Source organism: Hevea brasiliensis, chromosome 1 (genome assembly GCF_030052815.1).
Source record: "Hevea brasiliensis isolate MT/VB/25A 57/8 chromosome 1, ASM3005281v1, whole genome shotgun sequence".
In the NCBI taxonomy this organism is placed as follows: Eukaryota; Viridiplantae; Streptophyta; class Magnoliopsida; order Malpighiales; family Euphorbiaceae; genus Hevea; species Hevea brasiliensis.
Genome location: NC_079493.1, coordinates 85,343,124 through 85,415,212, shown reverse-complemented (window position 1 = coordinate 85,415,212; position 72,089 = coordinate 85,343,124). Strand labels below are relative to the sequence as shown.

General features: G+C 35.6%; 1 non-coding gene across 1 annotated transcript; it reads right to left on the bottom strand.

Moving 5' to 3' along the window:
* Positions 1–37,299: 37,299 nt before the first annotated feature.
* On the bottom strand, positions 37,300–37,406 carry LOC131169829 (small nucleolar RNA R71). Its single transcript, XR_009140758.1, has one exon. It is a non-coding gene; the product is annotated as a small nucleolar RNA R71 (small nucleolar RNA).
* Positions 37,407–72,089: the final 34,683 nt, after the last annotated feature.

Here is a 72,089-nt window from a genome sequence, read left to right as displayed (position 1 = left end):
TAGTCCTAAGGACCGCAGTGTCACATTTTACGGTTCAAAATTTTTTGTTTAAATTGACTTCGCAGTCCTTCCCGAGAGGGTCACCCATCGCTGTGACTCTCGGCTCGTTTAACTTCATATGTTTTGTTTTTCTAATTTATACTTAACTAATTGGAAATTACTAATTATTTGTGTTTATGGCTTATCTAGTTGTCTTAGATGTGGTTCTAATCCCCTTAGTTGTCCGGACCGACTCTGGTCACCGGAATAGTGAAATATACTAGGCTATGGAAATAAGGGTGTTGCAAAACTGGCACTGGGTACCAAGTAACTCGGACTATCACACCATCGGTCACATTGTGTCTCCCGGTGTGCAACAGAATAGCTAATAAGCTGTAATAATTATCAGGGATAAAACCCAAGTATAACAACTCAATCAACATAGCCAAAGGCTATTATAACACAGAATGGCACATGAGGCCATAAAACACAAAATGGCATGAAGCCATATGTAGTACTACTAACAGAACCGTTTTGGCATGCCAACCTATCCAAACCAATCTTCCTAGGTGTACTAGGGCATGTTACACTTTTAAATTGTACAATTCTTGAATTTTAAGTTGAGGTGTTACTATTCATTTCATTAGTCAACTAAAATGTTGACTTTTGGATAGATAATAGGTATATTGGTTCTAATACTCCCAACATACCACTTTTTGCATTCCAAAGTTGTTGGTATTGGTTGCAACACCTTTTCTAAGCTTAGTGTTAGTTATTCAAAATTTTTAGATTTCAAGCCTTGTATTTACTATTCCATTGGTCCTTTTTACAGTGGGAATTTGGCAAAGTTGTCAACATGAAAGTTGTTCCTTATTGTGTCTAGTTACATTTCTTTTTTTGAATCACTCCATTTGGAGTTTTGTAGCTCATGTTATGGCCTAAACACCATAACTGGCCGGATTACAAACTTTTGAGATTTTTTGGACTGACCAAATCTACAATGTTTTGTGCAGTGATTGCAGGTCACTTTTTGAACATGTTATGTTCAAAATTTGGGTTAGGTTTCTCCATGAAAGTTGTAGGTCTATATCTCAGCTTTCTGCTGGTAAAATTTCAGGTCAATTGGACCTTTCTACACTGAGTTAAGATCAAATGAATAAACACTGTTCATTTGGTCATTTTGCCCATGCATAATGCAGGTCACCGGGATTAGGGCAATCTTTTGGTCAACTTGTTCGGTTTTTTAGGCAGGGTTTCTTCACCAAAGTTGTGTCATTATGTGTCTAGTTTCATGTCCATTTGGCATTGCACCAATTGAACATACACAACTCCAGCTATAGCTGTCCAAACCTGCTAGACTCATGTTTAGTCCTACAGGTCAGCCAAGGCAGCAACACTAACTTCAATTCCTACTAAATAGACCACCTCATTTTTTATTCACACATAACCAGATGGTCACTAATTGACCATTAAAACTTACTTTCACCATTACATGATCAAAGTCTCAATTTCATACCCAAACCCTAACCCATTCCATCTCAAATCATGCATTCACTTACCTTTCACTATCCTAAACAATAGGTTAGTATTAAGGGCAGCTAGGGTACCATTTTAATTCAAGAAAATCTTCAAAACCCTACCAAGCCCAAGGCTACTGAAATTTTAAGGAAAACATACACATGATATTTACTAAATTTTCTTGTAAATTTACATTCAATTTCACTCCTTCAACATGAATTGAAAGAGAAAAAGCAAGTTTGGTCACTAACCTTTAATGGAGTAAATTTTCAAGCTTGTATAAGCTCCTCTTTTCTACTTCTTTTTGTTATCTTTAGCTTCCCCAAGGTGTAAAACTAGTTTTTAATGAAATCACTAAGGGGTTTTATGGTGGAGTTGAAGGGGAGATGGAGCTTTTGGGTGAGCAAAAATGGTGGAAGGGATATGGGAGTTGGTTCGGCTAGGAAGAAGAGATGAGGGCAAATAGCTTTTTGCAATTTTGACTTCTTCATTCTCTTTTTAATGTATTTTAAATGTATTTAGTAATTTTTGATTGGCCAAAGCATTTTAATTATTTCATGCTTACATAAGCATTAAGTAATAAATTCATTTATTTTCGTTTTCTTTCCTTTCTCTTGCTATTCATTTTTAATAAATTTTTCATCAATATTTGTTCATATTTTATGTCATATAATTCACTTACATAAATGGACAAGTTGGTCAAAAATTATCTCTAAAGATGAAATGACCAAAATGGCCTCCGTTTGGCTTAATGAGCTAAAATTGTGTATACCGATTGATTAAATTTTTCTTGTATTTTATTAACATTTTATTGTCATTAGAACCCCAATAATCCTTCCTTGAGGTCCCAAAAATTATTTCATGAAGTTTTCCCCAAGTCTAGGGTTGCTAACGGCCTTCACCGCCACTTCCCCTTCGAGTTACTCATCATTGGGGTTTCTGCTCGTTTAACCCTAGTGCATTTCATTCCTAAAAATTTTCCTCAATTTTTATGAGAATTATTTGGTTTCTTTATAACTCCTCACTCTAGTCTATTTATAATTTCAAATATTCTAGCTGCCCTGATCGACATTGGTCATCGGAATAGTAGACTGTACAGACTAGCTAAAGTGAGGATGTTACAGGCTCCCTTCAATTGATCAAACAGATCATCAATTCTGGTTAATGGGTACTTGTTCTTCACAATTACTTTGTTTAATTGTTGGTAATCAATACATAGCCTCAAAGTACCATCCTTCTTTTTCACAAATAGCACTGGAGCTCCCAACAGTGACACACTGGGGTGTATGAACCCCTTATCCAGTAACTCCTGTAACTGGATTTTCAACTCCTTCAATTCAATGGGTGCCATCCTATATGGAGCAATGGAGATTGGTGTTGTACCCAGCATTATCTCAATATCAAATTCAACTTCCCTTTCTAGTTGCAAACCAGGCAATTCTTTAGGAAATACATCAGAGAAGTCATTTACTATAGGTATATCAGACAGGTCTAGCTTAGTCTGCCTAGTATGAACCACGTGTGCCAAATAGGCTTCACAGCCTTTTCTCATCAATTTTCTTACAATAATGGCTGAGATGACATTAGATAAGAAATCTTTCCTTTCACCCACAACTATTATCTCTTCATTCTCAGATGTTTTTAGAGAAATCCTCTTCAATTTATAGTCTACTATTGCCTGATGACGTGACAACCAATCCATACCTAAAATCAAATCAAACTCGTAGAAAGGCAATTCAATCAGGCTTGCCAAGAACTCATACCCCTGAATCCTCAATGGGCAACCTTTGCACACTCAATTCACCACCACATTGTGGCCTAGTGGGTTAGTGACTAAAATTTCTTAGTCACTTTCCTCTACTTGTATTCCCTTTTCTACAGGTAATTTGATGCAAATGTATGAATGCGTGGATCCTGAATCCATTAATGCATGCACAGATATGTCATAAAGAGAAAACATACCCCGAATGACATCTAAGGCATCCTGCTCTTCCTGAGCTCTCATGGCATATGCCCTTGCTAGTGCCCTGGCCTCTAGCCTCTCAACTGACTCTATTGCCGGCCTCTGTGATGTGCCAGCTGCCTTAGATTTACCCGGCCTTCTACTCCTTTGAGCTGCAGGGCCAAACCTATCTGCTTATGCTGGAGTAGCTGTAGCAGTCCTCCTAGTGCATTCTCTAATCTGATGTTCTGTAGACCCACACCAAAAGCAACCCCCAGTCACTCGCCAACATTAACCTTTGTGCCACCTTTGGTAGTGTGGACAAGCTGAAGAGATTACTAGTGTTGGTCCCCTGAACACCATTCGTGGAGAGCTGCCCGCTGAGGGTGTGGACTAGCCTCTCCTCGGTGTGAACTGAGATCTGGGCCTTTTGGACTGGCCCTGACCTTGTGGCTGACTGGAACTCTGAGTAGGAGGACCCTTAAACTTCTTACTAGGAGTAGAAGGTGCACTGGTCTAACCCGTACCTCTCTTCTGCTGTCTATCCCTTTTGCTCTGCTCATTAATTCTGACTTTTTCAACCTTTAATGCAACTTTAACCAATTTTGTGAAGTCTGTAATCCCCAAAGCTGTTATCATAATCTTGATGTTGTCATTCAGCCCTTCTTTAAACCTCTTGCACCTCTCAGTCTCATTGGGGACTATTTTTCTTTCATAGCGGCTCAATCAGACAAATTCCTTTCATACTCTGCCACTGACAGCTGCTTCTGCCTCAAACTAATGAATTCTCTTCTTCTTTCTTCCAAATATACACTGGCCATATACTTCTTTCTAAATTCTGCAAGGAAGAAGTCTCAGGTTATCTGATATGGTCGCACCTCACTGGATACTGTGTCCCACCACTGATATGCATCATCTTGGAGCAGGGACACAACACCCTCCAGGTTCTACTCTGGGGTGCAGTGGAGTTATTTCAGTATCCTTCCAGTTCTATCCAACCAATTCTCGGCTGCTATAGGGTCATCTTCTTTCTTTCCCAGAAAGTCCACAGCTCCAAATTTTATGAGCTTCTTTAGATAAGACTTTTGCTGTAGAGGTGGTATCGATGGCATGACTCTGGCCATTTGTCTGAAAAATTCAGCCATTTGATAAAACATGGCTTGTGGAGGCTGTGCAGGTGCCTCTGGCACTAATGGAGCAGGTTGCCCCCTGCCTCCAGCTTCAATCACAGGTGGAGCATGACTCTCCACCTCTTCCTCAACTGCACTCTCTGAGGTTGGATCCATATCCTAACCAAAACAAATAGATCTGCATTAGTGTCACCTCAACACTTACAAATGTAATGCAATGGTATGCACTCAATCTAGACCCAGAAATGCCTAAACTATGCTCTGATACCACTAAATGTGACACCCCTTACCCATCTACAGTGTAGTCGAGCAATACATGCCACACAGTGTGCCGGAGCACCATGTCTTATCTTAAATCAATTTACAGTTCTTAATTTGTTAATTAAAAAGCTTTTGAGTGAAACTCATAACATTTATATTATTTATTAAAAATTGATTAATTTAGAATTTTTGAAAATTTTAGAGAAAATCCAGTAGAGTGCAAGTTAAAAATTGAGAAAACAGTTCTTCGAAACCTGTTAAAAACACTCCCAAATATTTTCATCATGTCCCCAAACTCCAAATATATTCCACATAATCACATCAATTCACAATTTCTCAAACTCAAAGTTTTCACTCGTTCCATGCATAAAATAAATATTCATATTTGCAAAGAAAGATTCAACTCCATTAACTCACAATATTTACAATAATTTCATAAGTTTCTAATTTACATCACCTGTCAATCAAATGTTGGACTACAAAATACATTATGCAAAATACAAAACAAAATCCTAGTGTCCTACCAAGGATGCACTGTAATGGAGGTGACTCTGAACTCACTGCAGATCTAAATGATCACCCAGTCTGAGGTCTGCTGGGATCTTCAACTGTGTCTCCAGTAGCTACGCTTGGCAAATAGTGACACGCTAACCAATACAGCTTAGTGGTGCCAAAATAAAATAAAAATAAACTAAAATAAATAAATATGCAAGTATTTTGTTAATATTTTATGCAACTTAAAATTTGGTAATTATCAATAAAATTATCAATTAAGTACTTGTTATATTCATTATTTGATAATAATTTATTAAAACATAATTTAGTTGCCCAAGTAACCTATGTGAATTGACCGGATTGGATAAATAGGTAAACTAGTATTGGGTACCAAATACCTCAGGCCATCACACCATCAGTCATAAAGTGTCTTAAAGTGTACAACAGAATAGGTAATAAGCCATAATAAGCATCGGGCACAAGGCCAAGTGTTTCAAGTATTTCAAAATGGTCATAGGCCATAATATCACAGAATGGCATGAAATGCCATAAATCACAAAATGGCATAATGTCATATGCAGTACTGCTATCAGAACCCTATTGGCATGCCAACCTATCCAAACCAATTATACTAGGCATACTAGGGCATATTATAAAGTTAATTGAGTAATTCATTGTATTTGATATTTAGGAGTTACTATTCATTTTGTTAGTCAACCAAAATATTGAATTTTTTATAATCAATGGGTATGTTAGCTCTAATGACACCAATATACCACATTTTGAATATTATATGTGTTGGCATTAGTTGCCAAATTCAATTCTAAGCCAAATGGACATTATCTTAAATTTTCAGTTTTGGTTCACCTAAGTTCACTATTCTATCAGGCCTTTCTACAATAAAAATTTAGCTATACTCTCTTCATCAAAGTTATTCCTTATTATGTCTTCTTTAATTCTCTTTTTGAATCCCTCCATTTGGAGTTTTGTAGCTCAAGTTATGCTATTTTCTTTAAGGCTGGCCGGATTGATATTTACCCAGAATTTCTGGGCAGAAAATGGTTCTGGCAGTTTTAGTGTCTTTACTTTGGCTAGTATTTCGGATGATTTATGATCAAAATTTGGGTTTATCTTCTTCATGAAAGTTGTTCTAAATTGAATAATCTTTCCATTGGTATAAAAATCAGGTCAATTGGACATTTCTACACTGAGTTATGACCATTTGAACAAACACTATTTATTTGGTCATTTTCCAGGGCCAACATATTGGTTACCCAGATTGAGGCAGATTTTAGGTCAACATAGGTTGATTTCTGGGCAGGGTTTCTTTATAAAAAATGTGTCATTATGTGTCTAATATCACCTCCAATTGGTCTTGCACCAATTGAAGTCCCACAGTTCCAATTAGAGCTGCCCAAACACACTAGAGTCAAGGTCCAGAATTTTTGGCATATTAGGGGTAGCACCTATTTCACATTCCAATGCCCCAGTTCATTCCAATTTATGGTCAATTTTTCTCAAATGGTCACTAATTGATCATTAGAACCCCAATTAAACCTCAAAGCATAAAACCCCTAATTTAATCACAAAACCCTAACTTCAAATCCCTAATTCATGCTTCCACCATACAATTCATGTGATTTTTTCCATTTCAACTCCATTATACACATCTTTGGCCTTAGTAGACATGTTAATTTCCATCAAACTCATCATACCCTAAAGTCCATCATGGCTGCTGAAAATTGTATGGTACTCTAACATGTTTATTTTTGTTCAAATTTCACAAATCCTAACTCAATTCATCATCCTAACAAGAAATTTAAAAAAAGAGAGGAAGAATTGGACACTAACCTCAATTGGAGTTTTTTCCAAGCTTGAAAAACTCTTTCTTTTCTCTTCTTTTTGCTACCTTAAGCTTGTTCTAATTTCAAGGATAAATTTCAATGAAAGTTGCTAGGGGTTTTATGGTGGAAATCAAGCAAATCAAAGCTTGAATGAAGGAAATCTATGGAGGATGGAAGAGTGAGAAGAATCGGCCACTCTTGATGCAAGGAAGAAGATGATAAATTTAAAACTTTTAATTAATTCCTTTGGCCATTTATACTTAAGCTTATCTAATGGTGATTGATGGAAATGTTTTTAATGACATCATCCTATGTCATAAATCTAATTAGATTTCTTTTTCTTTTTCTTTTTCTTTTTCTTTTCCTTTCTTCTTTCTTTACTTATTTTTAGTTAAATTTTTATCAATAGTTATTCACATTTTATGTCATAATCCTCACTTACTTGAATGGACAAGTCGGTCAAAAATTATCTCTGAAAGTGAAATGACAAAAATGCCCTTCATTTAGCTTAACAAGCTAAAATTGTCTGTATCGATTGAATAAATTTTCTTAGCATTTTCTTGGCATTCTATTGCCATTGAAGCCTCAATAACTCTTCACTGGAGTCTCAAAAATTATTTCACAGGGTTTTCTCATGGGTATAGGGTCAACAACTGTCTTCACAGTCCCTTCCCGTTAGGTCACCTATCGCCGGAGCACCGGCTCATTTAACTTTATTGTATTTCATTTTTAATATTTTTCCTTAATTTTTATTACCATTATTTGGTTTATTCATGACTCCTCACTCTAGTCTAAATATAGTTCTAGACATTCTGACTGTCCGGACAAACATTAGTCACCAGAACAGTAGAATAAATGGATCATCTAAAGTGAGGACGTTACAAGAAAAGCTCCAAATTTTACAAGAATTAGCACTTTATACTACAAAATAGGAAAATAAATCAATCACAAATATGCATGGGTTAATGTACAATGAAACAATAAAAATAAAAGGTGATACTACTAAAACTGATTGGGCCAACAATTGTATATTATTTTCTAAAAATAGTAAATCTTATTAGAAAATTATGAAATTCAACTATGTTATACCTAACATATCATGTTAAAAGAAATTCAGTAATATATATTTAAATCTATATTTCAAATGAAATTAACATGCCATTTACAAAAACATAGCCCGTTAACCAAATTAAATTTATATACATAAAAAATTAAGGCTATTGCAATCTAATGGCATGGCATTAATTGCTAACATCCTAACAAATAATTTAGAAGGAATAAACAGTAAAAAAAAAAGGCAGAAAGAAGAAAGACAATTATTTATCAGATAAATTTTGATAATTGTCCTTAAACTTGTCTAGTTGTAACATATAGTCCCTTAACTTGAAAATGTAACATAAAACCCCATCAACTTTCAAATTTTGCACAGTAAAATCCCTCTAACATTCAATTATCAGTTTTTCAGTTAGACGCTGACCTGAGCAGTTCTAGCATAGAGCTTAGTTAGTATTTCTCTTTTTTATCTCAAGCCATGTATAAATTGAATCATTTTTTCTCTCTGCAGACAAAATAAATTTTCACGTGTAGAGAGAATAATTTTACACTCTGTATAAAAGAAGAGAGAGAAATATTGACTAAGCACCATGTGAGAGCTATTCACGTCAGTTTCTAACTGAAAAATTAGTAATTAAAATTCAGAGGAATTTTACTGTGCAAAATTTAAAAGTTTAGGGGGTTTTATATTACATTTTAAAGTTAAAGGACTGTAGTATTATAACATATAAGTTCAGGGACAATTGTTAAAATTTATCCATTATTTATCCAAGGTTATATAATTGACTCACAACATCATATTTTAATGCATAAAGAAGCATTGGTCTTCAATTCCTGGATTAGAAGCCTCTTAGAGCACTCAAGAATACCTTCAAATTATTAGAATATGTCCAGGAACTATGGAGATGTGATTTGAGTCAATTGGGCACCTAGAATAAACCTAAATCTAAAATTAGCTATAGTAATGTTTGTGAAAAAATGGGCAATTGTGGCTTTAGCGGCATAAAAGAGAGTCTTCTAATTAATTTAGAATCTCCTTAAAATGTTCCATAAAATTATGGATTAATTTTCTCTTTTTTTTAAGTGATCTACGTGGGGTATTTATGGCAAAGAAAGAAAAAATTTAAATCTACCTAGATTCAACCAAAAAAATCTATTTAAAAAAATAATTAAAATAAATAGGGAATAATTATCCTTCTTACCAACCAGTTATGAGGGATAATTATCCCTCCAATAATTTCAAAATTTTGTCTAAAATAAATAAATAGATAAATGGAGGATAATTATCCCTTAAATATATTTTATTCTTTTTTCTTATTTTTCATATTAAAAATAAAAAATTCAAAAAAAAGTTTTAAAAAGTCTATTAAAAGCCCACTTTTACATTATAATTAAAATTTAATAAATTTAATGAGCTTGAATATTTAATTAAACTCATTTAATTATTTTTTAGGCCCATATGAAGCCCTAAAAATATTAAATTAAGCCTAATTAAATAATGTGGGTTTTTAGGCTATTCCATAAAAAAAAAAAAAAAGAAATTTTTTTATGCTTCCAATTAACAAACCAAAATAAAAAAAAAAAATTCCTGTCATGCTAAAGTCTCTTGAGCACTTTAAGATTCCTCATTATCCTATGGTATTTCATCATAGGGCTCTTTATTGCTTTTGCAAATCATGCATTTCATAGGTCAAAAAATAGATGTCATCACCTTAGTGCTTTTAAAGTTTTTCCTCAATTCATCTAATAGAATAACTCTTATAAAAAGATTTTTTGTTTTTTGTGAGGTTCTATTTACTTTCCTTTTAGTATTTAATTTTGGAAAAGTAAAATTAATAAAAATGATTGGTTAGAAAGAATAGTAAATAAGATCATTTTAAATTCAACCTTGTTTCAGTTAGATTAAGGTCTTTTTGGAAACCTAGGACAACCTCTAGGTGAACCCAATTTCAATTATCATTTTTATGTAATGTTCATGTTGAGAAGATGTGTGAACAAATGTGTAGGCCAGAATGACAATTTTTGTGCAAGTTGTGTATTTTGAAAATTAGAAAACGTCCAATTTTTAAAGAAAACTCTATCGAATTTTTGGCAAATCTGTAAGTAACAACATGTATATTTGATTTGGTTCTTTTTAAAATTATATTCAATAAAATATTATTACATGTTTTTAATTTGATTAAATTAATTTGAGTTAAGATTATAGTTGATTAATGTCGATGATTGGACTTTGATTTGGTAAAATAGGATATTTGTTAATAAGTCAATTTCTTTAGGTATTAATTGACACATTCTTTTTAATTGGAGTACTGATTAAAAAGAATTGAAGTCTTGGCTTGTATTAATTCAATTTCTTTCCTATAATTGTTAAATGATGTTTAATTTATGTGTGGTCGCTAAATAATTGAAATAATAAAAATGTACATTATTTTTTTTATAGTTACATCAAGCAGAATTAGTGAATAATAAATATACGATTGACATGTTGATTAATTGAATTAATAAGTGCTAAGATTGTGGTTGATTAATGCCGATAATGGAACTTTGATTTGGTTCAGTAGGGTACCTTTAATTAATTATACTCTTTGGGCATTAATTGACCTATTCCTTTTAATTGGGATATTGATTAGAAAGAATAGATTTCTTGGCTTGTTTTAATTCAATTTCTTTCCTATAATTGTTAAATGATGTTTAAATTATGTATGGCTACTAAATAATTGAACTAATAAAAATGTGCACTTTTTTTTTCATAGTTATGTCTAGTAAAATTAGTGAATAATAAATATGTGATTGACATGTTGATTAATTGAACTAATATGTGCAAAGATTGTGGTTCATTAAGGCTAATGATGGAACTTTTGATTTGATTAAGTAGGGGTACCCATTAATTAGTCAAACTCTTTAGGCATTAATTGATGCTTTCCTTTTATTCAGGTACTGATTAAAATGGATAAAGTCTTGATCCAAGTTAATTCAATATATTTTTTATAATAATTGAATCATGTTTAGCAAAAATCAAATTTTATATTTTATTTTTATTTTTCTAAAAATGGCTTTCACCTATGACAATATAGTTCAACCTTCAAAATTCATCTCTTTAATTTTAAGCAAATTTTAATTTTAACTAGCAAAGGACTCAATGTCCACTTTTATTTTTCTGCACACCCATTTTAAATGCAAGCAAATTTAATTTTCAGTAAGGGATTACAAATCCAATTTTATTTATTTTTTTCAAAATTACCTGTTAGGTTCTTTTTAAAAAAAATTACTTTAGAATCATGGTTCATTCTCACTAAAATTCACCAATTGTCAATTTTGAAAACCTCTTTTTTATTCTTTAACCTTATTATTATACTTTTTATATAAAAATCAATATAAAAAAAATTGACAACTTTTTAAAAATTGTTTTAAAAAATTAAAATAAAAAATAATAAAAATAGAGTCAAAATTTACTTTTATGGTCATTTTCTCTTACTTTTGTATTTATCTTATCCTAATAGTGATACATTTATATATTCCTAAATTGATACATTTTTTGAACAAACTCAAGAAACCAATATCATAATTTTAACTCCATTGCATGATTGTTGACATTAATTTATTACTAGCAGATTTTCAAATCTACCTACCCTTTTAGGGATGATTGAGGGGAGCCTAACTCCTCCATAATAAAAGTGGCAAACATTTTTTTTTTTTTTTATAAAACTTCCAAAACAAATGGTTTTCTTTAATTTCTCTCAAATTTAAAGTGGAGAATCCTCACTTTTCACTTCTTTGAGAATTGCCTAGTGACCGCAAAACCTTTGCAACAAGCCATAATAAGAAAATACACTCAATTGGGCTTAATGCAATTAAAAAAAGCCTTTTAAATAATTTTAATTAATAAATTAAAAGTAAAAAAGAAATTAAGGATCCTTATCCCTTATAGGCATAATTTTTTGAAGGGATAATTATCACGTGATAATGTTTTATTTTATTTAAAATTTTAATAATAATCCTATTTGGTTTAACCTTACCATCATTCTCCCTATAAATATATAGCTATACTTAAGGTTTTGGGGAGTGGCTAATAATTTGAAAATTGAACAAACCCTGGGCTATTTTCTATTGTGATAGGCATGGAAGAGAACTTCTCCCTATAAGTTTTCTTCTTCCCCTAATTGAACACACATATTCACCAACACTTACGCAATTTCTCACATTAGTTTTATATAGTTTTATGCTAATTTAATTAATTAATCACCAAAGTAATTTACTTCCTACTATTCCAAAGCCCTTCAAGAAGCCAAGGAGGCCTCACAATTCAAAAGAAGTCAACCAAAATAAGGTGTTTTCTAATTAGGCATCTTACTAATTTGATGCATTTTTGTCACTTTTTCTAAATTCTTTGTTTTTATCATATAATTGTTAGACTTACGACAAAAATAATTTTAACAGATTTATTGGGTCTTTTTCCACATGGAATAACCTTTTTACTTAAAGTTTTTCTATAGGTTTCAATATTAAATTTTGAAGTTATGACCTAATTATGAATGATGTTGTGTTACTCGGATTTGTGAAATTTAATTAGAGGTCAAATCTTGCTTGTTTCAAGTCATTTTTTTTTTCTAATGGATGTTTAAGATGCCTAATTTATGCCCATATTCTTATATTTGTAAAATCCATGGTAGATTGGCATGAATAATTTTTGCAAAATTGTTGTACAATTCTATACAGTTTTTTGTGCAAGGTGTTTCTTATAATTTTGCATGACTGATCTTACATGAAATAATTAGGTTCACTTTATTGTATTTTAATGTCATATGTTCGCTATGTTATGGTAAGTTTCCAAAATTTCCATGTTAATTAGTTATTTTTATGATGTTTATGAAATTGTTGTATAGATTTAAGTTTTTTGCACTTTTGTCAACTTTGACATTTTTTTTTATGATTCATATATGCATGAATTTTGGATTTTTTTTTTCTATAATTTAGTTCAATGCTTGGGAATCTCTAATAATTTTGGCATTAATTTTATGGTCAATTTTTTACCTGTTCTAAATTTTTTCCTTTTAGTGCTTAATTCTACCAATCCGGCATTCTTGATATATTTTAGTTGTAATTGAATTCTTTTGTATTATAATTCCATACTAGCTTATTTATATGTTTTTCCCTTGAGTTGGAAGATCAAAGTAGACATGGGATAAGATAGAAATATTAGAATTTGGATGAGACGATGTTTAATAGTCAAAAATGAGGAGAGAAGATTATATTTGTAATCCTAATTCACCTCAAACTTTATCTTTTATTTTATTATTTATCTTTATTTAATTTTGTTTTACTTTTATATTATCTTGTTGTAAATTGTAGCCTATATGGTAATTTTCTAATTAATAATTTAATTAATTTTAGTAATTTAATTAAATAAATGAAATAAAGTCCATTTAGCCCACCAAAGCCATCGTATGCATATGAATGATGCAAATTGCACCCAAATGAAGGACCCAAGGTGAATGAAGCCCACAGTGTAATGAACCAAATTTGGATTGTTACTGGCACTAAAGTATTAGAAGACATAAGGCCACCAGAACTTGTAGCAAGCTTGATCTAGACCTTTCCTTTAACTCCTTTATAATATATCTCTATAAATATATGGGTGAGTCCCATTGACGTTCTATTTATATAACATTATTTCATTTATCATTTCCCCTAATTTACTAAAAGATTCCACTTTTGATGTGCGACATCATGAGTAAAAAATTTTCATCAAATCTAGAGCGAGGAGGTATGTCATAAGCAAAGCAAAGGTATAGGCTGCCTTGTTGGACTCCAATTGAGCTTGTTTGGAGTTAGAAAGATAAGGCCTAAAAAGGGTCGAACTTAGGGTGAGTGTTGGGCTTAATGATTGGGCCTATATTGTCTTAAATTCGTTGGTATACTTTTAGTCGATATTTATTCACTTTTGAAAGCTCATATATGGGAGATTTTAGTGCATTTTGATGACTTTTATTTTCCTATATATGTTAGGAGTAAATTTAGCATATTTACCTTCAACATTCTCCTAAATAAAGGTGGATTTTGACTAGTAACCATAACGGCAAAATTTTGAAGATATTTTGTGGTTGTGCTAAAGGGATTTGGATTTAGTTTATCTTATCCTTGAACATGTGTTATTGCTAAAATTCTACCTCTTCCTTAATTAGTGCCTTAAATTAAAGAAGTTAAGTTTATCCTTTAAGATAGTCCTAATACAGGTTGGAAAAAGAGTTCTTATCTCTATCTACTTCATTTTAGGCATATGGTATTGTATTGGTTGGAATATTGACTTTTTTAGTTTTCCAAATTGTCTTTGGTTTCCTAATTGTTCTATGTTTTCTTATTACAAGTTTATGTTGGCTTCATTTTTCTAGAAGGACTATGTTTTGTTTGAATGCATATAAATAGGCCTCTTATATGTAATTTTCAAATTTGGGGGTGTTTTTATTTCATTAATAAAATGTTTTTTATTTCTCTTCTTATCGCTTTTAAGTGTGGAAAAGTTCTTTAAACTTATTAATCATCTTGATTGTGGTGTGTTGCTTGACTTATCACATTCCCCAGCTAGTATTATGTGGCATATTTCATTGGTGTTATTTTCTTCTTTGTGGCAATTTCATATTATCAAAGTAGCTTGCATCACCTTAGCTATCTCTCTTTTTTAGCTTTGTGTCATTGTTTTTGTGTTTATGTTTTTTTCTTTCTAGAGATTTCATCTAATCAAAGGAGCTCGTAAAACTGTAACCCCTTCTTTCCTGTCTTCATACCAAATAGGCAATTCCTTTTAGTCTCTTTCTGGGGCTTCATAGGCATCTCCCTCTCTGGGTATAAATTCCGACTTGTTTAGGTGAAGCATATTATAGAAGTCTTCTTGCCTTTTCATCCTTGTTATCTAGGAGCATAGAGAAAATAGATCCTTAACCTGAATTTAGGTTTTATTAGTCCTTGAATTCACTTTTTTATTTTTATGGAACTCATTCTGATCTGAATCTCCTGTTTGTTCCCTTGTTTACTTCCTTTACTTTATCTAAGGTAGTGCTTGGTTTCTCTATTTCCTATTTCTATGCTTTTCCCTTTTTATTGATAACTTGTCATAGTTGCATCTCATGCAATTTCTATTGAACTCTTATATGCTCTACATTATCAAAGATTGAGCCATGGACCATCTAACCCATACTCATATTGGCACTTGACTACCCTTTGTCAAAATTAGGGCCTTGATCATAGGCACGTAAGCATGGAGTATAAATCAATTTTAATCTATTAAGCATCAACATGAAACAAAAGCAAATGGTCACAACTATTATAACCCCAATTCATCTTCTAATCCATTTTGTTAATACGAAACAAAAGGAAGGAAAACTTAAACTAAGTTTAGGGATTTACCATTGAGGAATAGAATCACAATACCTCCCTTTGAGTATTAAACCTCCAAATGTCTGTCCTCTATTCAGTCCACTCAAACTCTTATAATCAAGATCACCTAACTCTTGAGACAATCCTCCTTACTTGTGCTTCTCCCTTGGTCGGCCACCTTTGCACACATATGGGTAGGTTACTCAACTCTTAGGTGGGTTAAATGGGTATTTGTTTAAGCTTGATAGTGAAAAAATTTCTTTATAGACAATACTCAAGGTGACAACTTCTAATGTCCTTGAGCTTCATTAAAAGAAAAGAAAAAGGATAGTATTCTTGCCTTGAGAGAAAATTTTCTTAAAGAGAAAATTATGTTGAAGAAGGCTAAACAAAAAATATGTAGAGAGCTTCTCTACCAACTCAACTAAGTGGAAGATTTAGTCTTCCGCTTGGTGTTAGCTTTTCTAAAAAGCTTATCCATGTGGCAAGTAGTAGGACACTTGTCTCTTTCTTAAAGGGTTAAGTGTTTATGTGTCCATCTTACATTGTGACATGTGGTGGCTTTACCTTCCACTAAGCAACATTAGCCATATTCTCTCTCTATTAAGCCATTATAATTATGAAGCTATAATGACCCAACTATGGGTCATTACTAGCACTAGTGAATGAGTCAGCTTAAGGCTGCTAAAACCCATAGCAAGCCTAAAAACCTATTGAGCGTATTTTGATTCCATAAAAACCAAAATCCAAGCAACTCATAAACAATCACACTTTAGCATTTACATCAAAGCATAAAACATTTTCTTTAAAATTGGTTCCAAATTTGAACATTTTCATATCATTCATCAAATGCTAAAGTACAAACTTTACATGCATTTGTAGATAGTTAATGAGTGTGCTTATGGATTAAGATAAACATACATGCATTTTTTACACTTATACCTTACATATTACAATCCTCTAAGACCAAGCACAGTATCTAACTATTTGCAATTTACATATCCATTCTATAAAGTCAGAAATACAAAGAACTTGCTAGACTCACGCCTCTAACTAACTCTTTTTGTACATAACTCTACTCCTGCAACTCTTTCACCCGGGGATTAAGAGAAAGGGTAAGCTAAGGAAAACTTAGTGAGCAAACCAACCAAAACATTAATCATATTATTTAGTTCATACAAATGCAATGCATTAGACATATGAGTTTACACATTATAAACAATTCATGTAAGATGGACTTGTCACTAGTGATTTCCCGTAAGCAATTTGCCCAGCTCATATAAATGCTCCTCATGACTTCCTCTTAAATTCATAATATAACCAATGTTCTCGGCTCATAAATAAGCTCTTTGGGTTTTCTTGTATCATAAATAGTAAGCCTGGGACTTATTAGGTCTCACTTAGTCTTACTATATGCCATCATGCATGATCATAACATATAACATATCTGTACCATTAGGAAACCAATGGGTCATCCAACATCCATCATAAACAATAAAAATTATGCAATACTGCCATCTATTTGAGTTCTAGATACATAAAACCTAATCATGTCATGAAATGATGCATGTGAATGATCATGGTTTTCATTAATAATTATTATAAGAGTTGAATTCTTTTAGTTTATTATTACTCACCTCTTGAAGCCTATCAAACACCAGACATGAATGGTCACTATCCTCTTAACCTTGGCTTGTTAGGTATCTCAAGTCTGATTTTATAAAAGTCAGACCCTAGTGAGTTATCCATATATCTAAAACTCTCCACATACATCATATAGCATATTCTAGGTTGATTAAAGGTCTAAAACCAAGTTTTGGAGCCTCAAAACAAAAAGGGAAATGAGGTAGGCAAAACCAACTTTGGCTACTGAAGTCTCGAACCTTAAATGTGCTTTTTGGGTAATAGTTACTCCAGCTGCCAAAGTAAGGAACTTTAGCTATTGAAGTCCTTGTAGACCCTTATTTTGTGATGAATATGTGCATTGAGGCTGTGGAAAATACGATGAAGAAAAATTATATGACCATAAGATGTAATTGGAGGCGTGGAGCTGAATTATTAATTCCGTGGCATGATCTTGAAAAAAAAAATAATGTTTTTTTTTGGGAAGTGAATTTAATTAAATTTAAATAAAATTTTGTTTTGTTTAAATTTAATATGGGTAATTTTTAAATGTACCTAATTAAGTTTAATTGGGCCCCATGGGCCTAAGAAAGCCTAGTTAGGAATTTTAAATAGGACCCATTTAATTTATTTCTTAAAAATTAAAATAAAAAAAATATCTTTTTCTCTATCCCTCTCCCATACAAACTCTCTCTCTCTCTTTGGCCCCACTATCTTCCTCACTCTCTATTGGTGCCACCCCCTTTTCCTCTCATCCTATTGGTTGGAACACCTCACCTATATCACAGTCTCACCCAAATTCCTCAATCTCAGTTATTTAAGTTATCTGAACTTTATTACACTAGGACTTCAAACCCTACCACATCTCTTCCTCACTCCCTATTGGTGCCTTCCCCTTCCCCTCTCTTCACATTGGTTGAAACACCTCATCCACATCTCATTCTCACCCAAATTCTGCAATCCTAGTTGTTTAAGTTATCTAAACTTTATCACCTTAGGACTCTAAACCCTATCACACCTCTCTCCCAAAACCCTATAAATACCCCACTGAAAAAAAAAAGAGAGGAGGAGGAGGAGAAAAAAAAAGAAAAAAGAAGGGAAAAAATTGAAAGAGAGAAATAGTCAAAATTTCTTTTAATTCTTTCTTTCTTGCGATATTTCTTGAAGGTTAGTTCTTTTATTTTCTTTTCAAAATCTATGCCATGTAATGTTTAATTCTATATTCCTTGTTTTTAATTTATTTTGTACGTTCATATAGAACATGTAATCATGTTTAATTTGAAGGGATACACAACTCTGTACATGTTCAGTTTTCTATCTCTCATATTTTTATTATTTTTCGTTATTTTCTGAATCTGTAAAGAAATTGTAAAAATTATATTCATATTCTACACGAAATTCTATTAATTTTAGGCTCAAGAATCACTAAAAAATTTTTAATATTTTGTAAGTTATGGATGTTTAAAGTTAGGGTTTTTGTAAAATCTGATTTGTAGGATACTCGGCTTGTGGAGCTTATATCTCCCTTGTTTCTTAATATTTTTGTGTAAATCTGGTGTCTAAAATTAAGTTTGGAATCTTTTGAATCGTTTCCAATTAGTTTCACATTCATATTTGTTATGGTTGGTGAGTTATGAATTTTATAAAAACATAGTGTGATTTTGATATTGGAAAAAGTTACGATTTGTGTAGACCATTCGGCTAGGGTTTTGTTTGGTTTATAAATTTTATGATGTTGTATGATGTTTTGGCTATCTTCTGTAAATTTTTCATCATTTTTAGGCATCTCTAACTATTTTTTCAAAAATAAAATTTCTTACTACTGTCAATCTGACAAAATCTGAAAATTATATATTTATATATGTTCTTGTGTGTTCTTGAGTTCTAATTGATATTTCATTTATTTTTTTGAGTTCTCTTAATTCAAGAATTGTTATGAAGTATTTGGATCATGTTAGAAGACCTGGACCCTTAAGTAGTTGTAACTAATTAGGAATTTTAACCCTTTAGGAGACTAGAATTAGAATCCAATTTGAATTGTTACTAGTATTTTCTTATTTTCTTTAGTTGCTTTAATTTTTAGTTTCTTTATTTTTATTACAAACAAAATTGGTAAGTAGCCCCAAGGTAAGTACCAAAGAGGGCATTTACGTGGAGCTTATATGGAGCTAAATGAGAGTAAGCTAGGGATATCATTGCCATACTAGAAGAGAAGACCCTTTTTTAAGGGTAGCTTGCCCCAATGGCAACTGCAATTACTAACAAATAAGTAATTCTAAATTCCTAGAATAACCATTAGCATGAAATTGTAGTAATAATAGGATTTTTATTTGGTAAATTAAAATTAACTTTGTTTTTAATTTAACTGACTTTTGCATATAATTAATTTAAATAAATACTTTGTAAATTAAAATTAATCTTGTTTATAAATTAAACTAACCTTGGCATATAAAATAAATTTAATTTAATACTCGGTAATTGTAAAATAAATTTGCATATTAGAAATCTTTATTAGGTTGTGATTGTTTGAGCCTTATGTGATATTAGAATAAATTACACATGTACATAATTAACTTAGTTCAATTATCCTTAGGGTAACTTGGTGAAAAATTAATTAATTAGGTGAAATATAAACTTAGGGTTAGTTGAAATTAAATTTGTTTGTAAATTAAATTCTCAATAATAAATTAATTTTAGTCATTTGGTAAATATTATTTAAATAATTAGCAACCCCATAGATAGGAATTACTTATGCATGAAAATTGTTTGTAAACAACAACCCTTTTGTGAATTACTTGCGTGTGTAGGATTAGAATTGCATTTTTAGGATAAAGTTTAATAAAGGAATAATAAACAAGACTTCTAGAAACATTAGTAGAGGACTGACACTCGAATTAACGAGGTTAGACCAGGCGTAAGGGGTGTCTAACACCTTTTCCTTACGTACCCCCTATCCCGAACGTAGACATTAGGCTATGGTAATGACGATTGTGGAAACTCTCTAAGAAGTAAGTTGCCATCCATGATCCTCGGAAGAAACACTGAATATGTCCCGATTTTTATCTGGGTGGCGACTCCTGTCTATTTATGCCTTCGTGGCATAAATTCTTAGTACCATGATAGTGTTATGGGAAGACGGTACTTACCAGTGGTTTGATTCTAATAGGATTGTATGAAGTCCATGTCTAGAAAATGTTGTCTAAGGAGGTGGTACTTAAGTGAGACCATTGTGACTCCACTATCTTTCCTGGGTATTATCTGGTGCATTTTATGTAATTCTAGTGGATGATATTTTGCTTTATGCCCCCCCTCTCCTACAGTTTGGTGACTCCACTGGGGACTAAATGAATAGTTACTCCAATATGTTTCTATTAGTCTAATATTATTCCTCTATTAAACTTTTTGCATTGCACTACACTATTACACGGATCACCCTTACCCTTTTTAGCCCAGTTAGTACTAGCCAAGGAGACCATAGTTTTACTCAAGCTATGATGAATTGGTGAATGTTAGCACCACATGCCCGTACCTTTGAGTATATAAAAGAGCCACAGCTTCGGCCGTTGTGCTTAATGGACAAGCTCTGGCATGGGTGACCCTTTTCCTACCCGATGAAGCCCATGAACCATAGATTTCAGCCTTAGGTACCCCATAGATTTTTGTTGTGTTGGATTTATAACCTTACTGTTCAAACCATAAGTTCTAATGGTAGTTGAGATAAACCTAGGCCTATGCATAAACCCAATATGTGTATAGGCCTAGGTCCATTTCAAAACCCATGTTAAGCAAGAGGATGCTTATTTATGGTTATACTTTAAGGATATAAATCCTTTGTTTGTGAGGGAAGGATCATCCTAGACCACCCCCTGTTGGTGTGTCCAGTGTACTGTAGCCTAGGATAGAATTTTTTCTTACCCTGCGCATGAGAGTTGAAGTTATAAGGGGGCGAAGATTCAGTTCTGGAGATTTTTCTCTTTGGTTTTGATTTAGTCTTTGGTCTGATTTGAGTTCAGTTTATATGGTCTGGTTTTGATTCAGTTTTGGTTCTATTGGTATGGCTTGGTTTTGGTTTTGTAAAAGTAAAGGCAAAAAAAAAAAAAAGAAAAAAAATGGTACATTCATGCATTGCATTCATGTACATAGCATGCTTAGGTTAACCCTTAAATCCTATTTTTTGAGCAAACATAGCCTTAAAACACACCAAAGAGACTTCCAATCAGGTCACTTAGGTTTGGGAAGGGAAGAGACTAGTAAGGATTTCACCTGTACTACTTAAGATGGAAGAAACTATGGCCATGCTTGATGAAATATTGAACGCCAAGATTAATGAGCTAGAAGAGAAAATTGTGGTCAACTTTAGAAAGAGGGCCCAAGCTAGGCCAATTAAGTGGCATTAAAGTTATTGAGGTTCAAATTGTGTCTCACACCCCAAGGAGATTTTTCCAATTCAGCCAACCCTTATCCAAAGTTTTGGAGCGTCTCAAAACTCAAGACCTCCGACAGCTCTTAGCACCCAGACCACTACCAAATCCACTCTTACCTAGTTATGATATCAACCAATGTTGCCGGTTCTACTAAGCCCACAGTCATGACACTGACTGATACTTTCAACTTAAGCATGATATCTAAGACCTAATTGATGCCAAAAGGATAATTGATCCAGAAAATCAACCAAAAAAACCCTCACTAGCCCCACGCCTAACCAAAATTTCCACCTACACTAGGTCTCTACATGATCTCCATCACACCCAAATAACCCTAACAGAATTATTGACTTTATCCAACCTATCCAAAAGCCTAATGAACCTATCCAACCCATCCAAAAGCCCAATGAACCTCAGTCTATAATGGTTGCTGACATTTGTGATAATTCTAGCTATGATGAGAGTCCTTTGGATGTCTGGACCGATTCTGATGAGGAGATAGTTGCATTACAACTAGATGGCTCAGTTTTACTAATGTCTGATTTTCAAGTCATTGGGATCTATAAAAACTAGATGGATCTAAAAGTGGCTACTATAAAGAAAGGGATGAAGTTTTTTCTTAGCATAGGCCTAGGAGAAAGTATAGATGGTCTGGTCACTTTTCTTAAGATGAAGGGGCAGATCACGAGTCATGGTTTGGGCTATGAGCCAACAGAAGAGGAAGAAGAGCCAAAGCCTCCTAAGTTCATGTAAGAGGGGGCAATTACCTTGACATATGATTAGGGGTTACCACATGTGAAAGAATTAGAGCAAAAAATCAGCATCATTGATCTAAAGACTGCATGGAAACTAAGAACCTAAAGTTACACTCCTAACTTTGAGTTTGTCTTTTGTAATGCTCACAGTAGTGATACTAATGTTTTTATTTTTGATGTACTTAATGATGATTTCGAGGCAAAAATTACTAATATGACTAGTCCTTTTGCTTACTTATTTGATGTTTATTCTAATAGGCATATGCATGGCATTCATAATCATTTAGAATTAGTGTTTATTAATGCATCAAAATTGATCTCTATTAATTTGGGTATACCAAATAATCCTAAAGACATTAAGTTAGCTAAAGATTTAACCTAAGAAGAAAGAGATAAATTTATAGGCTTGTTAACAAAGTACTAAGAAGCACATGCCTTGAGCTTAAAATTAGATGGCCGATTCCCAAGCCAAGCTAGTGTCCCCATAGGAAAAGAATGATTAAAAATTGACTTAGCTAGTTATCCTAATGAGGAGTAAAATTTCATGCTATGAAGGATTAATAGTAGCACATGTGGACCTAGAGGGAGAAGGAAAATAATATGAAGACATAAGGAGGTCTCTAAAAGTGAGAGAATACTCGCAATAAGCCTACAAAAGAGATAGAGCAATAATTCATAGATTAGCTACTCAACTTACTTTAGATGGGGGGCAATTCTACAAACTTTTATGTGTGATAGAAAAATAGGCTAAGCAAATAATGAAAGAAGTACATGTAGGAATGTGTGGTCCCCATATGAATGGAAAGGTTCTAGTTGGAAAAAAAAATGTTCGAAACATATAAGGATTGGCTTGAAAAACTCCTTTATGTTCTTTAAGGTTATTGTAGTACTACAAGAACATCCACGAGAGCAACCCCAATTCTCTTTATTGTATGGGACTAAAGCAATGCTATCCATTAAGCAAGAGGTCAGATCCTTAAGAGTGATGCTAGAAGCTAAGATCCTAAAAAATGAATGGGCTTAAAAGAGATATGAAGAACTAGCTTTGATTGATGAAAAAAGAATGTGAATCTTCTATCATATGCAGGCTTATCAGAGAAAGATAGCTAAGGCCTTTAATAAAAAGGTGAAGCCAAGAAAGATCAAAGAGGGAAACATGATTTTGAAACAAGCTCGGCCCGTTCCTTTTGATTTAAGAGGAAAGTCTAACCCAACCTAGGATGGTCCATACATAGTCAAAAAGATCTTGTTACTATAAGAATATCATACCTAGATGGGAATGAATTTTAAGAACCAGTCAATTTAGACAGGCTCAAATGGTACTTTGTGTAAGACAGGTCCGCTAGGCTGAAAACCTACAAAAGGCGGTCTAATTTTTAATTTTATTTTATATTTTGACTTTAATTTTAATTTTAATTCTCTAGCTTATTTAAGTTTTTTTTAATTGATTCGACTTCCATTTTAATTATAATTTGTAATTTAATAATAATAATGAAAATGCTTTGATCATCAATTTTATGAAGATTTAATTTCATCCATTAGATTTATAATTTTTATTTTAGAAAAATTAAAGAAAGGAGCAAAATTGTTTCAATTAATCTTTGTCCTTGATTTTCTTTTTAATTTTGTTTCTTCACCTTTAGATTTAGGAGAATAAAACAAAGTGGTAGAATTAAATCTCATCCATCAAAATTTACTTGGATTTATTTTTAACCATTAGATTTAAATTAGTTAAAGTACTTTGTACCTTTTAATCTTAGCTCTTTATTTTTGTAATAACAAATTTAGGCCCTAGGATCAAAAGGTAATAAAACAAATGTATCCTAGTTAATCCTAGCCCTTGAGTTTTTTAAAAATTAATTTTTGACCATTAGATTAGGATTCCATTAAAGAAATAAAGATAAATTTTAGTACTATTAAATCCTAGCTAGCCCTTAATTTTTCTTTTAGAGATTTAATTCCCACCTTTGGATTAAAATTAGTTAAATTAAAAAAGAAGATAAATTTCGTACAATTTAATTTCAACCATTGATTTAATTTTGTAAGGACAAATTCTTAACCCTTTGATCAAAGTAAAAAAAAACAAAATAGTCCCTTTTAATCCAAACCTTTATGTAATGACCCAAACCTGGAGCCCGTTATTGGCGCTGGGGATTGGGTCAACTTAAGATTTAATTTTGTTTCTTCACCTTTAGATTTAGGAGAATAAAACAAAGTGGTAGAATTAAATCTCATCCATCAAAATTTACTTGGATTTATTTTTAACTAGTAGATTTAAATTAGTTAAAGTACTTTGTACCTTTTAATCTTAGCTCTTTATTTTTGTAATAACAAATTTAGGCCCTAGGATCAAAAGGTAATAAAACAAATGTATCTTAGTTAATCCTAGCCCTTGAATTTTTTAAAAATTAATTTTTAACCATTAGATTAGGATTCCATTAAAGAAATAAAGATAAATTTTAGTACTATTAAATCCTAGCTAGCCCTTAAATTTTCTTTTAGAGATTTAATTCCCACCTTTGGAATAAAATTAGTTAAATTAAAAAAGAAGATAAATTTTGTACAATTTAATTTCAACCATTGATTTAATTTTGTAAGGACAAATTCTTAACCCTTTGATCAAAGTAAATAAAAACAAAATAGTCCCTTTTAATCCAAACCTTTATGTAATGACCCAAACCTGGAGCCCGTTATTGGCACTGGGGATTGGGTCAAGTTAAGATTGCCGGAACCCATAATAAGCCTAAAAACCTATTAAATATAAACATATTCCTATATCTCACAATCCAAGCATACTCCAAACTATTACTCTTTTAGTTTTCTCATTCATAATTAACATAAGATTGGTTGAGAATTTGAACCTTTACGTACATAAAATCACAAAAGTGTAATTAGTTCATACATACATTCTCACATAAGGAGTTAGCTTAAATTTTAACCATTCATAATTAAATCACTTTTACTAAAGATACAACATCTATCATAAACTTGAATATCAGCACAGTAACTATTTCTTTACATAATACATGTTCGCTAAACATACAACATACATAAAAACACTCTATAGCTACTACTGTTGCTCAAACTCCAAAAGACTCTTCTACTCCTGTGCACCTGCATCTGAGGTTAGGGGAAAGGGGTGAGCTCACACAAGCTCAATGAGTAAACTAACCTATATAATTTAATTATATCATTCATTTCATACATATGTAATGCATTATCCAAATGAGTTTTCACATAAAAAACATTTCACATAAGATGGACTCGTCCCCAGTGATACCCAAAATCAAATATGCCTGGCTTATGATATCCAGAGGCTCCTTAGGACTTTTGCTTAATATATCTAATGGCTTATGTAGAGGGTCCTTAGGACTTTTGCTTAAAAGCAGTGTTCCAGGAGCTTATTAGGCCTCACCTATTCTTACCACCACAGATCATGCATGATCACATCATAAACATAACATATACATAACATTGGGGGGAACTAGTGGGTCATCCAAAATCCATCACAAAGATTATGCAAAAATGTAATATATTCATGCTCTAGATACATACACCCTACTAAAAAATGAAATGATGCAAGTGGATGATCATGAATTACATTTAAAGAATTTACATTTGTAATGGTTAGAGTTACTCACCTATTGTAGCCTATCAACCACCTAACTCAAACGGAAGCTATCCTCGGATCCTTAATGTTTCGAGTTCCTCAAGCCTGATCCTATAACATCAGACCCTAAAGGGTTATACAAGGCTCTAAAACTTTATACACATAAATATCTTATTCTAGGCCCTTAGGAACCATAAAATCATGTTTTGGAACCATAGAAGGGAAGGGAGAATAAGCTTGGTAGAACCAACTTCAGCTACCGTAGTCTTAGACTTTGGCTATCAAACTTAAAAATTTTCTAGATTCTCTCGAGACATTACGTGCTTTAACTACTGAAATAATGGCTTTTGGTAGCCAAACCTGGGAATTTTCAAAATTTCCAAATCAAAAACATGCAAAATCCTTCTCCCAAAAATCTCAAAATTTATCTCAAAGTTCCTAAACACAAACCAAACATAGAAACATGTGTCTAGGGCGTAAAATAACTTAAAATTACACTCAATTCCAACATACATCATCCAAGAACATAAAACCTAGGTTTTCCCCAAAACTAACATAACATGAATAAGGATTCTCTCAAATCCGTTAAGGAAAACTAGCCATTTAAGGCCCATAACACTTAAAAATGACTAAACTAACAATAAAACATGCCATTTCAACATAAAATCAACTTTAGTCCCTTATTATGCCCTTATTATTGAAGGACTTTTGGCTATTTGAAGCCTTAGTTTTAGTTGCTGAAGTCCATTTATGACAAAAATTTCGACTTCAGGAAATGGTGGGTGTTACATTCTCCCCTCTTTAGAACATTCATCTTTATATGTTAAATCAAACATATAACAACATAAACACTTAAAGCATAAAATAGACAAACATAGTAAAACATACATAGAACAGGTAAGGATATTACTGTAATATAAAGTCATGAGTTTTTCACGTGCAATCTTCCATGTTATAGCAATTTCAAAGAACTTTGACTATAGATATCTCCTTGTTCCTCAGTTTCCTTATCTGTATATTGACAATTCGAATAGGTTGATCCACATAAGAAAGATCTTCCAAAATTTCCATGTTAGGTTCACTTATAACCTTGTTTAGATCTAATACATACTTTCGTAATATAGAAACATAAAACATGGATCCTCTCTATCTCTGGTGGTAAGGCTAGCTTATAAGATACATTTTTGCCCTTTGTAGCTCTTCATATGGTCCAATATACCTCAAACCTAGTTTGCCTCTCCTCCAAAATCAAATGATACCCTTCATCAGAGATACCTTTAGAAGCATCATATCCCCCTCCTAGAAAATCGCTTCTTTTTTTTATGGAGATTTGCATAGCTCTTCTATCTACTGGCAGTCGTCTTCAACCTTGCCCTAATTAAGGGCATGGCTTAATTGGTGATTTCCACCAACACTGTTCCTACTAAAGCTCATTCGCCTACTTCTTCCTAACACACAAGAAACTTACACTTCCTTTCTTACAGAGCTTCATACAGTGCCATTTCGATGCTAGAGTGATAGTAGTTGTTGTGCGTAAAGTCAACTATGTAGGCATGGAAGCATGGATTTGAGGGCATTAGTGCATTGAATTTTAAAATTTTCTCTAAGGTTACATGTAACATGCAAGTGTGTTATGGTCCTATATGACTTTTAATGCCCTATTACATGCCAAAAAACACTTTTGGCACACACTAAAAGTTCATTAGCCATTTAAGATTATGAATTAATAAATTAATTCATTAAACCCTAATTAATGGAAGAGATTAATTCAACTAACCTCTAAGGCGCTAAATTAAACAATCTTACTCCCTTAGGGTGTTCTTAGGACTCCAATTGTAGTCCCTCTAGCTTGTCCACCACAAGCTCACCAATGGCAGCCCCAAAAGTGTTTTCAAAGCCTTGCCAACCTCTTAAACTTTGGGGTTTATACTTTAGTGAGGGTATAGGGATGTATTGGAGACTAGAAACATTTTCTAGCAAATTTTAATTCAAAGGAATCAATTCTTTCCTTTTGAATCAATTGAGAAATTAAAGAGGAGAGAAAATGGAACCCTTATTGCCATCCAAATGGAAGAGGAGGAAGAAGATGGTCTTTCTCTTTCTTTCTTCATTTATATACATAAGACAAAACTCACTTACTTACTTGCCACATGTCATACTAGAATTGAATCTTGCTTTTAGGAAACTTAATCATATTAAGCCACTTATCAAAGGTAGATTCAATATTCATTTAATAATCTCTCACGATTATAAAACAATTGTCAAGCTAGTATGGTTCCATGTGTCACCATCTCATGGTGCCACATGTCACCATGTGAAAAGACTAATTTACCCTTATGTATATGCTTGAGTTCTCAACCAAAAAAAAAAATTATTTCTCTTATTCAAATTAATTTATATCAAATATAAATTAATTAATTTTCATTAATTAATCTCATAATTAAATTCATATTTAAACACTTTAAACGTAAATTTAGTTTATAATATATATCCAATAACCTAGATTTGGTTTCAAGTCATGCTAGGGACTTTGCAATCTTATTACAAACCAAACCTATTTAATTAATTAATTGAACTTTTTAATTAATTAATTAAATCACATTTTACTTGGTGATTAACTTGTGTAGATGTGTGACTTACTAGGCTCATTACTTTTTGGCAATGAGAAATAATATTATCTCTTAATATCATCAGAACTTTTTCCTATCGTAAAGGATTTCTCTAAATCATTTTAGGCATCTCATAGACCATAGCTGACACTTAGCATAGCATGCCATGGCCACCCAATTAGTAAAAAGGAATACGTTAAATGAACCTTTAATCATTTGTTACCATGCACTAAAATCTCTTCGTTACAAAATCCAAATTGTAGCTGGAGTCATGGTTAATGTCAAACTCCATTTGCTATGAATGTTATGTTCTCTTTTAATTCTAATTTTTGATTAATTAGACTTTCTTGTCAGAAACTCTTTTCCGAGTAAGTCTATCTATCCTGGCCAGGAACTCGAATCATCAAGAACAATTAAATGAACATAGGATCTTATCCCTATTTACTTAGGGTAACGAATCCCATCTTGATCAACACTTATCTTCATATATAACTAGTAGGAGCCAACACATGCCCATATACCCATACACAGTACGAGTATGAAAGTAACATCAAACTCAAACCACCTATATATAAGATAACTGTGTTATCTCAGGTCTAAAGATTATATGCGCTGATATAATATATGACAATGCATTGACAAGAGTAAACTCCACATGCTTGTCATAAATGTCACTAGTACGGCCTACTTATCATATATAAGTGCCTATCATGTTTATTATGTGGCATGAGACTCACCACTCTAACTTATTTATATCTCATATTAATACTTTGGGAACAAACATGATTACAATTTTTTTGGATAAGTCATGTACTTCTTATGAAGTATCCTCGATTGTGAACTAATTTATAATACTTTGTTCTAGAAATACTATCACTCGTATTCTTAACAACTTAAGAATAGAATTTCTAATAAAATATTAATGGACCTTTTCTATTACACATAAACAGATTATGTAAACAGAAAAGTGTAATTGCCTTTTATTAATGAAATATATACAAGATACATATAAAATGATATGCTCTAAGGCATAATACTAACAATCTTCCACTAGCACTAGAGCGATTTATTGCAATATTTTAGACCCATATTCTCAAGATGTCGGACTAACTGAGCTTGTGACATAGCCTTCGTGAATGGATTAGCTGGATTTTTGGCTGATGCTATTTTCTGCATGGCTACATCACCTTGCCCAACTATCTCTCTGATAATTTGGTAGCGCCTTTCCATATGTAGATTTTCTGGTGAGACCAGGGTTCCTTAGCTCGAATGACTGCTCCATTATTGTCACAGTGGAGAGGAATTGCTGACTCAATGGAAGGAACTACTGTAAGTTCTGTCATGAACTTCTTTATCCAAACAGCCTCTTTTGCAGCATCTGATGCAGTAATGTACTCAGCCACTTTAGTGGAATCAGCAGTCGTACTCTGTTTGGAACTCTTCCAACTAACTGCACCTCCATTATAAATGAACACAAAACCAGAGATAGACTTTTTATCATCAATATCTGATTGAAAATTAGAATATGTATAACCATCCAATTGCAGGTCGCCACCTTCATAGATCAAGAATAAATCCTTAGTTCTTCTCAAGTACTTAAGGATATTCTTGACAGCTATCCAGTGTTCCAAACCTAGATTGGATTGAAACCTACTAGTCAAACTAACAGCATACGCGATATCCAGCCTAGTACATAACATTGCATACATTAAACTTCCAATAGCCAAAGCATATGGAATCTTGGCCATTTTGTCTCTTTCTTCAGGCTTCTTTGGAGATATCTCCTTAGAAAGATGGATACCATGTCTTACTAGTAACAATCCTGTTAGAATCCCTTAATTAATGTAAATCCCTTAATTAGTGTAAATTAGCTATAAATTAGAATATAATTAGGAATCATTATATTTATTGGCTATTATTAATTTCCTAGTTAGTCCTAACCTTTGTATATAAATTAGAATGCTAGTAAATCATTTTAGTATGAAGAAATATAAAAGAAAATTTTTCAAATTCTTTGTTTTCTACATGGTATCAGAGCAGTGCTAAAATTTATTGGCATGAACAGTGTAGTTCTGGGTAATTTTTTTTGGGTCAAGCTTCTACGTCATTCTAGAAAGGGAGGTGACTGTCACCACCCACTTGAGGAGGAAGGACACCAACTGATCGACCTACACCCGGAGTCTTATTGCCGTCTGTTGAAGCGCATGAGCTCACGCACCTCCAAAAGTCTCGCGTCATTCTTCACGCGCCGATGCGTGGACCCTTTTTTTCGGTGATTTCTCTAACCATGCCTCTTACCGATGACCTTCCTTGTCTAGCGCGCCTCTGACCAACGTGTTTCCACACCTGGTTTGCATATTTATTTTTTTGGGTACCTTCCTTTGTCTAGTTTCTTGCTTTTTATCTTAGTACCTATTTCTTTAATTGAAAAATGACTGATGAAAAGAAGAAAGTCTCTGAAACAAAGGCTAGATTTGTTGGTGATATCCTTCTTTACAAATTAGTCCTATAAAGTTGGATGAAACTAATTATTTGGCATGGTCTAGATCTTATCTACTACTCATTCAGGCTAGAGGACTAAAAGGGTATATCACTGGAGATAGAAAAATGCCAGAAAGTACTAGTTCTACCAACAGCCAATGGGAGTTGGAGAACTCTCTTGTTATGTCATAGCTCATCAATTCCATTCAACCTCATATAGCTTGTGGGCATTTACTGTTGGATAGTGCCACTACCATTTGGAGTGTTGTTTCTCAGACTTATTCTCAAGTTGGGAATGATGCATTAGTTTATGAGCTTAGGAATAAGGTTCATGGAATGAAACAAGGTGAGTAGACTGTTGCTCAGTATTATGCGGAATTGAGTGGTCTATGGCAAGAGTTGGATTTCTATCAAGACTTTTAGGCTTCATGTCTAACTGATGTAGTTAAGTTCCAGAAGTTGGTTGAGAAGGAGCAAATATATGATTTTCTTACTGGGCTAAATGTAGAGTACGATCAGATTCGGGTCCAAGTGCTTAGTAAGGATCCTTTGCCCACCTTAAGGCAGACATACTCATATGTTCAGCAGGAGGAGAGCAGAAGGAGTGTCATGATCAATTCTACAGCTATTGATAAGGCTGGGCTAGTTGCTAACTCCTTATGAGAACAGTCATATGGTCCATTAGATAAGGATCACTTGCATTATGATTATTGTGAGAAATCTCAGCACACCAAAGAATAATGTTGGAAGCTACATAGCTGCCCAACTAAAGGGCATGGAGGAAAAAGGATGGGCTCTGCTAGATCACAAGCAAATGTATTTGAGGCTATGAGTGTTTCTGAAGATATTGCTATCACTAGGATGTTTTCCAATGAAGAGGTACAGACTCTGAGATGATTCCTATCATAGCTTGAATCACAATCCACTACAGTTGCCTCTTCTAACTTCGTCAACTCAGGTAATGCTTTTCTTGCCAATCATAATAATTCTTTTTGGGTTATAGATTCTGGAGCAAAAAAACATATGACAGGCTCTTCAAATAAATTCATTTTTTATTCTCCATGTTCAGGCAAAGAAAAGGTTTGCATTGCGGATGGATCCTTATCTAATGTTTCTAGAATAGGTTCTGTTAAATGCACTCCTACTATAAGTCTTAGTTTTATCTTACATGTGCCTAGCTTTCCTATTAACCTTTTATCTGTTAGTTCTATCACAAAAGCTCTCAACTGCAAAATTGAATTTTTTCCCACTCACTGTGTGTTTTGGGAGTTGATAATAGGGAGAACGATTGGCAGTGGTAGACTATAAGATGGGCTATATCTATTGAATGATTGTGTTGATCAAGCCATGTTGGGACAGTCTATGGATGCTGAGGAAGAAATTATTCAGTGGCATAGGAGACTTGGACATCCTTCATTTACTGTTTTAGAGAAACGTTATCCTCTTTTGTTTAAGCAATGCAAAACTAAATTGTTAGTATGTGATGCTTGTGAGTTTGCCAAACATACTATACAATCTTATCCTGCAATAAATAATAAGGCTTCAGTTCCTTTTATAACTATCCATTCTGATGTGTGGGGGCCTACTCAAACTGTGTCTTTATCAGGTTATAGATGGTTTATGACCTTTATTGATTATTGCAGTAGCTTAACTTGGGTATATCTGATGAAAGGGAAAAATGAAGTATTTTCATATTTTTAGCAGTTTCACAAAATGATTAGCGCCTAGTTTGATGCTCATGTTAAAATACTGAGAACTGATAATGGCACAGAGTATATGAATGGAGTTTTTCAAGAATATTTGAAGTCACAAAATTTTGCATCAGACTAGTTGTGTTAACACTAGTGCTCAAAATGGAGTGTTTGAGAGAAAAAATAGACATTTACTTGAGGTTGCTAGGTCTCTTATGTTTACAATGAATATTCCTAAACCTTACTGAGGGGATGCAATTCTTTCTGCTGCATATCTTATTAACAGGATGCCACTCCAGACTTTGGAGTTTAAGAGTCCTTTAGAGGTTTTGCAAGGTAAAAATTCATATACTGTTCCTCCAAAAGTCTTTGGTTATATTTGCTTTGTTCATTAGCCTAATAGGGGAAAGTTAGAACCTCGAGCCCTTAAGTGTGTCTTTGTTGGTTATTTTAGTACTCAGAAGGGGTATAGGTGTTACCACCCTCCTAAACAGAAATATTTTGTGAGCATTGATGTTACCTTTAAGGATTTGAATCTTATTTCCATCCACCTCTTCAGAGGGAGAATACGAAGGGCGAAGAGGTGTCTTTCCCTTCTTCTTTGTGCAACTTCAAAGGGAAAATCTGGGTCTAAAGCCTATACCTAATAATGATACTCAGGGGGAGTCACCTAAATCTCGAGGGAGACTGAATAGACCATATTTAAGAATCTATACTCAGCGAAACAAGACAGATATAGCCATCAAACAAGAGACTGCTGATTAACCGGAATCTCTAGATTCGATTCCTAAACATCCTGAGTTATGTTATGAGTCTCCTTTGGTTCCTGAAGAGTCTAATTTTAATTCTCAGTCAACTCTTCCTTCTAATAATGATCTTGATATTTTGCACTAAAAAAAGGTGTTAGAACCTGTACTAAACATCCCATCTCTAACTTCATTTCCTATGATTCTTTATCTCCATCCTATAGAGCATTTTTATTGTCTGTTTCCTTTGTTTCTATCCCATAGGATTGGAAGAAAGCATGCCTTAATCCAAAATGGAAGGCAGCCATGGTGGAGGAGATGAAAGCTCTAGCAAAGAATGAGACATGGGAACTTATTACTGTTCCAATGGGGAAAAAACCAGTTGGATGTAAGTGGGTGTTCACTATGAAACATAGAGTAGATGGTTCAATTGAAAGGTATAAGGCTAGGCTAGTAGCAAAAGGCTTCACACATATGTATGAGGTAGATTACCAGGAAACTTTTACTCATGTTGCTAAAATGAATACCAACAAAATTTTACTATCATGTGCAGTAAATCGTAAGTGGGATTTGTAGTAGTCTAATATAAAAAATGCCTTTCTACATGGTTGATTTGGAAGAAGAAGTATATATGGAAATCCCTCCAGGGTTTGAGAATGGGAAGACTAAAGGAAAAGTTTGTAGATTGAAGAAAGCACTATATGGTTTAAAACAGTCACCTAGGGCATGGTTTGACAGGTTTAGTAAGACTATGGTTTCTTTTGGATTCTGCCAAAGCAATGCTGATCACACCTTATTTATAAAACACTATAGGGGTAAGATCACTCTACTTATTGTCTATGTGGATGATATTGTGATAACTGGTGATGATAGGGAAGAAATGATTCATCTGAAGGAACAACTATCACAGGAGTTTAAAATCAAAGATTTGGGAAGGCTAAAGTACTTTCTTAGAATAGAGGTTGCCAGATCAAATAAAGGAATCTTTATTTCTCAAAGTAAGTACATACTAGATCTGTTGGAGAAAACAGGAATGCTAGGTTGTAAACTAGTAGAGTGTCCCATTGAGGCAAATCACAAATTGCAAGCTGGAGTTGGGGAATCCATGGATATTGGGAGATATCAGAGGTTGGTTGGCAGACTAATTTACCTTTCGCATACCAGACCAGATATAGCATATGCAGTGGGTCTAGTGAGTCAGTATATGGATGATCCTTATGAACTTCATTTGGAGGCTATTTTTCGCATCTTGCGATACTTAAAATCTGCACCTAGGAAAGGACTTCTTTTCTCAAAGCATGGTCATCTTCAGATTAAGGCCTTTACAGATGCAGATTGGGGTGGATCTCTTGATGATAGGAGATTATTGCACTCATTTCATATAGGAATTTTAGGGTAGTTTTGCATCCATTTTGCCCATATATTTTAGTATATTTTATGTTTTTAGCTTTATTTTAACTTATTTGTTAACTTTAGATACTTTATATTTGTTTTTTGTAATTTTGTTATTTTTGATAGGTTTTTGTGGCAAATTGAGGATCAATAAGTGCATTAGGAAGTGATTTGAAGAAATTTGGAGTTCTTTAAGCATGGAGGAAAGTTGAAGAAATCAAGCCTTGAAAGAGCAAGTTAGCCGAAATTTGTTTGAAACTTTGCTTATGTTGTTGCTTAGGGTATGTCATATAAGCTTAATCTTAAGCCTATTCAAGCTAAAAGTAAAGCACGGCTTAAATCCTACATATTCAAGCTTTCACTCCAAAACCAGCGGAGAATTGCTTAAGATCCTGCTTAGGGTAAGCGGCAATGCTTAAGGGACAGCACAAGTCAAGCTGAAAGTTAAGCATGAGCAGAAAAGTTCATTTTACTCCAAGTCTGTCGAGATTTGCTGAGGGCCTGCTTAACCCTAAGCAGACAATGCAACCACAGGCCGAAATTTGCTGAAAAAGCTGCTTAGGGTAAGCAGTATCCTAAGCAGACTGGCCAAAACGTAAATGACTCTGCTGACTTGGATATTTCTACACCTCATTTCTTAGCCACTCCTTAGCTCTTATTCACTTTTAGGGCAACTTTTTGGGACCATATAAAATCATCATTTTCTAGTTTTTGTAAAAGGAGGAAACATTAAGAAACAAAAGGAAAGAGAAAAATTAAGAATATAGAGAGGAGGAGGACGCCATAAATTTTGAGGAAGAGGAGCTACTGCAACCACCTTTAGAAGCTCCAAAAATTAGAGTTTTGGGTTCTTCTACCTGGGTTTTTCTATTTTTAGTCCTCTTATCATGCTTTTCTTTACTTTTCCATTAATTTCTCTTGTAAATACCAACATGAGTGAGTAAACTCTCTGGATTTCAGATTTGGGAAATATGTATTAGATTAATTTGTGGATTTGGACTGGTTATTTCTATATTTTATACAAATATGAGTTTTGATTCATTCTTTGTGTGCTTGATTTACTTGCCTAATGTTGGTACCCATTGAGTATTGTGTTAATCTTTGATTGAAGGACCAAAAGGTGAAGGTCATTGATAGATAAGCTAGGATTGGAACTTAAAATTACTTACATTTAGAAATAAACTAGGGTTTTAAGAGGAATTAACAATTGATTACAAAACTTAATGGGTTTTAAATTAATCAAATATCGTAGGAAAGTAGGTTTGATTATTTTAGAATGCGCTTTAGTTTGCTTGAAAAAGATATCAAAGGAATTTATAATCAATCACCTTCAAACTCTATTTTTCCTTAAAATTGGAATACCCAAGACAAATCTCAATTAATTTATGCATAAACCCCCAACTCTGGAATCACTTTAAACATAATTAGACTTTGATTTAAATTACCCATTATTAATTTAGTTCAATTGCATCTAGATTTACAATTTTTTTGCTTGCTCTTTACCCATTCTAATTAGATTAATCAATTTACTTTGCTCATTTATATTTACCAATTATTCATCAATCATTAGCCCAAATAATCGCTTCATTCATAGTTTGGTACTCAAACGATAAATCCTCGTGGGAACGATACTTGATTCATCACTCTGTTACTTAAGACGGCCCATATACTTGTGGATTCACACATTAAGTTTTTGGTGCCGTTACCGGGGATTTGATTTTTGTTTGATATTGAACGATTGTTTGTTTTGTTAATTTGGGCATTTTATTTTATTTTCTTTTACCATTTTACTTTGAGAATTTGTTTATATTATTTTTTAGGTTCTTTATTATATGAGAAGGACAAAAAGTGAAGAAATCAATTTATTCTTTGATCCAGAAATAAAAAAAATAGCAAGAGATTTAAGAGCAGAATCTAAGAGGAGAAAAACAAAATTTAAAGCTTAACAACAATAAGAAAGAGAACAAGAGCAAGAGCAATTATAAGAAGAAATGGCCAACAATAATAACAACTGCTCTGTGAAGGATCACACCTATACTAACATTGGGGATTTCATGCTAAGTATCACAAGACCAAGAGTAGAAGCTAATAATTTTGAATTGAAGCCTGCACTCTGTCAGATGGTACAACAATCACAATTTGGAGGAAGTCCGAGTGAAAGTCCACATGTTCATCTAGCACACTTTCTTGAGATTAGTGATATGTTGAAGATAAATGGAGTTTCTGATGATGCAATTCGACTCAAATTATTCCCCTTCTCTTTGAAGGACCGAGCTAGTGAGTGGTTACATTCTTTGCCATCGGGTTCTATCACAACATGGGATGAACATTCTCAAGCATTTTTAGCTAAATATTTTCCACCGAGTAAGACAGCTAAGCTAAGAAATGAGCTAACTACTTTCAAACCTAGAGATGATGAGAGCTTATATGAAGCATGGGAGAGGTACAAGGATTTGCAAAGGAGATATCCACATCATGGGATTCCTAAGTGGATGCTTGTTTAACACTTTTATAATGGTGTTTCACCAGCTATTAGAAAGTACAATTGATGCATCTTCTGGAGGAGATCTTATGGAGAAATCTGAAGATGGAGCTTTTTCTGCTCCAGATAAAATTGCTTATAACAATTACCAGTGGAGTTGTGAAAGGAATGAGATCAAGAAACCAACTGGTATGTTCAAGCTTTATGTTATGAATATGATTAATGCTAAGTTTGATGCTTTGACGAGAAAGATGGACAAGCTAAGCATGAAAGTAGATTCTTCAGTTGGAGGTTCAAGTAATTCAATAGAAGTTGGAGCTACAAATGTCAATTGTGCAGCTGATTTTTCTGCACTTAGTCAAGATTTTTCAAGTGAGCAAGTGGATTATGTGGAGAACTACAATCAAAGACCAGGTGGTAACCCATTTTATGCAACTTATGATCCAGCATGGAGAAACCACCCAAATTTATCTTGGGGAGGTAGACAAGGACAACACCAAAATTTTCAGCAACCTTCTGGGTATTAACAACATCAGAATTTTCAGCAGAATAGAGGTCCTCCTCCTAGAATTCCTAAACCTCAAAATGCACCTACTCCACAACAACCTCTACCACAACAAGCACAACCAGACAAAACAACTAGATTGGAAGCTATGATTGAAACTCTACTTGTAAGCCATCAAAGATATGATTTCTCAATTAGCATCTAAAGTAGATCAAATGGCAACACATAACAAGATGTTAGAGAATCAAATAGCTCAACAAGCTAGCTCTTCAAACAACAAAGCATTTGGGAAGCTTCCTAGTCAACCAGAAAATTCAAGGGAGCATTGCAAGGCTATTGCATTGAGAAGTGGAAAAATGTTGGAGAGTGGAGATAAAAAGATTGAAGAGAAAGTTGAAGAAGAGAAAAATAGAGAAGGAGATGAAAAAACTAAAGTTGAAGTTAGAATTGAAGCTGAGAAAGAGAGTTCAGTGGAAGAAAAAATAAGTAAAGAGAGAGAGAGTAAAGAGGAAGAACCTAAATATGTAACACCTAAAGCCTACATGCCACCTTTACCATTCCCACAAAGGTTCCAGAAAGTAAAGTTGGATAAAAAATTTGGGAAGTTTTTAGAGGTATTGAAGTCTTTGCATGTGACTATTCCTTTCACTAATGCCTTAGCACAAATGCCTTCATATGCTAAATTTTTGAAGGAGATTTTGTCTAACAAGAAGAAGTTGGAAGAATTTGAGACCGTAGCTGTCACAGAAGAAAGAAGTGCTATTTTGCAAAATAAGCTTCCACCCAAACTGAAAGATCCTGGTAGTTTTTCCATACCATGTCACATTAGGGATATCAGTATAGACAAGGCTTTATGTGATCTTGGAGCCAGAATTAGTCTAATGCCATTGTCTATCTATGAGAAAATAAAGATTGGAGAAATAAAGCCTACCACCATTTCACTATAATTAACAGATAGGTCTATTAAATTTCCAATTGGGGTGATTGAGAATGTTCCTCTGATAGTTGGAAAAATTTTCATACCGGTAGATTTTGTAGTATTGGAGATGGAGGAGGATGTACACATTCCTATTATTCTTGGTAGACCTTTCCTTGCTACTGCTGGAGCTGTGATTGATGTAAAGAATGGAAGGCTTACATTAGAAGTTGGGGAAGAAAAAGTTGAATTTAATCTGTTTCAAGCAATGAAAAAGAAAGATGATTCAAATTCATGCTTGAGAATTGATGAGATAGATGAAGTGGTCAGAGAAGTGCTCATAAAGCAACATCCTGAAGATCCCTTAAAAGGTTGTTTGGTTTACAACATCAAAAAGGGGGATGAGATTGAAGAAGCTGCAGAATATGCTCAAATTTTGGAAGGAAATCCACCTTTGCGTATGGCTAGTATTGAGAAGATTGGAGATTTGAAGCAAGATACAACTTCATCATCAATGCTTGAAAAAAGTGAAGCACCGAAGGTAGAGTTAAAACCTCTTCCAATAAATCTCAGGTATGCTTTTCTTGGTTAAAATTCTACATATCCTGTGATTGTTAGTGCTAAACTGAATGATTGTGAAGTTGAAAAATTATTGAGAGTTCTTAGAAAGCATAGAAGGATAATTGGTTATACCATCGATGATATTAAAGGAATACATCCTTCTGTGTGCATGCATAGAATTTTGTTGGAAAATGATCATAAAACCTCTAGAGAGTCACAAAGGAGATTGAATCCAAATATGAAAGAGGTTGTGAAAAAAGAAATCTTGAAATTGCTTGATGTAGGTATCATTTACCCTGTTTCTGATAGCAATTGGGTAAGTCCAGTTCATGTTGTACCCAAAAAGGGGGGCATCATGGTAGTGAAAAATGAAAATGATGAACTAATACCTACTAGGATTGTAATTGGATGGAGAATGTGTATAGACTATAGGAAGCTGAATAATACAACTAGAAAGGACCATTTTCCATTTCCCTTTATAGATCAGATGCTTGAGAGATTAGCTCATCATTCTTATTTTTGCTATTTGGATGGCTATTCAGGGTTCTTTTAGATCCATATTCACCCAGATGATCAGGATAAAACCACCTTCACATGTCCCTATGGTACCTTTGCATATCGAAGGATGCCATTTGGATTATGTAATGCCATAGCTGCATTTCAAAGATGTATTATGTCCATATTTTCTGATATGATTGAGGATATTATGGAAGTGTTCATGGATGATTTTTCTGTCTATGGTAAATCTTTCGATGAATGCTTATCTAATTTGTCTAAAGTTTTGCAGAGATGTGAAGAGTTTAATTTAGTTTTGAATTAGGGGAAAAGTGCCATTTTATGGTACAAGAAGGAATTGTTTTGGGACATCTTGTGTCAAACAGGGTATTGAGGTGGACAAAGCAAAGGTACAAATTATTGAGAAAATGCCACCCCCAACATCTGTGAAAGGAGTGAGGAGTTTCCTGGGGCATGCTAGATTTTACAAGAAATTCATCAAGGATTTTTCTAAGATTTCTAAACCTCTTACCAATTTATTAAGTAAAGATGTGGAATTTCATTTTGATACTGATTGTATGAATGCTTTTTGCAGGATAAAGAAAGCTTTGATATCTGCTCCTATTATGCAGCCACCCAATTGGTCATTACCTTTTGAGTTGATGTGCGATGCTAGCGATTATGCCATTGTGGCTGTTTTGGGACAAAGGAAAGATAAGAAGGTGTATGGAATATATTATGCAAGTAGGACCTTAGATGATGCTCAAATAAATTACTCTACTACAGAGAAAGAGTTTTTGGCAATGTTATTTGCAATAGATAAATTCAATTCCTATCTTATGGGGTCTAAGGTAATAGTGTACACAAATCATGCAGTTATCAAGTGTCTCCTTCAGAAAAAAAAAAAGCCAAACCTAGGTTGATAAGGTGGGTACTACTCCTTCAAGAGTTTGATTTGGAAATTAAGGACAAGAAAGGAGTAAAAACTCTAGTAGCAGATCATTTGTCTAGACTAAGGCAAGAACAAGGAGATAATTTGGAGAAAGAGCTTCCAATAGATGATTATTTTCCTAATGAGCAACTGTTAGTAATCATGAGTGCAAAAATCACTTGGTATGCAGATTTGGTGAACTATTTGGTGTGTGGAATCCTTCCACCTGATTTAACGTGGCAACAAAAGAAGAAATTTCTTTTTGATGTGAGGGATTATGATTGGGAAGAGCCATTTTTGTTTAAGAGATGTGGAGATGGGTTGATTAGAAGATGTTTAGCTGATGAGGAGATAGGGAATGTTATTAGAGATTGCCATTCTTCACTTTATGGGGGTCATATGAGTGTTACAAAGACTGCAGAAAAAGTTCTTCAAGCAAGGTTCTTTTGGCCGCATATGTTTAGAGATGTAAGAAAGTTTGTAAATGTATGTGATAGGTGTGGATGGGAAATATCTCAAAAAGAGATGAAATGCCCCTCCAAAACATATTGGAAGTGGAACTATTTGATGTGTGGGGCATTGATTTTATGGGACCCTTTCCATCATCCTTTGGACACAAGTATATTTTAGTTGGGATAGATTATGTGAGCAAATAGGTTGAAGCTATACCATCTCCAACTAATTATGTTATAGTTGTGATCAAATTCCTTAAGAAGTTCATTTTTACAAGACTTGGAACTCCATGTGCCATTATAAATGATGGAGGTTCTCATTTTTGCAACCATCAATTTGAGAGATTATTACAAAAATATGGAGTAAAGCACAAGGTTGCAACACCCTACCATCCACAAACTAGTGGTCAAGTGGAGATCTCAAATAGGGAGTTGAAAAGAATTCTTGAGAAGTTGTAACACCCTCCTTGTAGCAACTCCGTACATTTTACTATTCCGGTGACCAGCGTCAGTATGGAGAGCTAGAACGTCAGGAAAAATATTTAAACTAAAGAGAGGAACCATAATTAACTCAAATATTAATAAGAAAAATTTAGGAAAAATTTTAGAAATAAAATACAACCAAGTTAAATGAGCCGGTGCCCTAACGATGGATAACCTAGTGGGAAGTTACGGTTCTCACAACTAGGAGCCCTAGACCTGAGGGAAAATTCATAAAATAATTTTTGGGACTCCAGAGAAGGGTCATTGAGGTTCCTATGGCATTAGAATGACAAGAAAATGCTTAGAAAAGTTTTTCAATCAGTATAGACAATTTTAATCTATTAAGCCAAACGGAGGGCATTTTGGTCATTTCTCCTTCAGAGGTGATTTTTGGCTGACTTGTCCAGTTAAGTAAATAATTATCATGACACAAAATGTGAATAAATATTGCTAAAAATCAAATTGAAAATGAGTAAAGAAGAAAAGAAAAGAAAATGAGATTAAATGTCAAATTTGAGATCATATGAAGTCATTATATCCTTTTCCACCAATCACATTTAAAAGCTACTAAATTAAGACATAAAAGAAGATAAATGAAACAAAAAAAAAAATTAAAAAAAATCTGCCTTCTTCCCCAACCAAAGACCAGCCGTCTCCCTTATCCCTTCCACCCAAACCTCCGTGAAAGCTCCACCAAAGCTTCATAACTCACCAAATCTCACCCTAATATCACTTAATCCCTACACTAAACTTGATCTTCACACCTTAAATCACTACTAGGAAGCAAGAAGAGGAAGGAAAGAGGAAGTTTTGTGAAGGGAGAAATTATGCTCCAAGTGGTTAGTGTCCAACTCTTACTCCTTTTGCTTTAATTCATGTTCAATGGCATGAATTGTGTAGGAAATATAAGGAAATAAAGCAAATAAGTGTGTGTGTGCAACTTACAATTTTTGGCAGCTAGGGTTAGCTAGGGTTTGATGATTTTTCTTGGTAGAAAAATGGTTATGAGCAGCCTTTGGTAGCGGATGGGGTATTGAACATTATTAAGTAAGTGAAATACAAGAATTGTGCATGTATGAAATGAAAAAAATTGGACACTTGAACAATTCTAGGGTTTGCTCATGTAATGGTTCATTAACCTTGTAATGGTCAGTTAGTGACCATTTGAATATGTATAATGAGGAAATGAAGTGAGTTGAGGCTTGGCATTTGTGTATGGGTGAGCTGCCTTCGCTGACCTACAGGACTGAGCATGAGTCCAGCAGGTTTGGGCAGTTATAAATGGAATTGTAGAGGTTCAATTGGTGCAAGTCTAATTGGACATGAAACTAGACATATAATGGCACAACTTTGGTAGAGAAACCTTGCCTAGAAAACCAAACCAAGTTGATCTAAAAATTGCCCTAATCCGGGTGACCTGCATTCTGCCTGGGCAAAATAACCAAATGAACAGTATTTATTCATTTGGTCATAACTCAGTTTAGAAAGGTCCAATTGACCTGAAATGTTACCATCAGAAAGCTGAGACATAGACCTACAACTTTCATGAAGAACACAAATCCAAATTCTGAACATAACCTAGTCAAATTGCCAACCAAACTTAGGTTACCAAATCTGGCAGAACCAGTTTTGCCCAGAATTTTGGATTCTATCCAATCCGGCCAGTTATGGTATTTAGGCCATAACTTGAGCTACAAAACTCCAAATGGAGTGATTCAAAAAAGGAAATGTAACTAGACAAAATAAGGAATAACTTTCATGGAGACAATTTTGCCAAATTCCTACTGTATAAATGACCAATGGAACAGTAAATATGAGGCTTGAAATATGAAAATTTTGAATAACTAACACGAAGCTTAGAAATGGTATTGGCAACCAATACCAACAATTTTAGAATGCAAAATGTGGTATGTTGGGAGTATTAGAACCAATGTACCTATTGTCTATACAAAAGTCAATATTTTAGTTGACTAATGAAATGAATAGTAACACCTAAACTTAAATTTCAAGAATTAAAAAAATTTAAAAGTGTAACATGCCCTAGTATACCTAGCAAGATTGGTTTGGATAGGTTGGTATGCCAATAGGGTTCGGTTAGCAGTACTGCACATGGCATTATGCTATTCTGTGATTTTATGGCTTTTAGCCATTTTGACATTATGTTGATACTTGGCCTTATGATTAATGTTATTACAGCTCATTAGCTGTTCTGTTGCACACTAGGAGATGCATATCTGACCGATGGTGTGACGGCCCGAGGTACTAGATACCCAGTGCCAGTTTACCCGTTTATCCAGTCCAGTCATCCAGTACAGGTTACTTGGGCAACCAAAAATGAAAATGAATAAATTTAATGAAATTATGATTATAACAAGTACAAAATAAATAAGATTACCAATAATGATCGAAAAATTGTTTGCATAAGACATCAGGACATGTACTGCATATTTATTTTTTGTTATTTCTTTTTCTTTTATTATTGGCACCACTAAGCATTGTTGCTTAGCGCGTTGCTTTTTGCCATGCGTAGGTTCTAGAGAGACTGACCGAGAGCCTAGTAGACCACATATTGGGTGAGATCTTCTGCAGCTTTGCATACTATCCGTGTCACCTCACCGTCATCAGTGCATTGGTAGGATACTAGGTTTTATTTTGGTATTTTGTAATTAACTTTTATTAGGACACTACATTTTATTTTGGTATTTTATAATTAACTTTTATTTTCTCATGTGAAATTAAGACTTATGTAATGTATTTTAGTATTGATGTAAATTAAGGAAATTGTGTTTATGAATGAACAAGTGAATATTTATTTATGACTTTTATATGAATTTTATATGAAATGAATGAATGAGAATAGGAGTATATGTGAGAAATATTGGGATTTTGTTGATGAAATGGAGTTTGGAATTGATTGAAAATTTTGGAAGTGTTTTTCCCAAGTTCTGAAGAACTATTTTATCCATTTTTAGTTGGCATTCTGCCAGATTTTCTACAAAATACTCAAATAAATTATATTTTCAGTAAATGACTTAAATGAATGATATTTCATGAATTATACTTCATAACTATGACAAAAATAAATTATGAAGAATAAAAATTATTGAATTAAAATAGGGTATTCTGGTACACTGCGTGACATATCTTGCTCGGCTACACTGTAGACGGGTAAGGGGTGTCACATTTAGTGGTGTTAGAGCACGGTTTAGGCGTTTCTAGGCCTAGATCGAGTCCATACCATGCATTGCATTTGTAAGAGTCGAGGTGACACTAATACAGATCTGTTTGTCTTTGTTATTTTGATTAGGATATGGACCCCACATCTCAAAGGACAGTTGAGGAGGAAGTGGAGAGACATGCTCCACCTACAGCAGCTGAGAGTGGGGTAGGGGAGAACTTGCTCCGCCAGCTCCAGTAGAGCCGGCTTAGCCTCTACAGGCCATGTTCCAGCAAATGGCCGAATTCTTCAGACAAATGGCTGGGGTAATACCACCACCACCACCACCACCACCTCCACAACAGAAATCACACCTGGAAACACTGAGAAAATTTGGAGCAGTGGATTTCTTTGGCAAGAGAGAAGATGATTCTGTTGCAGTCGAAAATTGGTTGAACAGAACCGGTAGAGTTTTAAAACAACTCCACTGCACTCCAAAACAAAATCTAGAAGCTACTGTATCTTTGTTGCAAGATGATGCCAACCAATGGTGGGATATAGTGTCTAGTAAAGTGCAGCCACAAGTAATAACTTGGGACTTCTTCCTCTCAGAATTCAAGAAAAAGTATGTGGGTAGTGTATAACTAGGAGAGAGAAGAAGAGAGTTCATTAACCTAAGACAGCTGATAGTGGCAGAGTATGAAAAAGAATTTGTCAGACTAAGCCACTATGGAAGGGAGATAGCCCCTAATGAAGCCTAGAGGTGTAAAAGAGTTGAAGAGGGATTAAATGATAACATAAAGATCATGATCACTGCCTTGGGAATCACAGGCTTCACCAAGTTAGTGGAAGCTGCAATAAAAGTTGAAAAAGTAAGAATAAGTGTGCAGACCAGAAGAGAGAGACAGTAGAAAAGGTGCCCGAGTTAGTCTAGTTCATTTCCTGCACCTGGGAAGAAGTTCAAAGGTCCACCTGCATAGAGTTCAGGTTAACCACAAGGTCAGGGTCAGTCCCAGGGGCCCAGGCCACAGTTCACCCCTAGAAGAGGTCAGTCCACATCATCAGTGGGCAGCTCTCCAGGGACGGGGTTTAGGGGACCGGCCCCAGCTTATTCTGTATGTCTACATTGCTTGAAGTGGCATAAGGGGGAGTGTTGGAGAGTGACTGGTGCCTACATAAGGTGTGGATCGACAGAGCATCAGCTGAGGAACTGTCCACACAGAACTACTACAGCTGCTCTAACACAAGCAGACAGACCTGCTCCTACACCAAAAAGGGGTAGGAAATCTGGCAAATCTGAGGCAGTGGGACCATCACAAAGGCCTGCATCTGAGCCAGTAGAGAGGCCTAAGGGTAGAACACCTGCCAGAGCCTATGCCATGAGAGCTCAGGAGGAGCAAGATGCCCCGGACGCCATCAGGGGTACGTTCTCCCTCTATAATACATCTGTGCATGCATTGGTGAATTCGGGATCCACTCATTCATACATCTGCATCAACCTACCCATAGAAAGGGGGATATTAGTAGGGGAGAGTGACCAAGACATTCTTGTTACTCATCCATTGGGCCACAGTGTAGTGGTGATCAAAGTGTGCAAAGGTTGCCCGTTAAGGATTCAGGGGTATGAATTCTTAGCAGACCTGATTGAGTTACCTTTCAGTGAGTTTGACGTGATTTTGGGAATGGACTAGTTGTCACGTCATCAGGCAATGGTTGATTGTAAATTGAAGAGAATTTCCTTGAAAACTCCTGAGGGTAATGAGATCACAGTTGTGGAGGAAAGGACAGATTTCTTGTCCAATGTCATCTCAGCCACAGTTGCAAAAAAACTGATGAAAAAAGGCTGTGAAGCCTACCTAGCACATGTAGTGGATACTAGGCAGGATAAGCCAGATCTATGTGACATACCCATAGTAAGAGACTTCCCAGATGTGTTCCCTGAAGAATTGCCTAGCTTACCACCAGAAAGGGAAGTTGAATTTGCTATTGAGATACTGCCAAGTGCAACACCAATCTCTATTGCTCCTTATAAGATTGCATCTATAGAATTGAAGGAACTGAAAATCCAGTTATAGGAGTTACTGGATAAGGGGCTCATACGCCCCAGTGCTTCACCATGGGGAGCTCCAGTGCTGTTTGTGAAGAAGAAGGATGGGACTTTGAGGTTATGCATTGATTACCGGCAGTTGAATAAAGTGACTATGAAGAATAAGTATCCATTGCCTAGAATTGATGATCTGTTTGATCAGTTGAAGGGAGCAGGAGTATTTTCTAAAATTGATCTCAGATCAGGGTATCATCAGTTGAGGGTGAAGGATGCAGATGTGCCAAAGACTGCATTCAGGACCCGGTACGGGCATTATGAGTTTCTGGTGATGCCCTTTGGCCTATGGACCTTATGAATCATATCTTCCATCCATACCTAGATCGGTTCGTAGTAGTCTTTATTAATGATATTTTGGTGCATTCCAAGACCAGTGAAGAATATGATGAGCATTTGAGGATTGTTCTGTAAACCCTGAGAGAAAAGAAGTTGTATGCTAAGTTGTCCAAGTGTGACTTCTGGATGAATGAAATTGCATTCCTTGGACACATAGTGTCAGCTGATGGGATTAGAGTGGATCCTAAGAAAATAGAAGCAGTGATGGAATGGAAGCCTCCCAGAAATACAACTGAGGTCAGAAGTTTCTTGGGGCTTGCTAGGTATTACAGAAGATTTGTGAAGGGATTTTCTTTAATAGCTGCTCCAATGACCAAATTGTTACACTAGAATGTCAGATTTGACTGGAATGACAAGTGTCAGACCAATTTTGAGAAGTTGAAGGCTATATTGATAGAGGCACCAGTGTTAATACAGCCAGTGTCAGGAAAAGACTTTGTGGTCTATAGTGATGCCTCTCATAATGGGTTAGGGTGTGTATTAATGCAAGAGGGTAAGGTGGTCGCCTATGCTTCCAGGCAGCTAAGGCCACATGAATAGAATTACCCTACCCATGATCTAGAACTTGCAGCAATTATCTTCACACTGAAGATATGGAGGCACTACTTATGTGGTGAAAAGTGCTACATTTGCACAGACCACAAAAGTCTGAAATACTTGCCAACCCAGAAGGAGCTCAACCTCAGACAGAGGCGATGGATTGAGTTCCTGAAGGACTATGATTGTGTGATTGACTACCATCCTGGGAAGGCAAATGTAGTTGCCGATGCTTTGAGCAGAAAATCCATCATAACTTTGAGATCATTGAATGCCCATCTATCCTTGGCTCGAGATGGAGCTATTTTGGCTGAGTTGCAAGTGAGGCCAAACCTGTTACAACAGATTTTAGATGGGCAAAAGGTAGATGAGAAATTAATGACTACTGTGAGTAAAATCTTAGAGGAGAAAGCAATTGACTATGAGGTGAAAGTAGATGGGTATCTGTACTACAAAAGAAGACTGTGTGTACCAGATAATAGGGAATTGAAGGCTAGTATCTTGAAAGAGGCACACACCAGTGTTTATGCTATGCACCCAGGAAGTACAAAAGTGTATCATGATCTGAAACTTTCATTATTGGTGGCCTAGTATGAAGAAGGACATAGCTGACTATGTGACTAAATGCTTGACATGTCAGCAAGTCAGGGCAGAACATCAAGTTCCATAGGGTTTGCTACAGCCTATACGCATACCTAAATAGAAATGGGATCGGGTCACCATGGATTTTATAAGTGGTCTACCTCTCACCCAGAAGAAGCATGATGCAGCATGGGTGATAGTTGATAGATTGACGAAGTCAGCACACTTTCTGCCAGTTAGGATTGACTACTCACTGGAAAAGTTAGCAGAATTATATATCAGTGAGATAGTTAAACTGCATGGAATTCCACTTTCCATCATATTTGATCGAGACCCAAGGTTTACATCGAGATTTTGGAAGAAGTTATATGAATCCTTGGGTACAAAACTCTACTTCAGCACAGCTTTCCATCCTCAGACGAATGGACAACCAGAAAGAGTAATTCAGGTAAACATTGAAACCAATTGAATTAATACAAATATTGAACTGAAATGATAATAATAATATGAAATATATGTCAGGTCTTTGAGAATATGCTGAGGAGTTGTGTCATTGAGTTTGAGGGAAGTTGGGATAGATACCTCCCGTTGGCAGAATTTGCATACAATAATAGCTACCAAGCTAGCATCTAAATGGGCCCGTATGAAGCACTGTATGGGAGGAAATGTAGAACTCCAGTGTGCTGGACTAAATTGGGCAAAAACAAACTGATAGGGCTAGACCTGGTGAAACAGATTGAGGAGAAAGTAAAACTAATCAAAGCCAATCTGAAGGTTGCCTCAGACAGACAAAAATCTTATGCTGACCTGAAGAGAAAGAAATAGAATATGAGGTTGGCGACAAAGTGTTCCTCAAGGTGTCACCATGGAAGAAGGAACTAAGGTTTGGAAGAAAAGGTAAGTTAAGCCCTAGGTTCATTGGCCCATATGAAGTCATTGAACGTGTGGTTCCAGTGGCCTACTTGCTAGCTTTACCACCAGAGCTGGACAAGATCCATAATGTGTTCCATGTGTCTATGCTAAGAAGATACCGCTCAGATCCTTAACATGTCATTTCCATGGATGAAATTGAAGTACAATCGAATTTGACATATGAAGAAGAACCCATACGGATCCTAGCTCAGGAAGTGAAAGAGTTGAGGAATAAGCAGATTCTACTGGTGAAAGATCTTTGGAGACATCAGAACACCGAGGAGGTAACTTGGGAAAGTGAAGAGACGACGAGGCAATAGTTCCCTCAACTGTTTGCATCAGGTAAATTTCAAGGACGAAATTTAAATTAGAGGGGAAGAGTTGTAATGCCCTCCCTGTAGCAACTTTGTACATTCTACTATTCCGGTGACTAGTGTCGGTCTGGACAGTTAGAACGTCCGGAAAAATATTTAAACTAAAGAGAGGAATCATAATTAACTCAAATATTAATAAGAAAAATTTAGGAAAAATTTCAGAAATAAAATACAACCAAGTTAAATGAGTCGGTGCCCTAGCGATGGGTAACCTAGTGGGATGTTGCTGTTCTCGAAACTAGGAGCCCTACACCTAAGGGAAAATTCATAAAATAATTTTTGGCACTCCATAGAAGGGTCATTGAGGTTCCTACGGCATTAGAATGCCAAGAAAATGTTTAGAAAATTTTTTCTATTGTTACAAACAATTTTAGTCTATTAAGCCAAATGGAGGGCATTTTGGTCATTTCGCTTTCAGAGGTGATTTTTGGCCGACTTGTCCAGTTAAGTAAATAATTATCATGACACAAAATATGAATAAATATTGCTAAAAATTAAATTGAAAATGAGTAGAGAAGAAAAGAAAAGAAAATGAGATTAAATGTCAAATTTGACATCATATGATGTCATTATATCCTTTTCCACCAATCACATTTAAAAGCTACTAAATTAAGACATAAAAGAAGATAAATGAAACCAAAAAAATATCAAAACAAATCTACCTTCTTCCCTAACCAAAGACCAGCTGTCTCTCTTATCCCTTCCACCCAAACCTCTATGAAAGCTCCACCAAAGCTTCATAACTCACCAAATCTCACCCTAAAATCACTCAAGCCCTACACTAAACTTGATCCTCACACCTTAAATTACTACTAGGCAGTAAGAAGAGAAAGGAAAAAGGAAGTTTTGTGAAGGGAGAAATTCTGCTTCAAGTGGTTAGTGTTCAACTCTTACTCCTTTTGCTTTAATTCATGTTCAATGGCATGAATTATGTAGGAAATAGAAGGGAATAAAGCAAATAAGTGTGTGTGTGCAACTTACAATTTTTGGCAGCTAGGGTTAGCTAGGGTTTGATGATTTTGCTTGGTAGAAAAATGGTTATGAGCAGCCTTTGATAGTGGATGGGGTATTGAACATAATTAAGTAAGTGAAATGCAAGAATTGTGAATGTATGAAATGAAAAAAATTGGACACTTGAACAATTCTAGGATTTGCTCATGTAATGGTTCATTAACCTTATAATGGTCATTTAGTGACCATTTGAATGTGTATAATGAGGAAATGGAGTTGAGGCTTGGCATTTGTGTATGGGTGAGCTACCTTGGCTGACCTGCAGGACTGAGCATGAGTCTAGTAGGTTTGAACAATTATAAATGGAATTGTATAGGTTCAATTGATGCAAAGCCAATTGGACATGAAACTAGACACATAATGGCACAACTTTGGTATAGAAACCTTGCCAAGAAAACCAAACCAAGCTGACCTAATAATTGCCCTAATCCGGGTGACCTGCATTCTGCCTGGGCAAAATGACCAAATAAACAGTGTATATTCACTTAGTCATAACTCAGTTTAGAAAGGTCCAATTGACCTGAAATTTTACCAGCCAAAAGCTGAGACATTGACCAACAAATTTCATGTAGAACACAAATCCAAATTCTGAACATAACCTAGTCAAATTGCCAACCAAACTTAGGTTACCAAATCTGGCAGAACTAGTTTTGCCAAGAATTTTGGATTCTGTCCAATCTGGCCAGTTATGTTATTTAGGCCATAACTTGAGTTACAAAACTCCAAATGGAGTGATTTAAAAAAGGAAATATAACTAGACAAAATAAGGAATAACTTTCATGAAGATAATTTTGCCAAATTCCTACTGTATAAATGATCAATGGAATAGTAAATATGAGGCTTGAAATCTGAAAATTTTGAATAACTAACACTAAGCTTAGAAATGGTATTGGCAACCAATACCAACAATTTTAGAATGCAAAATGTGGTATGTTGGGAGTATTAGAACCAATGTACCTATTGTCTATACAAAAGTCAATATTTTAGTTGACTAATTAAATAAATAGTAACACATAAACTTAAATTTCAAGAATTAAAAAAATTTAAAAGTGTAACATGCCCTAGTATACCTAGCAAGATTGGTTTGGATAGGTTGGCATGCCAATAGGGTTCGGTTAGCAGTACTGCACATGGCATTATGCTATTCTGTGATTTTATGGCTTTTAACCATTTTGACATTATGTTGATACTTGGCCTTGTGCCTAATGTTATTACAACTCATTAGCTATTCTGTTACACACCAGGAGATGCATATGTGACCGATGGTGTGACGGCCCGAGGTACTAGATACCCAGTGCCAATTTTCCCGTTTATCCAGTCCAATCATCCAGTATAGGTTACTTGGGCAACCAAAAATGAAAATGAATAAATTTAATGAAATTATGAATATAACAAGTACAAAATAAATAAGATTACCAATAATGATCGAAAAATTGTTTGCATAAGACATCAGGACATACACTGCATATTTATTTTTTGTTATTTCTTTTTATTTTATTATTAGCACGACTAAGCATTATTGCTTAGCGCGTTGCTTTTTGCCTTGCGTAGGTTCTGGAGACACCGACTGAGAGCCTAGTAGACCACTTATTGGGTGAGATCTTCTGCAGCTTTACATACTGTCCGTGTCACCTCACTGTCATCAGTGCATTGGTAGGATACTAGGTTTTATTTTGGTATTTTGTAATTAACTTTTGTTCGGACACTACGTTTTATTTTGGTATTTTATTTATTTTCTCATATGTAATTAAGACTTATGTAATGTATTTTAGTATTGATGTAAATTAAGGAAATTGTGTTTATGAATGAACAAGTGAATATTTATTTATGACTTTTATATGAATTTTATATGAAATGAATGAATGAGAATGGGAGTATATGTGAGAAATATTGGGATTTTGTTGATGAAATGGAGTTTGGGATTGATTGAAAATTTTGGAAGTGTTTTTCCCAAGTTCTGAAGAACTGTTTTATCCATTTTTAGTCGGCATTCTGCCAGATTTTCTACAAAATTTTTGAAAACTCAAATAAATTATATTTTCAATAAATGACTTAAATGAATGATATTTCACGAATTATACTTCATATTTACGACAAAAATAAATTAGGAAGAATAAAAATGATTGAATTAAAATAGGGTATTCCGGTACACTGCGGGACATATCTTGCTCGGCTAAACTGTAGACGGGTAAGGGGTGTCACATTTAGTGGTATCAGAGCACGGTTTAAGTGTTTCTAGGCCTAGATCGAGTCCATACCATGCATTGCATTTGTAAGAGTCGAGGTGACACTAATACAGATCTGTTTGCCTTTGTTATTTTGATTAGGATATGGACCCCACATCTCAGAGGATAGTTGAGGAGGAAGTGGAGAGTCATGCTTCACGTACAACAGCTGAGAGTGGGGGTAGGGGAGAACCTGCTCCGCCAGCTCCAGTAGAGCCTGCTCAGCCTCTACAGGCCATGTTCCAGCAAATGGCTGAATTCTTCAGACAAATGGCTGGGGTAATACCACCACCACCACCTCCACAACAGAAATCACACCTGGAAACACTGAGAAAATTTGGAGCAGTGGATTTCTTTAGCAAGAGAGAAGATGATTTTATTGCAGTCGAAAATTGATTGAACAAAACTGGTAGAGTTTTAAAACAACTCCACTGCACTCCAGAGAAAAATCTAGAAGCTACTGTATCTCTGTTGTAAGATGATGCCTACCAATGGTGGGATACAATGTCTAGTAAAGTGCAGCCACAAGTAATAATTTGGGACTTCTTCCTCTCAGAATTCAAGAAAAAGTATGTGGGTAGTGTATAACTAGGAGAGAGAAGAAGAGAGTTCATTAACCTGAGACGGCTGATAGTGGCAGAGTATGAAAAAGAATTTGTCAAACTAAGCCACTATGGAAGGGAGATAGCCCCTAATGAAGCCTAGAGGTGTAAAAGATTTGAAGAGGGATTAAATGATAACATAAAGATCATGATCATTGCCTTGGGAATCACAGGCTTCACCAAGTTAGTGGAAGCTGCAATAAAAGTTGAAAAAGTAAGAATAAGTGAGTAGACCAGAAGAGAGAGGCAACAGAAAAGGGGCTCGAGTTAGTCTAGTTCATTTCCTGCACCTAGGAAGAAGTTCAAAGGTCCACCTGCACATAGTTCAGGTCAACCACAAGGTCAGGGTCAGTCCCAGGGGCCCAGGCCACAGTTCACCCCTAGAAGAGGTCAATCCACATCATCAGTGGGTAGCTCTCCAGGGACGGGGTTTAGGGGACCAGCCCCAGCATCTTCTGTATGTCCACATTGCTTGAAGTGGCATAAGGGGGAGTGTTGGAGAGTGACTAGTGCCTGCTTAAGGTGTGGATCGACAGAGCATCAGCTGAGGAACTGTCCACACAGAACTACTACAGCTGCTCTAACACAAGCAGACAGACCTGCTCCTATACCAAAAAGGGGTAGGAAATCTGGTAAATCTGAGGCAGTGGGACCATCACAAAGGCCTGCATCTGAGCTAGCAGAGAGGCCTAAGGGTAGACCACCTGCCAGAGCCTACGCCATGAGAGCTCAGGAGGAGCAAGATGCCCCGGACGTCATCAGGGGTACGTTCTCCCTCTATAATACATCTGTGCATGCATTGGTGAATTCAGGATCCACTCATTCATACATCTGCATCAACCTACCTGTAGAAAGGGTGATATTAGTAGGGGAGAGTGACCAAGACATTCTGGTCACTAATCCATTGGGCCACAGTGTAGTGGTGAACAAAGTGTGCAAAGGTTGCCCGTTAAGGATTCAGGGGTATGAATTCTTAGCAGACTTGATTGAGTTACCTTTCCATGAGTTTGACGTGATTTTGGGAATGGACTAGTTGTTACGTCATCCGGCAATGGTTGATTGTAAATTGAAGAGAATTTCCTTGAAAACACCTAAGGGTAATGAGATCACAGTTGTGGGGGCAAGGATAGATTTCTTGTCCAACGTCATCTCAGCCACAGTTGCAAGAAAACTGATGAAAAAAGGTTGTGAAGCCTACCTAGCACATGTAGTGGATACTAGGCAGGATAAGCCAGATCTATGTGACATACCTACAGTAAAAGACTTCCCAGATGTGTTCCCTGAAGAATTGCATAGCCTACAACTAGAAAGGGAAGTTGAATTTGCTATTGAGATACTGCCAAGTGCAACACCAATCTCTATTGCTCCTTATAGGATGGCATCCATAGAATTGAAGGAACTGAAAATCCAGTTACAGGAGTTACTGGATAAGGGGCTCATATGCCCCAGTGCGTCACCATGGGGAGCTCCAGTGCTGTTTGTGAAGAAGAAGGATGGGACTTTGAGGTTATGCATTGATTACCGGCAGTTGAATAAAGTGATTATAAAGAATAAGTATCCGTTGCCTAGAATTGATGATCTGTTTGATCAGTTGAAAGGAGCAAGAGTATTTTCTAAAATTGATCTCAAATCAGGGTATCATCAGTTGAGGGTGAAGGATGCAGACGTGCCAAAGACTGCATTCAGGACCTGGTACGAGCATTATGAGTTTCTGGTGATGCCCTTTGGCCTAACAAATGCACCAGCGGCATTCATGGACCTTATGAATCATATCTTCCATCCATACCTAGATCGGTTCGTAGTGGTCTTTATTAATGATATTTTGGTGCATTCCAAGACCAGTGAAGAATATGATGAGCATTTGAGGATTGTTCTGCAAACCCTTAAAGAAAAGAAGCTGTATGCTAAGTTGTCCAAGTGTGACTTCTGGATGAATGAAATTGCATTCCTTAGACACATAGTGTCAGTTGATGGGATTAGAGTGGATCCCAAGAAAATAGAAGCAGTGATGGAATGGAAGCCTCCCAGAAATACAACTGAGGTCAGAAGTTTCTTGGGGTTAGCTGGGTATTACAGAAGATTTGTGAAGGGATTTTCTTTAATAGCTGCTCCAATGACCAAATTATTACACAATAATGTCAGATTTGACTGGAATGACAAGTGTCATACAAGTTTTGAGAAGTTGAAGGCTATATTGATAGAGGCACCAGTGTTAATACAGCCAGTGTCAGGAAAAGACTTTGTGGTCTACAGTGATGCCTTTCATAATGGGTTAGGGTGTGTATTAATGCAAGAGGGTAAGGTGGTCGCCTATGCTTCCAGGAAGCTAAGGCCACATGAATAGAATTACGCTACCCATGATCTAGAACTTGCAGCAATTATCTTCACACTGAAGATATGGAGGCACTACTTATGTGGTGAAAAGTGCTACATTTACACAAACCATAAAAGTCTGAAATACTTGCCAACCCAGAAGGAGCTCAACCTTTGACAGAGGCGATGGATTGAGTTCCTGAAGGACTATGATTGTGTGATTGACTACCATCCTGGGAAGGCAAATGTAGTTGCCGATGCTTTGAGCAGAAAATCCATCATAGCTTTGAGATCATTGAATGCCCGTCTATCCTTGGCTCGAGATGGAGCTATTTTGGCTGAGTTGCAAGTGAGGCCAAACCTATTACAGCAGATTTTAGATGGGCAAAAGGTAGATGAGAAATTAATGACTACCGTGAGTAAAATCTTAGAGGAGAAAGCAATTGACTATGAGGTGAAAGTAGATGGGTGTCTATACTACAAAATAAGACTGTGTGTACCAGATGATAGGGAATTGAAGGCCAGTATCTTGAAAGAGGCACACACCAGTGTTTATGCTATGCACCCAGGAAGTACAAAAGTGTATCATGATCTGAAACTTCATTATTGGTGGCCTGGTATGAAGAAGGACATAGCTGACTATGTGACTAAATGCTTGACATGTCAGCAAGTCAAGGCAGAACATCAAGTTCCATCAAGTTAGCTACAGCCTATATGCATGCCTGAATGGAAATGGGATCGGGTCACCATGGATTTTATAAGTGGTCTACCTCTCACTCAAAAGAAGCATGATGCAGTATGGGTGATAGTAGATAGGTTGACGAAGTCAACACACTTTCTGCCAGTTAGGATTGACTACTCACTGGAGAAGTTAGCAGAATTGTATATCAGTGAGATAGTTAAACTGCATGGAATTCCACTTTCCATCATATTTAATCGAGACCCAAGGTTTACATCGAGATTTTGGAAGAAGTTATACGAATCCTTGGGTACACAACTCCACTTCAGCACAACTTTCCATCCTCAGACGGATGGACAATCAGAAAGAGTAATTCAGGTAAACATTGAAACCAATTGAATTAATACAAATATTGAACTGAAATGATAATAATAACATGAAATATATGTCAGGTCTTTGAGGATATGCTGAGGAGTTGTGTCATTGAGTTTGAGGGAAGTTGGGATAGATACCTCCCACTGGCAAAATTTGCATACAACAATAGCTACCAAGCTAGCATCTAAATGGGCCCGTATGAAGCATTGTATGGGAGGAAATTTAGAACTCCAGTGTGCTGGGCTGAATTGGGCAAAGACAAACTGATAGGGCTGGACCTAGTGAAACAGACTGAGGAGAAAGTAAAACTAATCAAAGCCAATCTGAAGGTTGCCTCAGACAGACAAAAACCTTATGCTGACCTGAAGAGAAAAGAAATAGAATATGAGGTTGGCGATAAAGTGTTCCTCAAGGTGTCACCATGGAAGAAGGAACTAAGGTTTGGAAGAAAAGGTAAGTTAAGCCCTAGGTTCATTGGCCCATATGAAGTCATTGAACGTGTAGGTCCAGTGGCCTACAGGCTAGCTTTACCACCAGAGCTGGACAAGATCCATAATGTGTTCCATGTGTCTATGCTAAGAAGATACCGCTCAGATCCTTCACATGTCATCTCCATAGAAGAAATTGAAGTACAATCGAATTTGACATATGAAGAAGAACCCATACGGATCCTAGCTCGAGAAGTGAAAGAGTTGAGGAATAAGCAGATTCTACTGGTGAAAGATCTTTGGAGACACCATAACACCGAGGAGGCAACTTGGGAAAGTAAAGAGACGACGAGGCAATAGTTCCCTCAACTGTTTGCATCAGGTAAATTTCAAGGACGAAATTTAAATTAGAGGGGAAGAGTTGCAATACCCTCCCTGTAACAACTTCGTACATTTTACTGTTCCGGTGACCAATGTCTGTCTGGACAGTTAGAATGTCCAAAAAAATATTTAAACTAAAGAGAGGAACCATAATTAACTCAAATATTAATAAGAAAAATTTAGAAAAAATTTTAGAAATGAAATACAACCAAGTTAAATGAGCCGGTGCCCTAGCGATGGGTAACCTAGTGGGAAGTTGTGGTTCTCGCAACTAGGAGCCCTAGACCTGAGGGAAAATTCATAAAATATTTTTTGGCACTTCAGAGAAGGGTCATTGAGGTTCCTACGGCATTAGAATGCCAAGAAAATTCTTAGAAAAATTTTTCAATTAGTACAGACAATTTTAGTCTACTAAGCCAAACGGAGGGCATTTTGATCATTTCGCTTTCAGAGGTGACTTTTGGCCGACTTGTCCAGTTAAATAAATAATTATCATGACACAAAATATGAATAAATATTGCTAAAAATTAAATTGAAAATGAGTAGAGAAGAAAAGAAAAGAAAATGAGATTAAATGTCAAATTTGACATCATATGATGTCATTATATCCTTTTCCACCAATCACATTTAAAAGCTACGAAATTAAGACATAAAAGAAGATAAATGAAACCAAAAAAATATCAAAACAAGTCTACCTTCTTCCCTAACCAAAGACCAGCCGTCTCCCTTATCCCTTCCACCCAAACCTCCATGAAAGCTCCACCAAAGCTTCATAACTCACCAAATCTCACCCTAAAATCACTCAAGCCCTACACTAAACTTGATCCTCACACCTTAAATTACTACTAGGCAGTAAGCAGAGAAAGGAAAAAGGAAGTTTTGTGAATGGAGAAATTCTGCTTCAAGTGGTTAGTGTTTAACTCTTACTCCCTTTGATTTAATTCATGTTCAATAGCATGAATTATGTAGGAAATATAAGGGAATAAAGCAAATAAGTGTGTGTGTGCAACTTACAATTTTTGGCAGCTAGGGTTAGCTAGGGTTTGATGATTTTGCTTGGTAAAAAAATGGTTATGAGCAGCCTTTGATAGTGGATGGGGTATTGAACATAATCAAGTAAGTGAAATGCAAGAATTGTGGATGTATGAAATGAAAAAAATTGGACACTTGAACAATTCTAGGGTTTGCTCATGTAATGATTCATTAACCTTGTAATGGTCAAGTAGTGACCATTTGAATGTGTATAATGAGGAAATGAAGTGAGTTGAGGCTTGGCATTTGTGTATGGGTGAGCAACCTTGGCTGACCTGCAGGACTGAGCATGAGTCTAGCAGGTTTGGGCAATTATAAATGGAATTGTAGAGGTTCAATTGATGCAAAGCCAATTGGACATAAAACTAGACACATAATGGCACAACTTTGGTATAGAAACCTTGCCAAGAAAACCAAACCAAGTTGACCTAAAAATTGCCCTAATCCGGGTGACCTGCATTCTGCCTAGGCAAAATGACTAAATAAACAGTGTTTATTCACTTGGTCATAAATCAGTGTAGAAAGGTCCACTTGACTTGAAATTTTTCCAGCCGAAAGTTGAGATGTAGACCTACAAATTTCATGTAGAACACAAATCCAAATTCTGAACATAACCTAGTCAAATTGCCAACCAAACTTAGGTTACCAAATTTGGCAAAACCAGTTTTGCCCAGAATTTTGGATTCTGTCTAATCCGGGCAATTATGGTATTTAAGCCATAACTTGAGTTACAAAACTCCAAATGGAGTGATGCAAAAAAGGAAATGTAACTAGACAAAATAAGGAACAACTTTTATGCAAACAATTTTGCCAAATTCCTACTGTATAAATGACAAATGGAACAGTAAATATGAGGCTTGAAATCTGAAAATTTTGAATAACTAACACTAAGCTTAGAAATAGTATTGGCAACCAATGCCAACAATTTTAGAATACAAAATGTGGTATGTTGGGAGTATTAGAACCAATGTATGTTGTCTATACAAAAGTCAACATTTTAGTTGACTAATGAAATAAATAGTAACACTTAAACTTAAATTTCGAGAATTAAAAAAATTTAAAAGTGTAACATGCCCAAGTATACCTAGCAAGATTGGTTTGGATAGGTTGGCATGCCAATAGGGTTCGGTTAGCAGTACTGCACATGGCATTATGCCATTCGGTGTAACACCCCTAAGTTCTAGAGTGCTCACGCTGCTCCATGACCGATTGTCCTGGACAGCTAGGATGCCTAGAACTACACTTCAATATGAGTGAGGAGACATAAAATAATAAAATACAAGAAAAGAAAATACAAGAAAAACAAAGAAAAAATAATAGCAAAGAAATGTAACCAAGTTAAGCGAGCCGGGAACCCTAGCGATGGGGGACTGCACCGGGAAGTCACGGCGTGGACCGTTGACTAGCCCTGGACTGCGGGGAACCTTGGAAAACATTTTTAGGACTTAAATAGACCCTTATTGAAGAATAAATCTCATTAGAAAGATCAAAGAAAAATTAAATAATTAGTACAAAGAAAAGTGAGAAATCGAAAAACAGACAAAACCCTGTTATCAAGAATCTGAATGCAACCCGAACAGGGGCATTATGGTTATTTGACATCCCGAATTGTCTTTTGACCTAAATGTCCACTAAAAATAAATAATATTACACTTAGAAAATAAAATGAAAAATTAAATTGGGGGTACCTAATACAAATAGCCAAAAATGAAGTGAAAAATGTGTAAATAACACATGTAAGCTTATTATATAGTTAAATTTGAGTGAGTGGGCCACTAAAGGAATAAAATAGAAACATAGTGGGGCAGATGTAAGTCCACTATACCAAGCAGAAACTTCATCTTCTTCATTCCATTTAACCTAGCCGAATTAAAGAAGAAGCAAACCTCCATGGGCGTTTTCATGCAAGCTTCATCTAACCCATTCACTTCACTTCCAAACACTTAGATTTCTTCATTAAAGTTTGTCTACACATCATAAGGAAGAGCTTGATACCAAAATCAAGAAGTTTAATCAAGGTTTAGCAAGTTCCAACCATAAGGTAAGTTTGTATTTTTGAAGATAGCTTTGTTAAACTTTGTGTACATGTTATGGGTGTTGGATTTGTGAAGAAATTTTTTAAGTTTGAAGAGTTATTGAGATGTTCATTTTGGACAGCCATGGAGTTATGTATTTGATGAAATATTTGTACATATATTTGATGAGAAATGATGTTGGTTATGGTGATTTAACATCCTAGTAAATTATTCCATATGTATATGGTGATTTTTGCACTTGAATGGAAATTGATGAATTGTAGGACACTTTGGTGTTGAAGAACATTTTTGGCAGCCTTGGGATTCTTGGATAAATGTATGTGTTCATGAAGGTGTTGGCAGAAATATTAACATTAAGGTTGATGGATATGTATATAGATTGATTGTGTAAAGTGTATGTAAGAACTAGTAAGGTTTAGGTGTATATGTGATTGTACTTAGACCTTGTAAATGTGAGTTTTAATTGATGTATTAAGGATGTTTGTAATCTGCCCAAAGTGATGTTAATGTAAAGTGGAATATGGTTTTGGTAATGAACCAAAACAGAATTGGTAAGGGAAGTGGACATATAGTAATATAAGTGTGTAATTGATGTATGTTAAGTAAGGTAGTTAAGGGCAGTATGTATTTTAGTCTATACCTTTACATGTGTAACCTCAATTGGTATGAGACCAATTGGAGGTAAAACTAGGCACAAAATGTGCCAACTTTCATTGAGAAAGCATACCAAAATTCTGCTTGCAAGGTGATATGAAAAATGACCAATTCGGATTAGGTGCAATTGAGACCTGAAAATTGACCAATTGGGCAGCATTTAGTTTTTAGGCCATAACTCACTCAAAACAGGTCCAATTGACCTGAAATTTTAACAATGAATAGTTAAGACCCATACCTACAAGTCTTATGAAGACACCAAAGCCCAGAAATGACCAGAAGTAAGTCAAAAAGCTTGCACAAGTTCGGGTCTAAAAACTGGCCGAACCAAAGTTGACCAAATTGACCTAAAATTGACCTAATTTGATGCCATTTGACCAGCAATAGTATAATGACCATAACTTGGTCTACTTAACTCGGATTGACCTAAAATTTTGCCCCGCGTTCCATAAGACATAGATCTACAAGTTTGTAGTTTTGACCGAAACCCGAAAATTGAGGGAACTAGGTCGTCCGACTAGGTCAAACTAGTATCCCGGAATCCAGCAATTTGCAATAAAATGCAAGGAAACGCAGTATACATAGAAATGAGTTTGGTAAAACGTACCAACCCTAAAACCCTATCGAATGTGACATATTAATGACACTAAAACCTAATTTACCTAAAACGCATCGAGGGTCGGTATATTAGGTGATTGTGCAAATAATAGCCTTCAGTGAATTACTTATCGAACATTATCGTTAGAGACAGTTTAATTTAGTACTGAAACACTTCAAATTGTGTTTCTCAGTTACCAAAGACTCAGGAAAAGGGAAGGAAATACTGAGTCCAGAACCGGAGACAGTTATCAGAGGTTTGTGCACAACTAGTTTTCAACTGATTTTGCTCTGAATAATATTTCCTATGATTAATTGTATGTTATTGTTTTAAATTGTGTTTGTGCACAACAACTATTTCTTTTGAATTATTTTCAATTGAAATAAATTATGACTATTTGCATATTATTGTTTTAAGTTGTGAAATTGTGAAAAGTGGTTTGAATGATATTTGATGGATACTTATTGACTGAAAAGCACTGTAATTGGTTTGAAATCACAGCTATCATGTACATTGATTGTATTCCTCGCTAGCTTGTCTAGTGGGATGAATTGAATTCCCTCTCTGGCTGAAGTGTTGAGGTGTGTGCCTGTTGAGGACGAATAGAATGAGTACTCATTTTTTTGCTAGCTAGCTATGTTATTCCTTATTAGTCATTGACTTTTGGGATGAATTGAATACCTCATTAGCCATCGGCTTTTGGGATGAATTGAACTTGGGAACATGATTAAAGCTGTGTGTGATTTATTGATATGTATTGTGAGATTGTGAAATGAATTTAAACTCTTATTGACATATACTGTCTTTTGAATTCAACCATGATCTGACTTATTGAAATTTATTGTGATATTGAGAAATGGAGTTTAAATTCTTGTTGACAATTACTGTCTCGAAATTAACTATGGTTTTAAGTATCCACTATTTATATGATTTATGAATTGTGATTTAAATTGTATTTGGTTAATGTTGTGCACCACTGAGACATCGTCTCAATGATAGCTTTTTATTGCTGTCGCAAGTAGACAGACAGACAGGGCAGCAGACTAGGCTGCTAGTACCTCCAGCGAAAGACTACAGGGTATAATGAGTATACCAATATGTTGTATTTTGTAATGTAATGTATGTTCACTGTATGTACATATTGTTATTGGTTTTGAGCAGTTGTAAATAAAAATTGTACATTGAAGTTGTAAAATAATTATGAGTTATTTTGACTTGTAAAATTGTATTATATTTTCCCTATCTCAGTACTTGAAAAATTACTGTGAATTCGACTTGAGAACTGTGTTGGGTTGAGAAAAATGTTGAAGTTGAGATTTGGAAATTTATTGAAGTGCTTTTTACAGGTTTTCTGAAGAACTGTTTTGTCCAAAATACAGATGGTACTCTGCCAAAATTTTTACTGAAATTCCAAATAATTCAAATGTGTTAGTTCTATCACTACAATTTAAAAAGGTTTTTAATACCTGTAAATAGTGCTCACCACGGTAAAAGAAGTAAGAAAAGTTTTTAAAATCCCTTGTAATGTATTTAATGGATTATCAGTAGACGGAGTTGGTAATTCATTAGGTATACTACGGGATCATGTTATGCCTTACAGAGGGGTAGGGTGTGACATGTTTTAGTGGTATCAGAGCAAAGTTTTTAAATTCTGTTTTCACCTGTTACTTGAATATTCTTTCTTCATAGTACAACTGCTCAATATCATTGTTTGATACATACAGTACATTACATTATAAATATGCACTAACGGGAGGAAATCTCCTTGTGTTATTGGTTCAGGAGATCTAAAATCCTCACATTGACTATGGAAAAGGGTGATCGTTCAGTCGATCAATCTATTGAGGCTGAGGTGCAAGGGGATGCCCCAGGCCTACAAAATGTTAGTGGTTCAAAGACCACCTGTAGTACCGCAGTTTCCTGCTCAGGTCGCTCAGCAGATGGCTGCAATGTTCCAACAGATGGCTGGTAATGTGCCTACTCAAGTCCCAATACAGACACCAGTGGTACAACCATAATCTCCTACTAGGCAGTATGATAAATTGATGAAATATGGGGCTACAGAGTTCAAGGGGACAGTAGATCCTCTAGAAGCTGAACAGTGGTTAGAGAGGATGGATAGAGTATTCAAGAAACTGCATTGCACAGAGGAGCTCAGATTTGAATACTCAGTGTCTTTGTTACAGGGGGATGCTTATGATTGGTGGAAAACCATTCCCCACAGTCTGGTAGAACCTGCAGTATTAACATGGAATGACTTTCTCAGGGAATTCAGACAGAAATATGTCCCTGATGCTTATGTAGACCAGAAGCTGCAAGAGTTCCTAAGTCTGAAACAGGGGAACAGATCAGTGGCTGAGTATGAAAGAGAATTTTCCCGCCTTAGCCATTATGCAGTGAGTCTACTCTCTACCAGCAGGGAGAGATGCAAGAGGTTTGAAACTGGCTTGAAGCCCAGTACCAGAGTACAAGTAATCGGCTTCAAACACACTAACTTCTCTGAACTTATTTCTCAAGCCCTAGAGTTGGAAAGAATTGAGATTGAGACTGCTCCTGAGAAAAAGAAATCAGAGAAGACAGATAAAGAGGGAAAGTCAGTAGAACAGAGTTCCAGTGGTCATACTGGGAAGAGGAAGAACCATGGGGGACATGGCAGAGGTGGCAAGAAATCTGGTAGGGGAAGATATTCAGGACAGAGACCTCCCCTAACTGGGCAGCAGAGTACCAGAAGTTCCTACCCTCCCCGCCAATGTGAAACTTGTGGAAAAAATCATGGTGGGATATGCTATAAGGCTATTGGAGCCTGTTATAACTGTGGAGGCACAGGACACTTTGCCAAGGACTGCACCAGTAGTCGCAGAGTTGGACCACCTCCTACTACTGCAGAAGGGTCAGTTCAGAGCCCTATCACTAGAAGTTCACAACCACCTAGCAGAGGTAGAGGCAGGGGTAGAGGTAACCCAGCAGGCAGCCAAGGCACAGTGAAACAATCAGAGCAAGACAGTGCTCCAATCAGAATGTATGCAATGAGACAGAGGGAAGAGGCCGAGACATCTGATGTTGTGGCTGGTACCTTCTCAACTTTTAACCAAAATGTGTTTGTGTTATTTGATCCGGGCTGTACCCATTCTTATGTGAGTGCTAGCATTATTGATTGCATTGTTGTTCCATGTACAAAAATGGACTTTGAGGTGCTAGTAACAAGTCCACTAGGACAGGAAGTCAGGGTTAATAGAATGTATAGAGATTGTCCTTTGGTGATCCAAGGACACACTTTTTTGTCTGATTTCATTGAAATGCCCTTCAGAGATTATGATATCATCTTGGGCATGGATTGGTTAGCTAGGCATCATGCCATGATTGACTGTAGGCTGAAGACAGTCACTTTTGGCCTTCCTCAGGACAGTGATGTGGTAATACATGGGGACAGGCAGTTATTACCATCAAACATCATTTCGGCTGCACTAGCCAGAAAAATGATCAGAAAGGGGTGTGAAGCCTACTTGGCACATGTGGTAGACACCCAAGTGGGGAGTCCAGCATTGAAGGACATCCCTACAGTACATGACTTTCCAAATGTGTTTCCTGATGAAGTGCCAGGATTACCTCCGGAAAGAGAAGTGCAGTTTGAAATTAATATTATGCCTGGTGTGGATCCAATCTCCATAACGCCATACAGAATGGCACCAGCAGAATTGAAGGAGTTGAAGATACAACTGCAAGAACTACTTGAAAAAGGCTTCATCCGCCCTAGTGTGTCACCTTGGGGAGCACCAGTGTTGTTTGTTAAGAAGAAGGATGGTACTCTCCGCTTATGCATTGACTACCAGCAGTTGAATAAGGTGACAATAAAGAACAGATATCCATTGCCTCACATTGATGATCTGTTTGATCAGTTGAAGGGTGCAGCTGTATTCTCCAAAATTGATTTGCGATCTGGTTATTATCAGTTGAAGGTGCAAGAGCAGAGTATTCCAAAAACTGCTTTCAGAACTCGGTATGGCCACTATGAGTTTCTAGTAATGCCATTCGGGTTAACAAATGCTCCAGCTGCTTTTATGGATCTGATGAACACTATCTTCAGACCATATCTTGATTAATTTGGGGTGGTGTTTATTGATGACGTTTTGATATATTCAAGGAATGCAGAGGAGCATGACAGACATCTGCGGATTGTACTGTAGACTTTAAGGGAGAAACAGTTATATGCCAAATTGTCAAAATGTGAATTTTGGCTGAAATAAATCTCCTTTTTGGGACATGTTGTGTCAGCTGAAGGGATCAAGGTAGATTCTAGTAAGGTAGAAGCTATCCTTAATTGGAAGCCGCCCAGGAACATCACGTAAATTCAGCTTTCTGGTTTAGCCGATATTACCGTCGGTTTGTGAAGGGGTTTTCTGTGTTATCTTCTCCACTGACCAAGCTGCTTTCGGAAAGATGTAAAATTTCAGCGGACAGATAAATGTCAACAAAGTTTTGATGAGTTGAAGAGGTGTTTGACTGAAGCTCCAGTCCTCACTTTACCTACTCCGGGTGAAGAATATACAGTTTATAGTGATGCTTCTCACAATGGGTTAGGCTGTGTACTGATGCAAGATCGGAATGTCATTGCTTATGCATCACGCCAGCTGAAACCGCATGAGAGGAATTACCCAACACATGATCTGGAGTTAGCAGCTATTGTTTTTGCTTTGAAGATCCGAGACACTATCTCAGATAGAGAGAAATGCTACATTTACACAGATCACAAGAGCTTGAAGTACTTAGGCACCCAGAAGGAATTAAATTTGAGGCAGAGGAGATGGTTAGAACTCATCAAAGAGTATGATTGCTTAATAGACTATCAGCCAGGAAAAGCAAATGTGGTGGCTGACGCCTTAAGTCGCAAGACTATGGCAAGTCTCAGAGTTTCTCCCATGTCCATGGTATATGAATTGAAAGCACAGCATGCCAGTTTAGAGATTGATGATGAGGGACAGACAGTAGTTGCATGGCATGTACAGCCAGTGTTGATTGATCAGATCAGAATGGTCGCTCGTAATGATGAAAATATCGGTTACTGAAAGAAGTCCAGCAGGGCAAGAAACCTGAATTCTCTGTGAGAGATGATGGTTTATTGCTACATCAGGGAAGAATGTGCGTTCCTAATGATGCTGAATTGAGACAGATCATTATGAAGGAAGTACATGAGTCTCCATTTGCTATGCACCCTGGTGGAACTAAAATGTACAGAGGGCTGAAAGAGCATTACTGGTGGATGGGTATGAAGAGGGATATAGCTGACTTTGTTTCCAAATGCCTAAATTGTCAGCAATTAAAGGCAGAACATCAAGTTCCAGCTGGTTTGTTACATCCTTTGTCAGTACCAGAGTGGAAATAGGAACGAATAACTATGGATTTTGTTACAGGACTTCCAAGGACACAGAGTAGTCATGATGCAGTATGGGTTATAGTTAACAGATTGACCAAGTCTGCTCACTTTTTGCCAGTTCGGATGGACTATAGCCTAGAAAGATTGGCCAGATTGTACATATATGAGATTGTAAAATTGCATGGAGTGCCGGTATCCATTGTGTCTGACAGAGATCCTAGGTTCACTTCTAGATTCTGGGGTAGTCTACAGAGAGCCCTAGGAACTAGATTGAACTTTAGCACAGCATTCCACCCACAGACAGATGGCCAGTCTGAAAGGGTTATCCAGATATTGGTGGATATGCTACGGGCTTGTGTGATTGAATTTGAAGGTAGTTGGGATACACACTTGCCTTTGATTGAGTTTGCTTATAACAACAGCTACCAATCAAGCATTGGGATGCCTCCATATGAAGCAGTGTATGGCAGGAAGTGCAGAACTCCCTTATGTTGGGATGAAGTAGGTGAAAGGAAGATGATTGGGCCAGAAATTGTTCAGCAGACAGAGGAAAAGATCAGATTGATTAGAGATAGACTCAAGGCTGCATCGATCACAAAAGTCCTATGTTGATATGAAAAGAAGAGATATTGAGTATGCAGTGGGTGATATGGTATTCCTCAAAGTTTCTCCTTGGAAGAGGATTATGAGATTTGGCAGAAAGGGGAAACTGAGTCCTCGTTTCATCGGACCATATGAAGTTCTGGAAAGAGTGGGTCCTTTGGCATATCGGTTGGCATTACCTCCAGAGCTAGCAAGGATACACAGTGTCTTCCATGTGTCCATGTTAAGGAGGTACAGATCTGACCCATCTCATGTACTATCAGTTGAAGAGATTGAGGTAAATCCAGACCTCTCATATGAGGAAGAACCCATAAAAATTCTGGCATATGAGGTGAAGCAGCTGAGGAATAAACAGATACACCTGGTTAAAGTGCTGTGGAACCATCATTCAGGCCAAGAAGCTACTTGGGAACGTGAAGAGGATATGAGGAGACAGCACCCACAGCTGTTTAGAGACGAATACTAGGTAAAATTTCGAGATAAAATTTATTTAAGGGGGGGAGAATTATAACACCCCTAAGTTCGGTAGTGCGTTCTATTGCTCCGGTGACCAGTGTTGTCCGGACAGCTAGGATGCCTAGAACTACACTTCAATATGAGTGAGGAGACATAAAATAATGAAATACAAGAAAAGAAAATACAAGAAAAACAAAGGAAAAATAATAGCAAAGAAATGTAACCAAGTTAAGCGAGCCGGGAACCCTAGCGATGGGGGACCGCACCGGGAAGTCACGGCATGGACCGTTGACTAGCCCTGGACTGTGGGGAACCCTGGAAAACATTTTTAGGACTTAAATAGACCCTTATTGAAGAATAAATCTCATTAGAAAGATCAAAGAAAAATTAAATAATTAGTACAAAGAAAAGTGAGAAATCGAAAAATCGGGAATGCAACCCGAACAGGGGCATTATGGTCATTTGACATCCCGAATTGTCTTTTGACCTAAATGTCCACTAAAAATAAATAATATTACACTTAGAAAATAAAATGAAAAATTAAATTGGGGGTACCTAATACAAATAGCCAAAAATGAAGTGAAAAATGTGTAAATAACACATGTAAGCTTATTATATAGTTAAATTTGAGTGAGTGGGCCACTAAAGGAATAAAATAGAAACATAGTGGGGCAGATGTAAGTCCACTATACCAAGCAAAAACTTCATCTTCTTCATTCCATTTAACCTAGCCGAATTGAAGAAGAAGCAAACCTCCATGGGTGTTTTCATGCAAGCTTCATCTAACCCATTCACTTCACTTCCAAACACTTAGATTTCTTCATTAAAGTTTGTCTACACATCGTAAGGAAGAGCTTGATACCAAAATCAAGAAGTTTAATCAAGGTTTAGCAATTTCCAACCATAAGGTAAGTTTGTATTTTTGAAGATAGCTTTGTTAAACTTTGTGTACATGTTATGGGTGTTGGATTTGTGAAGAAATTTTTTAAGTTTGAAGAGTTATTGAGATGTTCATTTTGGACAGCCATGGAGTTATGTATTTGATGAAATATTTGTACATATATTTGATGAGAAATGATGTTGGTTATGGTGATTTAACATCCTAGTAAATTATTCCATAAGTATATGGTGATTTTTGCACTTGAATGGAAATTGATGAATTGTAGGACACTTTGGTGTTGAAGAACATTTTCGGCAGCCTTGGGATTCTTGGATAAATGTATGTGTTCATGAAGGTGTTGGCAGAAATATTAACATTAAGGTTGATGGATATGTATATAGATTGATTGTGTAAAGTGTATGTAAGAACTAGTAAGGTTTAGGTGTATATGTGATTGTACTTAGACCTTGTAAATGTGAGTTTTAATTGGTGTATTAAGGATGTTTGTAATCTGCCCAAAGTGATGTTAATGTAAAGTGGAATATGGTTTTGGTAATGAACCAAAACAGAATTGGTAAGGGAAGTGGACATATAGTAATATAAGTGTGTAATTGATGTATGTTAAGTAAGGTAGTTAAGGGCAGTATGTATTTTAGTCTATACCTTTACATGTGTAACCTCAATTGGTATGAGACCAATTGGAGGTAAAACTAGGCACAAAATGTGCCAACTTTCATTGAGAAAGCATACCAAAATTCTGCTTGCAAGGTGATATGAAAAATGACCAATTCGGATTAGGTGCAATTGAGACCTGAAAATTGACCAATTGGGCAGCATTTAGTTTTTAGGCCATAACTCACTCAAAACAGGTCCAATTGACCTGAAATTTTAACCATGAATAGTTAAGACCCATACCTACAAGTCTTATGAAGACACCAAAGCCCAGAAATGACCAGAAGTAAGTCAAAAAGCTTGCAAAAGTTCGGGTCCAAAAACTGGCCGAACCAAAGTTGACCAAATTAACCTAAAATTGACCTAATTTGATGCCATTTGACCAGCAATAGTATAATGACCATAACTTGGTCTACTTAACTCAGATTGACCTAAAATTTTGCTCTGCGTTCCATAAGACATAGATCTACAAGTTTGTAGTTTTGACCGAAACCCAAAAACCGAGGGAACTAGGTTGTCCGACTAGGTCAAACTAGTATCCCGGAATCCAGCAATTTGCAATAAAATGCAAGGAAACGCAGTATACATAGAAATGAGTTTGGTAAAATGTACCAACCCTAAAACCCTATCAAATGTGACATATTAATGACACTAAAACCTAATTTACCTAAAACGCATCGAGGGTCGGTATATTAGGTGATTGAGCAAATAATAGCCTTCAGTGAATTACTTATCGAACATTATCGTTAGAGACAGTTTAATTTAGTACTGAAACACTTCAAATTGTGTTTCTCAGTTACCAAAGACTCAGGAAAAGGGAAGGAAATACTGAGTCCAGACCCGGAGACAGTTATCAGAGGTTTGTGCACAACTAGTTTTCAACTGATTTTGCTCTGAATAATATTTCCTATGATTAATTGTATGTTATTGTTTTAAATTGTGTTTGTGCACAACAACTATTTCTTTTGAATTATTTTCAATTGAAATAAATTATGACTATTTGCATATTATTGTTTTAAGTTGTGAAATTGTGAAAAATGGTTTGAATGATATTTGATGGATACTTATTGATTGAAAAGCACTGTAATTGGTTTGAAACCATAGCTATCATGTAGATTGATTGTATTCCTCGCTAGCTTGTCTAGTGGGATGAGTTGAATTCCCTCTCTGGCTAAAGTGTTGAGGTGTGTGCCTGTTGAGGACGAATAGAATGAGTACTCATATTTTTGCTAGCTAGCTATGTTATTCCTCATTAGTCATTGACTTTTGGGATGAATTGAATACCTCATTAGCCATCGGCTTTTGGGATGAATTGAACTTGGGAACATGATTAAAGCTGTGTGTGATTTATTGATATGTATTGTGAGATTGTGAAATGATTTTAAACTCTTATTGACATATACTGTCTTTTGAATTCAACCATGATCTGACTTATTGAAATTTATTGTGATATTGAGAAATTGAGTTTAAATTCTTGTTGACAATTACTGTCTTGAAATTAACTATGGTTTTAAGTATCCACTATTTATATGATTTATGAATTGTGATTTAAATTGTATTTGGTTAATGTTGTGCACCACTGAGACATCGTCTCAGCGATAGCTTTTTATTGCTGTCGCAGGTAGACAGACAGATAGGGCAGCAGACTAGGCTGCTAGTACCTCCAGCAAAAGACTACCGGGTATAATGAGTATACCAATATGTTGTATTTTGTAATGTAATGTATGTTCACTGTATATACATATTGTTGTTGGTTTTGAGCAGTTGTAAATAAAAATTGTACATTGAAGTTGTAAAATAATTATGAGTTATTTTGACTTGTAAAATTGTATTATATTTTCTCTATCTCAGTCCTTGAAAACTTACTGTGAATTTGACTTGAGAACTGTGTTGGGTTGAGAAAAATGTTGAAGTTGAGATTTGGAAATTTATTGAAGTGCTTTTTACAGGTTTTCTGAAGAACTGTTTTGTCCAAAATACAGATGGTACTCTGCCAAAATTTTTACAGAAATTCCAAATAAT